Source organism: Gobius niger (genome assembly GCF_951799975.1).
Source record: "Gobius niger genome assembly, chromosome: 2".
NCBI classification, from domain to species: domain Eukaryota; kingdom Metazoa; phylum Chordata; class Actinopteri; order Gobiiformes; family Gobiidae; genus Gobius; species Gobius niger.
In genome coordinates, this window is record NC_136853.1 from 38,152,523 (window position 1) to 38,224,611 (window position 72,089).

Sequence of the window (72,089 nt, forward strand, 5' to 3'; positions counted from 1 at the left end):
CCTGGCCTATTGTACATGTTTTTAGTGGTAGGGGAAACCGGAGTACCCGGAGGAAACCTACGCAGACACGGGGAGAACATGCAAACTCCACACAGAAAGGCCCCGTCCTTGGTGGGAATCGAACCCAGACCTTCTAGCTGTGAAGCACAAGCACTAACCGCTGTGCTACCGTGCCGCCCATTATGGACCCGGGCAATACACTCCCGATGTATTTTGCCCCCCAGGGAAATTTACTTGGAGACCCCTGCTATAGGCCATGCAGGGTAATGCCTCGTATGAAGGCTAAGATCTACAAAACGGATCGAAGATTTTTTCTCACGTTGACGTCACTATTTCAGAAAATGTGCTCGGTTAAAGGAACAGGCCACCGTTTTCCACACTAAGATATGTTCTTACCCGAGCTTAGACGAGTTGATACGTACCTGGCCTTTATGCGTGCCCGTGGCAGAGCTTGGTCGCTTCTGACTTCACCCCGTTTGGAGCCATAGGAATACATTGGGAGAGGCCAAATGCTAACAACATCTTTGGTCGTTGTGCATGACTGAGGGCACGCACAAAGACCAGACAGGTACGTATCAACTCGTCTAAGCTCAGGTAAGAACATATCTCAGTATGGACAAACAGTGGCCTGTTCCTTTAAGGCGGGGGTTAGGAGGTTAATGTTTATCTGTTACAACATTAAGTGGCACATCATGCGTTCATTAGCCGCCCCTCAGCCTCAGCAGCAGTGGACCATTCACACTGTTTTGGGTGTATTTCAATATTGACCTTCCCTCCTCTCTGCCTTGGATCTCTTCAGTGCTGCAGCAGCCTGTTGCTCGCTGCCTCCTCCTGGCGAGATGCCAACGCTGGGCGGGGATGCCCCCACCTCATTAATTTACCAACAGATTGCTATGGGCTGCTCGATGTTCACCGCTGGGGTGTTTACAACAGTTAAATGACAAACTGAAAGCCATTAAAGCTTTAATGTAGCGGGGGCTCGACTGTTACGTGCGGTGCGCAGGATGACACAGCAGCCGGAGCGGAGCGTGTTGTTGGCATTTTGCCGTAATTGGCAGTTCTGGGCCTGAGCCAAATCCGGCAGCCAAGACTCGACAGGCGAGAGCTCAGCGCCGCCAACAAACAAACACGTGTGTCTGCTCGCTGAACATGAATGAACTGAATCCTTTCAGGGCGTCTCAGAGTGTGTCACTACCGATACATGTGTACTAAATGTGACATAATAAGACCAGTCAGACGCTCCATTCCAGTTCAGGCCGTTCACCACCACACAAGGTACAAAAGAGGGACTATTATTGTTGGGGCATCCTACCTGATACAACACAGGCCAATATGGAAGCCATTTGCAGAGTAAATGTTATTGCACTCACACGCATCAACGCCACATGTTTTTGTGCCTTTTGTTGGAAAATGTGGCTGGAAGGCGGCGAGAGTCTTTGTCCAAACGGATCATGTTAAATGACTCTGAACCGTTTAGTGTCCAGCTCACAGAATGGCATTTCTCTCCGCATATGGAAGCCTTTAGGTAATGTTTTCCTTGTTGATATACAGAATCTGTAACAAATGATAATGGTTTGCAGCTGTGGCATGGATAAGGCGTGGTGTCCAACAATGGCCTGATGGCTTCAGCATAAGGAGTTCCTCATGTGCCCAATCCAAACGGTGCTCTCCAGCCAATAAGAGCTGTCTGGATGTGAAATTTATGACGGCTTTATGTTGTCCAGTATTATGGCTGAAGGGTTTTGAGGGTGTGGGCTGGCGAGACTGTGCTGAAGTCAAAACACTGCTACAGGATATTTAACATTAAAAAACAATAACTAATGACTTTCATATGTTAGAATTTGCTGTGCACTGCCGCCCATAAAGTTGTCCACTTTCTTACTCTTATTTGCACAAAATAGTAATCTGGACTTGAAAACTTTATGGGATTAAAAAAATCAAAATGAACAAAGTCGTCTCAGCAATTGTTCACAGTTCACCCATTTAAAACTGACGCTGCGTAAAACAAAAAAAATGGCAATGAGACAGTGACAAATTACATTGTACAAACAGGCATATTTTGGAGAGAGCCTAATTTGTCGTCTTTGATAAAAGCCAATGGCTCTCAACAGTCCAGGCTTGGTGCCAGAGGCTGCTTAAAGACACACTGATTGGCTGTAATGTCCGACAGCTGTCGGGGGTTCACGTGAATTGAATAAACTTATAGGTGTCACGCCAACTTTCTGTATATCAATATGTATAAGGCAGTCCCGGGTTACAGTGAAGTTATGGCGCCTGTTGTGGATACAGGAGACCCCATCTGGCTGTGCTTTGGGAACCCCAGGCTGTGGAGAGAGGCCTAATGCCATGTGAGTTTGGAGGAGAGATGAATGGGAGAGGGGGCCGTGGAAGTGTGAGGGGACAGTCTAAAGGCTAACAGGGGAGAGGGGTCAACAGAGTCCAGCACCACCGGGGCATGCTCTGGGATGGATGAGGGAGCATGTGGTAGCAGCGGGACAGGGGTGGCCATGACAGTCGAGTGTAGCCATTGACTCTGGAAGTGAATGGGAACAACTGCACAGGAGCGGCGAGAAAAGCCAAGGTGCTTGCCAAGTTTTCTTTCTTTTTTTTTTGGCATGATTATCGCACCTTATCTTTATTATTTATATTGTTTGTTTTTTGTAAGAATAATTAAGCCACGATAAGATATTGGTGCTTATGTGCCCCTTAGCACCCCTGACCATAGGCAGACAGACAGGATGTCCGGAGCAAAAATCAAACTGTCTTGCAAAAACAGCTGTGAACCGTGAACCCAAATTTCGCTGTCTGGTCAATTATAATAATGATATTAATAATAATGCATCAAACTTGTATAGCGCTTCTTAGAACACTCAGCAATGGAAAACAATGGTCAACCAATATGGTCAAATACTTGCTGGTATTTTCTGTAAATATAAGCAATATTGGCTTTGTTGCATCTACAAAATGCGTCTCAGCCCGTCGGTTGTTGAACACTGGATAAACTGTCCTTTGCTCTGTGGTTGAGCCTGATCAAACTCTTTTAGTGGATTCGATGCCCCTGTCACCGATTATCCCCCATTAGCACTCGCTGTTTGTTTGATTTGTTCCATCGACCCGGAGACAATCCCCGATCAAACAAGACACAACACAAGCTGCATGCTTCCCGCATCAACACGAGGCGGCTTGTTCGAAAAGTCACATTTCATCCAATCTGAACAGAGCGCAATGTTCCCCAAAGAGATCTGTCGACGAAACAATTACGTGTAAACGCCATGTTGTTACTATTGGCATTCCATCGCTTCAATATTTATTCAATTGATTCTTTTGATTAAAAAAATAAGGCCTGTCATTGCTTTCACTTTCTTCCCCTTTGTGAGACACGGGCGTCATGTTTATGAATATTTCAAAATCTGTTTATTCATTTATGACAGACATGGGGCGGGTAACAGGGAGAAGACATGTTTGTTTGTTTTCTCAGAGAACAACAGCTGTTTGTGTTGATGTTTTCATTTACTGTTGCATGAGCTGGCGACAGAGTGGAGAGAGGAGGGAGGGGAGTGGAAAATGCTAAATAATAAAACAAATTACATCGCGACTGTGGGTGCGTCGAGAGAGAGTCGATTCGAATATCTATTATTTACACAAACATCTTGTTAGCTGACTGTAAGCAGTTTGTTTACTAAATATGTGTTTTGGGTTGACTGTGAACCGTGCGGCTGCATTATGCATGAAGCCCGAAATTGTTTGCTCAACGTAACTCAAGAATTGTAAAATGTTGTGGTGTCAGGCACATCCCCGCGCATGAAAAATGCACCAGCGCAACTGTTCTCACTTATTCACACTCTCATTAATATTGCACATTGTGTATAAGCGCCGAGGTGAGTGCTATTTTTGTTTGCAGCGGTAGAACTGTGTTTTGAAAAGTTTCACATTTTGGGAATGTCAATATGATCCGTCAAAGGCTGAAAACCTTCCACTTCATCATATTACAAAGTGTATAATGCAAAGTCTGCTCCGGTTTGAATTCTTCTACAGTAAAGCTTGAGGTCAACGATTTTTCTCAGAGGATTGGAAAAGTGGGTCTGAGACTGTGTTGTTGAGGAAACCGCTCCTGCACATTCCCCTCCCTCTCTCTCCGTGTCCTCTCTCCTGCTCAGAATTAATCCTTATTTTAAACGTCTGCTGCTGTAGCGATCAGGCCAGGTGAGAGATTGTCTTCTCTTCATGCCTTCCGGGCATCTCAAGCTCCATTTAATCCAAATGCCAATTTGTAGCACACAAATAGGAAGCGGCTGCAGCGCTGCCTGGTTGGCTGCCTTGTTTGGGCATTTTGTGCACCTCCAGTACAAAGGTGTGTACATATCTGCATGTGCACGTACAGTAGGCCTCTCAGCTTGGTGCATCTATAATTGGAGAGTGGGGAGCGTCCGGAGGTGTGGGTTGTCAGTCAGTGTTTAGGTTGCCCCGGGCCCCTGGCTCTCCTGTGGGTATCAAAGTGGCGCTAATTAAATGTGGGCCCCACTGCACGGCCCTCCACATCACGGGGCCGCACCGAGAGCCCTGTGCCGCTGTCCTCTTCCTGCCTTTGAGATTCTGCTGCTCGCACTAATTACCCATTGTCCAATTGACTTGCCCATTCCACACAAACTCCAGCACACACACATTTCATCTCCGAGCCCAACCCCCACAGCCCCTGCCTATATTTATTATTTCATATTTTCCCTGCCCACTCCGGCTTTGGGAGCCAGCCTAATTAATCTTATGGAAATCTCCTCCAGCCAAGGTTGGCCTCCGATGTTTGTAATTTGATTTGGGCATGATAAAAGTGAAAGGGCTGTGGATGCTGAAGGAACAGTGTCATTTCAGTGTCCTCTCTCCCCCTCCCTGGCCCAACACTCCGGAGACGCGTGGGGGCTATCAATCTTTCCCACGTGCCCAGCAAACTGATATCCCAGAAAATTAACTTCAATTAATAACAGAAATCCCCTGATGCAGCTGTGGAGGCAGCCAGGCTTTGAAGGAGAACCTTCAAACATGTGTCTGTGCTGGACTTTATGGGCAGCTGGGGAGGGCTTTTCTTTTCATTAACATCCGCTGCATTTGAACACTCTCTTCGTCCCTTCACACTGCACTGGACATTTAAATAAAACTGCTGTCAACACAAAAATCGATTACATTCCCTCTGGCAAACAAAACAAAATGGCAGCTCATTACCAAACTTGATTTTCTGCTTCATAGACTATACAGTGTCTGTGAGGTCAGTCAGGGTGCTGTGTCTGTTTTGAGATGTAAAGAGGTTGGAGACTTCTGGTTATAAGACTGAAGGCTTGGCAAAAGATGAACGGATCAGGGCCAGAACTGTCTTCGAAAGCAAGTTTATAAGAACTAAAACGCAACAGTTTTCATCACAGCGTCATGTTTCTGAAAACTTTGTTGATTGAGATGATGACAAGTGAATCTGCTTTAACTCGCTTTAAAGGAGCAAGCCACTGTTTTTGCATACTGAGATATGTTCTTACCTTAGCTTAGACGAGTTGATATGTAACTGTCTTGTCTTTATGCATGCATAAAAAGGGGTACTATATTGTAAGGCGTAATACCTTAGGAGCACTTCAACTTTGCTGCACGGATGTCAAAGTACAATATAGAACCCCTTTTTATCCGCTTAGAATATCGACATGTTTAATTTTGTGTGACTATATGTGGATTGTGTAAATGTATGTAACCGTATTTAAATAGGGGAAACGGGGAAGAGCTTGGTCGCTTCTAACTTCACCCCCGTTTGGGTCCATAGAGGAAAGGAGGGGAGGCTAAATGCTAACAACATATTTGGTCTTTTTGCGTGACTGAGCACACACGTAAAGACCAGACAACAACTCTTCTGTATGGCACAGTATGGAAAAACGGGGGCCTGTTCCTTTAATGCAGGCTTTGGGCAGTGCCAAAAATGATCCCCTTTTCTTTTTGCTAAATGGTCTCAACTTTCATCCATCCATCCATCCATCTACTTTCTTCCACTTTTCCATTGCCGGGTCGTGAGGCCAGCCGTTGCCCATATCACATTGCACCAGCCCCTTATGGCTCCTCCTGCAGGTGGTGGGTCCACAGAGGGACGGCCTCACGATTCAAACCGGGCCTGTTGGTCTCTCATAAAGGGCTTCTGAACCGCTCTTTGTCTGACCCGTCACTTAGGACTGTTTGCTGTTTGCCATGGGAGACCCTACCAGGTGTACGAAGCCCCCGACAACAGAGCTCCTAGGATCATTCGGGCGCTCAAACCCCTCCACCACGTTAAGGTGACAGTTCCAGGAGGGGTGGTCTCAACTTATATAGCACTTTTCCACCTGCATTCGGCACTCAAAGCGCTTTACAGCAAGGATCCACTCACCCATTCTCACTCTCATTCAAACCAAAATGTACGCAGACCCTGGAGGCAAGGTGGGTGAAGTGTCTTGCCCAAGGACACAACAACAGTGGGCACCTTCAGGAGGCAGGATTCGAAAACCCGACCTTCCGATCACGAGACGACCCGCTCAACCATCTGCGCACCAATTGTTTAGTTTACCTTCTCAACATACAAATCCACAAAGTAAGTTTGCTGGAGCTCACAACCTTGACAAACAGCATGCGTGAAAAAAAATAATAAATTGTTCTTATGTTGTTATATCAGAAACATCCCCATTCCTAACTCGTGTATCCATGCTTCCAGTGTCCTCGCATGCCCCCGCTGCCTCTATTCCCACAGAAGCCGCTTGACTTTAAGTGGCACAAATGCAACAAATACACCGTGCTTATCAAGTCGTGTCCCCTGTTACCCCTCACAATACATTTTCTTTTTTTTTTCTTCACGCCACTTCATGCTTTTTCTTTCTTCATGCTACTCAGCCATGGCGGTCACGTCTCTCTGCTTATTTATTTGCTCCTGTTTTCCCCGACTGTCAGGATAAGGAGGGCAGCGCGGGGCGAGTGTGAGAACATAATTTCGCTGCGAGTGCCTTCAGCCTCGAGCATTACACTCACACACACACATACACATACATACACGTACTGTATACAGCGGCTTACAAGAGGATGCTGTTGACCTGCTGTAAAACGCTTTCCCGACTGGAGAGAAAGAGAGAGAGAGAAATGCATCGTGGGGGGAAATGTGTATGTGTGAGTTTGTATTGTTTGTGTGTGCGCCTAAGTGCGGATGGTTAGCAGCAGCTTAGCCCTCCCGCTGACTCCTGTTAAGGGCTAAAGGGATCCGTGTCAACAGCAAGCTATAAAGAAGATGCCTCAGCCGGAGAGCCGCGCTGAAGCCTGGGGAAGAAAAGAAGAAAACACATACTCAACAACAGCGTGTTCCCACAACAGCTTCGGATGAAATATATATAGAGGTGAAGGCGTTTTTTGAAGGGTCTATTAGCGCGAGCTGGCAGGGTGCGATAGGGGTGGGATCAGTGTCACTGGTGCACTCACGCTGCGGGGAGTTCTGGAAAACTGCCAGACGGCTGTTTACACGCCGCGCGCATTACATGCACGTTTTGATGCCGAGGCCGAGCCGGCTTCCTCTTGGTAGCCAGCCAAATCCCCGCCGCGATGAAAAATAAACTAGCGGTTCCTCTGAAGTGGAATAGGCCGGAGCCTGAGCGGCGCAGGAGGCGGCGTGAGAGATGTTGTCGGAGTTTGTTTGGTTGTAAGTCGAGTTGCATCACTGCTACAGCCGGTTACATCACTGATCCGTTGGTATGACATAAAAGGCCTAATACAAAGTGACTTGACTACCTTAATAAATCCTTTCCGTAGTCCCTCTTGCGTAATGCATGTGTTAATAGAATAACTGGGGGGTCTTTTATCTCTGCCTCCGGGTCTGAGCCACCAATACACACTAATGGAATCACGAAGAAGGGGCTAACAGGCTAACGGGCAAAGCTAACTGTGGGCCAGCGCCACTTAAACACTATTTACAGCCAAGTTTGAGTGAAAAAAATGATCTCCATTGTGTAATTGGATGCACAATATCCCTCTCTAACTTTGTCTTTTCTATCAGCGTAGTATTTACTCTCACGGACAATTAATGAGTACAAAACCCCAACTTGCTACGACACCTGCAGTGGCGCTTATGGCCTCTAGGGGCATGAGTTACTTAGTACTGCTTTAACTGAGAGCTTTTTCTCCAGCTCGGCTTTACCCAAATCGCAAAGCTTCTCACAGCCTACAGGCCAGTGTAACCCCTCACTTGAAAGCTGAGATCTGTTGTGTGTTTTCATACGTTGTTGCTGGGTTGTCGTCACTTTTTTCGTCCCGTTTATGTGGTCTTTTTTGTTACCTTTTCCTCACTTTTCTGTGGCCTTTTCTGGTGCGTTTTTGTAAATTTATTATTGCTTTTTCATCATTATTTTATGCTTTATTTTTGCGCTTTCATCTTCGTTTACGTCTCGTTTTCAATGCTATTCTGATGGCTCTATTCAAGAAGCCTTTTCATTTGTATAATGCCTGGATACCTGGATAATGGCTGGAAAAGCTGCTTGGTTAAGAGGTTAACCACTAGGCCGTAAGACAAATATTTCTTAATGGCTGTTATAGTTGTTATTTTTACTGTAATTCCTTGTTGCATAATAACCATTTGTACCTAGATGACCTTGTTTTCAGTGTGTATTGTTCTGAATGACAGCGCACCTAAACACATCTTTCAACCCTCCATACTCTCCCTCTCCATGCTATGTGTTCCCTCCTAGAGTCTGAGCAGTGCCTGAGGCGGTGGCCCTCCTCTGGGGCAGTTTTCGCACAGCGCTGGGCCAGGTTCATATTGATCAGAGCTAATGTGTCAATGATCTCTTCCTGTTATTGGTGGAAGCCGCCAGCTGGATCTGCTCTCCGATTGGCCGGATCATTAGCGAGAGATTATAATGTGATTATGAAAGAGCACGGCGTGTGTGCGTACTTTACCCCCCTATACCCCATTCTTCTGATCTGTGCTTAATTAGAAGCTATGTTAATTTAAAAATTGAGTTCCTTTACATTGGTTCTCTTAATGGAGGTTTTATTCAGTTACACGCTGGGCTCTTTAGTTCAGAAACAGACGCTTGTTTCTTCTTGTTCTCCTCGCTGGTTTTTTCTTTGTTCCGTTTTTTGCTGAAACATGTTGAAGCCAATTTAATTCTTCGGTCTGAATCTTAATGGTGCTGTTGAAAATACAGTCATCACGAAATCCATCAACCTATCCATCTTCTGCCATATCCAGGCAGGATGGCGGCAGTCGAAGCAAAGTGCCGGGTTCATGAACTGTTCTTTTTTTTTTTTTTGGTCAGGATCAAGCTATGACAGAAAAGGTTTTTTTTTACTTCTCGCACTGAGTATATTTGAGTTGGACCGCTGTGTGCTGTTTGCATCTCATCATGAATCGATTGTAAGAGTTCGCAAAGCTGGAACAAAGCACTTATGTTAGAGTTGCCATTGCGGTAAGCCTAAACCCTACTCTGCCCAAAAGATACAGATGGCCCCCTTGTATGACCCATACAAGGGGGCGTGGCCTCATCGAGGGTAAAGGAAGAATGTTACGGGAACTTTTTTTGTTCACTCTTTTTATCCGTTTTCTGCCGGACTTAATTTATTTATCACAAACAAATAAAGTCAACTCAAAATCGAGCCCATATGGATGTTTTTTTACAGCTGATTTTTCAGCAGAAGCGAAAAACCGTTAGCGTTAGCATGTAGCACGATGCTAACATGGAGCATTATGTTAGCATTGTCCGTTTTTTAAGTATTTATGGGCTGTTGAACCACTTTGCTCCTCGCCGTGCCTTTCTATCTTTAATTAGTTGAAAACTTTATTCATAATTCAGCATTTGTTAAAGGAATAGGCCACCGTTTTTACATACTGAGATATGTTCTTACCTTAGCTTTGACGAGTTCTTTAGGACCTGTCTGATCTTCACCCGTGCCTTCAATCTCTCCCCCTCTCCACTATAGCTCCAAAACAGGTCAAGATAGAAGCTACCAAGCTCTTCCACGTTTTCCCTATTTAAATATGGTTACGTGAAGTAATAATACCAGGAGTAGTTCGAAATCCGCGCAGTAATCTTCACTTTACTGTGCGGATGCCAAATTACTCCTGGTATTATTGCGCCTTACAATATAGTCCTCCCTTTTATCCGCTTAGAAAATCCACATTGTTTAATTTTGTGTTATTATACTTTGTAGTGGAACACTTCACGTAACCATATTTAAATAGGGAAAACGTGGAAGAGCTTGGTAGCTTCTATCTTGACCTGTTTTGGAGCTATAGTGGAGAGGGGGAGAGGCTAAATGCTAACGCCGTCTGCGCTGTGTTTACGTGACTGAAGGCACGGGTGAAGATCAGACAGGTCCTAAAGAACTCGTCAAAGCTAAGGTAAGAACATATCTCAGTATGTAAAAACGGTGGCCTATTCCTTTAAAGTAGTTTTGGAGTAATTGGAGAAAACTTTGATTTTTCTGTTCTTTGTTTTTCCCTTCTGACTGCTTCAAACATGATATGGGCAATTCCAGAGATGCCGTCTGTATCTATAGGGAGGTGTTTTTTTGTAGAGCTAGACACCCATTTGAGTCAATGCTGATAGTTGAAATTTAAGTTCCATCTGTCACTGTTCAGAGAGGAGAAATTGTGATCAACTTGGCATCATGACTCAATTCCCTATCATTATCTCCTAGTTAGAGGCGGGTGATCAATACCAAATGGCTTCTGAGTATCAATACCGGGTAAAAATATGTATTGACCTTGGCCCGTCTGCTGAGGGACTCCCATCAGCCCAGGGTCTATGTATAGCCTGTCCGAGTGTCCGTCCATGGGAGTGGATCTCTCCCTCTGTGATTCTCCCCGAGGTTCTTTTACTCCCTCTGTGTTGTTTAGTTTTTCCTCGCCGTGTCGAGAGTCTAAAGACAGGGGCCGCCCGCACAGCTGTTTGTTTACTGTTTTGTTTTTCATTGCTTTAATGTTTGTACAGTCCTTGTGAGGCAACTTGGGCTATACACAACTATTGACTGATTGTTTTACCTCATTGTTCTGCACCAAAAACAGCAATATTTAATTAAATCATCCTTATTGTATTTGTTTGTCATAAAAGTATTCATTAATTGATGCTTTCTTTGTGTAATTGATTTAGCATTTACATTGTTAAATGAGCTTCATCTACAGTATTTTTTTTCCGCATTTTTATCATCTTTTCATCTCTTTTTTTTGTTGTTTTTCTTTTCTTTTTTTTGTCGCGTCTGTGTTGTTTTTTGTTGCTTTTCGTCACTTTTTTCCATTGCTTTTTGTTGTGTTTATATTGTGTTTTTGTCACTTTGTCGTTGCTTTTCTGGCACATTTTTGTCGCTCTTTTGTTGCATCTTTCTCATGTTTTCGTCGTGTTTGTGTCACTCTTTTGGCACTGTATTTGTTGAGTTTTCGTCACGTTTTAATGCACTTTTTGGTTGTATTATTGTTGTTTGCTTTCACGTTTTCCCCCCCCCTCTTTTGTTGCCTTTTCCCATTGCTTTATTTCCAGCCTTTTTGTTGCGTTCTTGTCACGTTTTTTTCTTGCTTTTTTATTCCCTTATTGTTGTTTTTGTCACTTTTTCCGGTTCAGGTGGGAGCTTAATGACCAGAGAGAGTAGTTCATTCTCTTTTCTTTCCCTTTTCACCTACAACCGAACCACTGTAATAACTTTCCCCCTGCCTCTCTCTCATGCTCGCAAACTCCGGTCCGACTCCCTGTAAAGCCGCCACAACCCCGCAGCTCCTGGTTCATCTCTGCTGGAAAGGAAGGCTCCGGACCTTTCTCACTCTCTGCGCAGCGTCCTCGTGCCTATGTATATTGTAGCATTAATCATTTCCCTCAAGCTGAATGTCACAGAGTCGGCCCTGCTAGCCCTGAATAAACACTGTCATCCCTTTCGCTGGAATAACCTTCACATATTGCCACTGCCACAGGTTCGGTGTGTACAGTACGATGTGTGTGTGTGTGTGTGTGTGTGTGTGTGTGTGTGTGTGTCTGACGAAAGGTCGCAGGGGCATGTAAATAAAAGAACAGTACATTGCAGTCAGTGAGGAGAGTTGCCTGGTGGATCTGTACATTCTCTCCTGTATATTCTGGTGTCTGTCCCAGTGTTGTCTTTGATTAGTCTGAGCCAAGGCAGCCGCTCTCTCTCTCTCGCTGTCTCTGTCTCTCTTCCCCCTCCCCTCTTTCTTTCTTTCTCTCTCTCTCTCTCTCTACTGTCTCCAGTTCATCTCATCCCCGTTTCCTTCCCCAACTGTATCGCTCATTTGTTTTCATTAGTGTGATTGGCTCAATGTCTCCCTGACCTTCAGCCATCCTCTCTGTTCCCGCACGCACATACACAAACATCGGGGCTGCATGATCACTTCTGATTTTAGGAGCCATGTTTTCCTCCCCATCGCTCATTCTGTTTTTTTTTTTTTCTCTGTCTCTCTTGGCAGCATGAACTGGGCGACAGGCGCTTCTGGGTCTTAATGAAAGTTTCAGACATTACTTTTGTGCATTTTTAATGGACAGTTGCGGGCACTGCTGTGTAGGGCGATAATGTGGTTGCTAAGGAAGAAATATGGCCGAGGAGACATATTTGTGAAATATTAGTGACCTTCAGCGGCAACTATAGACAAGTAAGTAGTGTTTTGTTTCAGGTAGAAGTGTTTTGCTAACTAAGATAAAACCACAGAGTGAAAAGTGGCAGCTTCGGGAATGTTTCCACTCATTTGCTTTCATGCATTTTCTCCCCCGTGCTCCTCTGGGTGGAAGTAAGGGCGATACGCATAAAAATATCCATCACAAGTTGGATTTTATCAGTGTCCATGTGCACTTTGGATCTTTGTGTTGCCTTCAAGAAGTAACTAAAGCCAGCTGTTGCTTCTGAAAAGGTCTCATTGAAATAGCCTCAGTCAGCCATCACTCACTCAGAGCAGGACGGCTGACCAATAGGAGGACGAGTGGAGTGAAAATAGTCGATATTTGAGCAAAGAGCTCAAAAAATGGTCTTCAACAATAACATATACAATCAAACAAAAGCTTATTGGGGAAAGTCAAGGGTGGCGCAATGCAACAATGAAGATTATACTGTCACTTATACAATCCCTGTCTCCCCAAACCATTTTTTTCAGTTGTTTCAGTGTTTTTTATCTATTTGTTTATTCATTTTGTTTGTTTATTCCGTCGGGACAGTGCATGTTAATCATAACTCATGCATGTAAAGGCGCCTTACGCTCTTGTCCCACACTCACGCTCTCAAACACACTGTCATTCTCAGATCCAGGACAGGGACATATCAGGGGGAGATGAAGCCCTTGTTTGTGGGGGAGGGCGCATGATTAATATTAATTTGAGAGCTGATTGAAGACAGCACTCGAGCGAAGTGGCGCGTGATCGTGTCTCCTGAGCTACTCCCACACACTGCTACCTTCAGCAACAGAGGAACGAGCGCAGTCTCCGAGAGCCATTCACAGAAAAACAAAACGATGATAAATCAATTGTTTAAATCATGGGGTCTTTCGTGCAACAAAAATGGCAGAGAGCACCTTATGCTTTAGTGACGCTTGTGTAACTCTCGCCAAATCCACACATGCACCTCTTCAGGACTGTGTCAAGATTTTCTTCCAAAAATACATTATTAGGATGTCCAGCTCAGGGCGAGTGTGAGTTTGGTTTATGTGACTTGATGATATTACAACACCATTAATGAATTGGCTTGAATTCCGTCATCAGACATACAGTATGTAGAAATGTGTACAGTCTTCGGTGAGGTACGCCGTTGCTCCAGTCTCTGCACTGGCTTCCTGTCACTCAGAGAATAGAATTTAAAACAGCTCTACTGGTCTACAAGTCTTTTCATGGTTTTGCACCAAAGTATATCGCTGACATGTTAGAGCCGTATGAACCATCTCGGGCCCTGAGAACTTCAGGGAGGGGTCTCCTTCCTGAGTCAATAATAAACACGGTGAGGCTGCGTTTCAGTTTCATGCAGCTAAAATCTGGAACAGCCTTCATGAGGATGTGAGACCGGCCTCAACTCTGACAATGTTCAAATCCAGGCTGAAAACATCCAGGCGGTTCTTTTTGCCCTTGCATATGACTGAAAGTATTTTATCTGCACTCTTTATGCTGATGTTTTTATTGATTTTATTTGTTTTCTTGTAATTTTATGCAACTGTGAAGCACTTTGAATTGCCGTGTGTATGTATTGTGCTCTACAAATAAACTTGCCTTGCCTTGGATAGGGCTTGAGAGCTACTATGGCTCCCGAGCCCTATGAGCTACGTATGTATTTAGTTGTATTTGATTTTCACTGGCATGTTGACAGAACATAGGCAAAGGCAGACATGTGGGAGCTGATGAGATTTAAAAAACAAAGTATCCCTTGCCACACAAAATGAACATGTTGGGTTAAATGTGCATAACATCATTATCCTTAACATCAAATTCAAGACATAACAATTTGAGTGGGTCTAAGTTTGACTGCACAGATCCACACTTTACTTCAAGGCCAGCCACAGGACTTTCCCCTGTTTTCTCCCTTCTGACCCCCCAGTGCATTGCCGTATCTTCTTCCAAGTGTCCAACTTCTAAGTCCTTGTGTTGAGACTTGTAAAAGTGACCAGGGGTGCTGGCTTACTGTATGCTAATGCAGTGGGGATCATCACAGAGCACTGGAGATAACATGTTTTAAGAGTCCTCATTGCTGCGAGGGAGAATGGTTTTGTAAAAGTATGACCAGTGGCGCAGGGATGAGTCCACAGGGTTGGACTGGTGCAAGCGGAGCCGCCCAGGCCACCCTTAGGTGCTTTGTGAAATTAAGAATGATTAAAAGGCAAGAAAACCAGCAGGCATGCTTTGGAGCTAGACTTTTTAATGAACACAGCTGCAGGAAACGTGAATACAGACAAGTTTATATCACAAAGTCACAAAAACAAAATGGCCCTTAACTTTTGACAGTCGTCATATGTTATTTATACAGCCAGGTATAGTTGATCCAGATATAAAAACGGCTCTAAAGTACAGACCTGGTCTTAAAGCAGTTATTGACATCACTGTATAACGTTCCATCCAATAAAGCCAACATTGCCATTTATTTGTGCAGTTTCTTTGTTTGTTTCCCAAATTAAAGAGGTGTGCAGTGTTGGGGTGATGTAAAAATATCTTACTTTTTTCAGTAACTAAGGAATACAACATATTACTTAAACAAAATATATGGATATTAATTATTACAATTCAAGTAACTCGAGTTAGCATTTAAATGTACGAACAAAAATATGCCAAACTTCCCTCAAATAAAATGCAGCACCAAATCAAGTTGGACTCTGGTGAATTAGATCTGCATTTACAAAACACAAGAGAATGGGGGAAGCGAAGGAAAAAGAAATCTCCTGCTGCACTTTTGCTTGGTTGCATTATTACTATTTTCAGTTTACATTTTTAACTCAAAAGTAACTCAAAAGTAGCTCCATGTAGTGTAACTCAGCTACATTTCAACCTGGATAGACTCAAACAGACAAAAGCAGCGATTAGGAAGATTTATTGACATGTACAATATAAGTATATTAGTTTCGGCGACCCCGGGGTAGATACCGACTTATGAAAGTCAGTATGGATGAACAGCTTGGAGTTAGGGATGTCTTCCCCGGAGCCTGGACACTGGTGGTGAGAAGCCGTGGGCAGAAGAGGTGAAGATGGGGCGGAGGTGGGTCGCAGCGCAGCTGGGAAGCGAATGAACCATGATTGCTGGGGTTTAAAAGCAGGACCGAGGGCGATGATTGGCTGCTATGGAGGTGCTGCTCTTATGCTGATGGCTGAGGTGGAGGTGTGGCCCTCTCGGAAGTTATCATTGGCTGGAGGTAGTTGATGCTGAAATTAGTCCAGGTTGAATTAACGCCTAGGCTTCATTTTTGAAACAGCAAAATGTAATACAAATTTATTACATTTTTAAAGCTGTAATCACTAATATAGAATATGTAATGTTTTTAATTAACTTGCCCAACATTGGAGGTGTGTATAGTGTGAATCCACATGGACTGTGTTGTTTACATCTCAATGTGTCGGCAGCAGTTTGCACAAGCTTTAAAGATAATACAAGCTGTACTATTTAGCTAACGGCATGCTACTGGGATTATAGAATTCACGCATGAGTGCAGAACTGCTCAGAACAAAAAAGGTTTACAGGTATGTTTTTGACAAAGGACCTTGTAAAACGCAAGTAAACGCTGGAACAATAATCTGTGATGTCTCGTCTTCAACATAAATATTTAGTTTCTCTCTACCGACACTTCGTGGTTGAAATCCGGACATAACCTCCTTGACAAGGATTGTCAATATTATTATTACTGCCATTAGTACTGTTTCTTCAGCCCTTTACCTTGGATTGTCATAATAGCATTGTCAGTCGTGATTAACTGTATGTGCTGTCCTCACTGTTCTGGATCATTCATAATAAAGTCTTTGTGCGCAGGTCACTGTCTTGATTGCATAAATGAGTCAGGTAGCGTAGCCGGCGAGAGGAGAGCGCGAGGGTTTGGCCGTCCGTCAGCGCCTCACATTTACTTTGGCGCGGACTGATGATGTAATTAACTTTTAGACCTTCCTGTTCGGGGCTGCTTCTCCAGGCAGGTGGGCCAAAGAAAACAAGCCACCTCCCTTTCACCCCTTCCAGCACATCCACCGTGATTTGCACTCTCAAACACACGTGCACACCACCGCTTATGTTACGCCTCTCTCTTCCATGAGTTTCTTCATTCTTTACCTCCCAATCTTACGCTCTCTTGGTGTTCGAGGATCCTGTAACTCAACGTTTCTCACTTTTGCCTCAATCACCGCCAATGTGTACTTTGTGTCTTACACTCTGGGGATAAGTGCACAGTATAGGCCAACTAGTTAACTCCGACTGCCGTGGTGCTTGTGAAGTTGCTTATGCAGCACTTTTTTTTTCCATCAGCATGGCAGTTTTGCATATACCCACCGTGACTGACAACATACAGCTGTCAGTGACATGTTTGTAGCTTGGAGGTGCCAGGATGACAACTTTTCCTCTGTGAATCTGGGGTGTGCCTCTTCATCAAACTTGTACCTTTTTTTTTTTTTTTTTTAAATGAATAATTGCAAAGAGGATAACAAGTTTGTGATACTTCCTGTAAAAGTGCTCCATGTCCTGTCCACATCTCATTCTAGGCCTGGTTGCGTGGTGGGGTTTCTGAATTCTTACACGTTTTATGCCAGCTGGTTTTCAGGCAGTCCAGCTAATTTTCCGCACACTTTACATACGGCCTGCCTGCTGCAGCAGTAAGGTAAAAAAAAACATGTAGTCCTCACTCCGCCAATCAAAAGAGATAGATCACAGATCCTACTGTGGCATTTGACCGATCATCAGAGGCTCTCAAAACTTCCTGTTTTCTCAGAAGTCTGAAAAAGTCTGGCTAATTTCATGGTACATTTTTTTTAACATAACTTAAGAACTAACCAGAGTAAGTTAATGAAACTCACACATTTTACTGGTGAATAATTCTGCTAAGTGATGATTTATGTGTTGGTTTTGGAGGACGTAGTGAAATAAGTGAAATTACAACATGAAAAAGGCAGGCACCATATTTGATCATACGTTCACTGAAACCTAAAGTGAATTAGTTTGTCCATGTTTGGACATGCCCGTTGTACCTATTATTCATACTTACAGTATTTTCTTGACAAAAGAACCACTAGGACTAAGTTTTGATGTTGCTGAAGGTTATTTTTAGTCAAATGTTTAGGCAAACACCACTGCACGTAAAGCACTATCACATTAAAGGGCAATTGACTAATATGATAACTTCATTTTTTACCAGTTTAGGGCAAGGAACCAAATATGGTAACTTCGCTCACATTGATTTTCTGCTTGATAATGAAGCATTTTGAAAAATGTTACAGAAATACACTTTTTTTTTACACTTTTTTTAAACTGAAATTAATCAAGCTTGTTTTTTTTTTGTAAGAGCTGCCATCAAGCTATCTACAGGCAACCATAAGCTCCTGGCTCAAGTTCTAGAAAGAAGCTGCTACAGAAGGATGTGTCAAATTTCCTTACAGGGGCAAAGAGTATTACTTTTCCTCACCTGAATTATTATCAAAATGGAAAGAATTACTATCAGCATCAGCCTTAAAGTATTTAAGAGTGATGGCAGATGAGGCCACATTCTCACATTACAAACGCGCTGATGCAGCAGGTGTGTTGTAGTAAACTAACTTCAGCCGTATCTGCTTGAACAGTGACAAATGAACCGCGAGCCTGTTGTGTTTATTTGTTGTCCTGGAGACGAGGACCGGCTTTATTTTTGATACAACGCAGCTCCGCAAGTGCTCCGTAATGGCTGGCAGATGCATCAGCCGACGTGTTTGTTTGTACAGGCATGATTTCTCAGGCTACGGCAGCTGGTTTGGATCAAAACACTGGGGTTCGAGTTGACGGGAAGTAAAGGGCCTCGCTCCACCTGGCAAAACAAGATGAGACATCGGCGCGACAGATAGAGATTTTAACATCTCCACGAACAAATGAGCAGTCTGCCCAAACAATACAGACGGAGGAAGTGTTGGTTTAGCTCCAAATCCAGCTGAAATCTGACAGGGAATAGTTTGAATAACGGTAGATATTAGTTGTCTTTGGAATGTGATGATGACAGTTCTTGTTTGCATGCCGTCCCTATGCCATCAGCCTTAACCTCTTAACCCCCGCCTTAACCAAGTGCATTTGCTCCAGTTCAGCTATACCCAAGAGGTTACAGCCTATAGGCCAGTGTAATGCCTCATTTGAAAGCTAAGACTTACAAAACTACCTACTTTTTTTTCTTTTCATTGCTTTTGTGTCACTTTGTTGTCACTTCTCTGTTCCTCTTTTGTGTCGTTTTTTACACTTTTTTGTCACATTTTTGTCACATTTTGTGTACATTTTTTGTCACTTTTTCATCCCATTTTTGTCACTTTTTCGTCACATTTTTGTCACATTTTTGTCACTTTTTTGTTAGTTTTTTGTCAAATTTTTGTCCCTTTTTCGTCATATTTCCATCCATTTTTTTTTACATTTTTGTAAAATTTTCGCCACATTTTGTCAATTTTTTGTCACTTTTTCGTCACATTTTTGTCACTTTTTCGTCACATTTTTGTCACTTTTTCGTCATTTTTTTGGTCAAATTTTTGTCACTTTTTGTCACTTTTCGTCACACATTTTCATCATTTTTTTTGTACATTTTTTTTGTACATTTTTTTTGTACATTTTTTTTGTACATTTTTTTTGTTGTACATTTTTGCCAAATTTTCATGCATTTTTTCTCCCATTTTTGTCAATTGTTTGCTAAATTTTCATCACATTTTTGTCACGTCATCGCTTTTTTGTCACTATTATGTCACTCTTATGAAGGGTAAAGCTGGAGAAAATGTGCTTGGGTCAAGGTGGGGTTAAACCCATAGACTGTAGAAAATAATGGACGTCTTATGCTCACTCCTCCCCGTTTACCAGAATGACCACGGCCGTGGGGCAATTCATGGCGGATTTACAGGCTCCCCCTCCCCAGCTCTGACGAAGCATGTTCCTAAAAAGGACATACGGGCGGGATTTTCACCGTAGACTCGGCCCTTGCGTGACGTGTAGCTCGCGCTGCTCCAATGCTAACAGTCCGAGCCTCATTAAATACGAGATTTCAAAAAATCATATTACGAAAACCAGCCTGGTTTCATATATTGTTATTAACCCAGCGTTATCTCAGGAGGAAGATCTAGCCTCGTCTAGCGTTGAAACAATTGAAACCAGGCTTTAAAGTAGTTTTTAACGTGTCTAAAGTCCAATGCTTTTCAATGGGGGCCTAGCGGCGATATGGAGGTACTGCAGCAACGGCGGAGCAATGGCGGCCCCCACGTTTGTGGTCAAAAAGCAGGGCAGCCAGCGGCCATTGGTTAAACCTGCACATTTTCATGACCAACCAGGTTAAAAAATGTGCCTGCCCCAATCTCAAAGTAACTCTGCAATTCAGTCAAAGTGTTATAGGAAAAGCAACACTCTCCCAATAATATGGAATCTAACCTATATTATATTTATAACCCATAAAAGCCAGACACCACAGAGTCTTTTACACCTCCAGTCTTCTCACTTCGTCTGCCTTTTCAGACACTCGCTCTCACTGATTGTGACGACAGCAGCTTTGAATCACAAATATGTACTGCATGAAGCGATTGTGCCTCAGTAGCGGCACCACCTGTGTAGGCATTTGGTTTACATTAGGTCCCCCTTTTGAATGGCCACAAAAAAACATATCGCCGCTTTAGCCGTCACGCTAGGGCGAGCGCAGCCAGACGCCATCAATTCACTGTCATTGTGTCTAAAAGGAAATTGTAAATCATTTTCAGGGTAAACAAGGCGACGGTGCCCTGGAGAAACACGTAGGCCTCAGTCAGCCAGTTTGCACACGACGACGGGAAAGAAAAACACAGCGAATGTGCATGTTTAATAGCGTGTCGTATGTTAATTTTAATGAGGGGTTTTACCCAGAGTAGCACAGGTGTGGCGGAGGAGGCTTGAGGTTAACGCGCCCGCTCAAACTTTTACTGCGAGCACAAGACAGGGTTCGGGAAAAGGAACTATAAGAGGGTAAAGGAGGGGGGAGTAATAGGATGTAGCAACAGGTTGATCTCATAGGAAGTCCCAGTGATAAGCGATATACTGTTGTAATGAAAATAGTTTTACTTTACATGTTTATGGCTTTATGACGTAACCAGCTTATTGATTATGTTAGGTAAGAAAATCTGTTTTCCAATTGTCAAAACCGTATTTTCTGGACTATAAGTCGCTCCGGGGGTTTAAGTCGGTCAGCCAAAAAAAAATGCACCATGAAGAAGAAAAAACATGTATAAGCCGCTCTGGAGTATAAGCCGCACCAGCCAAAAAATGCAAACTGAAGAAGAAAAAACATATATAAGTCGCTCCAGAGTATAAGTTGCACCAGCCAAAAAATGCAAACTGAAGAAGAAGAAAAAACATGTATAAGTCGCTCTGGAGTATAAGCCGCACCAGCCAAAAAATGCAAACTGAAGAAGAAGAAAAAACGTGTATAAGTCGCTCAGGAGTATAAGCCGCACCAGCCAAAAAATGCAAACTGAAGAAGAAGAAAAAACATGTATAAGCCGCTCTGGAGTATAAGCCGCACCAGCCAAAAAATGCAAACTGAAGAAGAAGAAAAAACTTGTATAAGTCGCTCTGGAGTATTAGTCGCAACAGCCAAAAAATGCAAACTGAAGAAGAAGAAAAAACATGTATGTCGCTCTGGAGTATAAGCCGCACCAGCCAAAAAATGCAAACTGAAGAAGAAGAAAAAACATGTATAAGCCGCTCTGGAGTATAAGCCGCACCAGCCAAAAAATGCAAACTGAAAAAGAAGAAAAAACATATATAAGTCGCTCCAGAGTATAAGTCACACCAGTCAGAAAATGCATAATGAAGAACAAAAAAACATAAATAAGTCACTCCGGAGTATAAGTCGCACCAGCCTTGGCAACTACTCTCTCCTGGCATCACGTTGTTCAAGCTCTCATTTGTGAACTCGTTCCCCTAGCCGTGGCGATCTAGCTTTAGCCGGCGATTAGCTTTTATTGCTTTCTTCGTTGCAATAAGCGTAACTTCCGCTTTTTGCCAGTCCCTCACAAGTTTCTCGCTCACTCCACACTTTCTTTCTGCTGCTTGATTGCACGTTCTTTATAGCTTCAGTCGTACAGGAGTAGCAGATTCTGGTACACAAGCCTAGAGCGCCCTCTAGCGGCTGTCAGTGTGAAAATAACAAACGTGTGAAATTATATATTTTGATATATAAGTCGCACCTGAGCATAAGTCGCACACTTGAAAATGTTTGATCTTTGTTTTGTTTTACTTTTCTGTGTGTGCCGTTTTTTTTTTTTTTTCATGATTTAAAATGCTTATTGTATTTTATTGTTGTTCATCCATCCAGTTCCATCCGCTTTAACCTGGGGCCGGGTCGCGGAGGCAGCAGTCTGAGCAAAGATTCCCAGACTTCCTTAGTCTGAATGGTTTCTGTGTTTTTTGTAATATGTATTTATTCATATCTTTCTTTGTATTTCATTTTTTTGTATTTATTCATATCTTTATGTATTTGTGTCAATGATTTGTTTAGTTTCTTTTCAACTTTTGTCGATTATATTTTTTTTATTCAAGTTAAAAGTAAGTTCCATGTACATTACATAGAGTGTGGGTGTGTCCGTGTTTGTTTTGTTTTTATGCCACGTCGATGTCTAGTATCTTGTCATTTCATGTGTGTTTTTAAGTTGAAATAAAAAGATTAGACAAGACATTCCCAGGCCAGCTCAGTGACGGTCCCTCCAGCGGGTCCTGGATCTTATTGTTACTTATTCATTTCCAAACTGTACTTTTGTTTGATCAAAGCAGAAGGTGACTGTTGCTATGACATTTGGCTTCACAAAATCCAATTAGCTGAAAAAAAAACACCTTTTCTGTTTTTACATTATTATAGAACTGTGTTAAAACTTGTCTTACGTCTACAAAAATAGTAAAGCAAATCGTGCAAATTATCCAAAGCTGACACACAGACCTTGAGGATCACCTAAAATCCAAAAGTGTCTTTAAAAATGTGTTTTACTGCTGCACCTCTGCGCCTCTGACACCGCAGCACACAGTGTGGAGCGGCATCAATCTTTCAAAGCCATGAAGATAGCATGGCTGCGGGCCAGGGAAGCCACGCACACTATCTCCCTTTTTATCAGCCGCCTGTTAGTGCTGCTGCCACTTCATAAATAAAGCCATTACAGTGGGTCTGGGAGGGGCTCGACACGTATAAACAAGCTGACAGTCTCACTCAGGGCAGGTGCTGCATCTCCTTCTCTTTGGGGAGCTCTAACCCGGGCCGGCTTAGTTCAGAGTGGCTTTATGGGACATGGGGGAACGACGGTGCGAGTAAATAGAATATCCAGCCATGTCTTGTGTCGCTATCCGGGCTTAAGCGGAGGGAGATCTGTGCGCTTTTTCACTTTGACAGAGGTGCGTGAACCCACATGAAAACACAAACACACATCCGCGGAGAAAGGCTGGCGCGGTGTGCGAGAGGGGAAGCCGGTCCCAGCGCGGCTCATGGTTTTATGCTGACACTTTAAGAGGCTGTTCATTGCACGGAGAGGCAGGGGGCTCTGTCTGCCGTACCTGCCGCTGACAGCAGCCTGACGGCCCGGATGAGTGAGTGAAAGCCCGGGGAAGGGAAGTGGGGTGTGACTCGAGGGAAGAAAGGGGGGGAGGGGGGGGGGGGGGGGTCTATGGAGGAAGTCTATGTGATCCACGCTGGGCTCCCAAAGGGCCCAGGGCTGAAACCGTCCCCAGACACAAAACACACAAGACACTGAGAGAAGAGGGGACGACAAAACTTGGTTCGTCAGGGTCCTGTTAGTGGGAATGTGGACCAGGAGGAACATGTTTTCTAGTTTGATCAATACGGTTTAGGATTCTGTTTAGGAACATTTTCAAGACTTTGTGAGATAGGATGGAAAGCTTTGTGTGATTCTTTGTCTTAGCGTTGTGGACCTTTTTTCCTACTGTGAAATATGGTGTAGCACTGGTCTTTCTTTCTTTCTTTCTTTCTTTCTTTCTTTCTTTCTTTCTTTCTTTCTTTCTTTCTTTCTTTCTTTCTTTCTTTCTTTCTTTTCTTTCTTTCTTTCTTGCATTCTTCCTTGTTTTCCTTCTCCCTTCCTTTTTTTCCTTTCTCCATTCCTTCCTTCCTTCCCTTCTTTCTTCCTTCTTTTCCTTCTCCCTTCCGTCTTTCCTTTCTTTCTTTCTTTCTTTCTTTCTTTCTTTCTTTCTTTCTTTCTTTCCTTTCTTCCTTTCTTTCTTCCTTCTTTTCCTTCTCCCTTCCTTTCTCCCTCCTTCTTTTGTTTCATCCTCCCTTTCTTTCTGTCTTTCTTTCTTTCCTTTCTTCCTTGCATTCTTCCTTGTTTTCCTTCTCCCTTCCTTCCTTCCTTCCTTCCTTCCCTTCTTTCTTCCTTTTCCTTCTCCCTTCTGTCCTTCCTTCCTTCCTTCCTTTCTTTCTTTCTTTCTTTCTTTCTTTTCTTACTCACATACTTACTTATTAAGCTTTCTTTTACTCAGAAATCTCAGGGTGCTGCAGCCTTGAAACCAGTCCATTCATTTCTGCTTTAACACCCACAGAAAAACAGATTAGGCCACGGAGCTACACCTGTACACAACGAATCAGATCAATCAACCATTCTAAGTGATAGAGTTGGGCAGATTGATACATGACAATCTGCCCAACTCATCCCACAGACATCATTATACCACTGCGTGTTGTCCTCAGTCATAATGTGCTCAGTCAGCGCGGCTCCAAAATAGCAGTCCACCATTTCTGCATATTGGCGTGGTAAACTTTTTTCTTTCCCCGGGCCAAGCGAAATATCTACTTCATGACTTCAGATGACTTCCCTTTTTCTTTTCCAATTTTAAACAGGAAGAAACGACACAATTACAGTTTTGAATTTGGATGCCTGGCAAAGTTGGAGAAGGAGTATTTGTGCGATATAGAAAGAAAACAGGCTTAAATGCGATTTGCTGAAAATGACTTTATCCCGACACGGTGTGCGATGTAAATGTTTATCCTCCTGTCTCTTTGTTAGCTCAGACGGCGCTGGGACTACTTCATTCAGATAATATTTATAGTTTTTACATATGGGCAGTGAGCACATTGAGTTTAGGGTTTCTCTCCGTGACACGGGTTTTACACAGCAGCACAGCCATGATTGAATTCCAGTCTGCACCTAAAGTGTTTTTTGATCTAGTCGGCTTGATCCTTTCTGCAAAGCACCTCCGCCTCTCACACGAGCCGATGCATAAAATGCGTGTGTGTGTGTGTGTGTGTGTGTGTGTGTGTGTGTGTGTGTGCCAATCACATTATACAGCATCGTTCAGCCTCAAAGTGGATCATTATTTACTAAACAGGTTGCCTAACAAGAAAAGACGGATTCCCCTCTAGGCTTGTATAAAAACCCTGGAAGCATGGCGCCGCAGCAATATCCATCATAATTGATGTGTTGCAAAGCAGATTACACACATTAGCGCACACTGTTCTAGCTATGACAGCTCCAACTGAACATGACAAATACCGTAATGTGGAAAAAGGTATTTTACTCTCTCTCTCGGTATTAAAAAAAAAGGAAGAAATTTGCATGTTAAGTAAATATCCGATGTGTTTTCGCGTGTCTCCTCTTTTGCCGTACCCTCCATTTAATTACATTTTATTTGTTCCGTGTGAGGCCGCCGTGGCGATAAACTATTTCCAGATTGAGCGACGACGATTGAATGCCGCTAATCCTGTTGCGCCATTACAGCCACACAGATGATGCGTTCGAGGCCCGGTGGAGACGGCAGCTTTGGAATTATTTACTGAACACAATATACAACAGACGAGGCCCATTGAAGTAGCAGCATCTCCTTCATTGTGGCGGGTATTAGCAGTGTCTGGGGCTCTTTAATCAAAGCTGATACAGGAATAAGGTTTAGAGAGAGAGAGAGAGAGAGGGAGAGCGACGCTGCCTCTCCCTCCTCTCCCTCCTCTTCCTCCTCTCCCTCCTCTCCCTCCGTTATTCTTATCGCACACTTTAACGCAGCTCAGCCGCACGTTTCACAAGAGTCCTGCTGCTGCTGCGTAGGATTTTTGTCGTTCTTATTATGTTTATTTACATGTTTGTTTATCAGCCACAGGTTGTAAATTTAGAAATTCCTTTGTTTTGTTATTTCATTATTTTCTTTGCTTATTCAATTTCATTTTATTTGTAAATTCACCTATTTTACAGTTTATTTTCTTTTTTCATTTTTTCCATATGTGTCTTTTTAAAGATTTTTAAAAGCATTAATGTTGGCCTTGGTCTTACAGAAATTGTATTTTAAGTAATTTGTATCCTCACATTTGCAATCAGAACACAAATATTCTTTATATTTTAGTATTTTCCACATTTTACTTTTGAAGTAAAACAAATTTACTTCAAAAGTAAAATGTGGAAAATGTATGATGAATGATGTATGCTTTATATTCTTACTGTAAAAGACAACAATGACTTCACATGATCTACACAATCATTTAAATACATCAAATCAAGTGGGAAATATCTGTGTATCTTTTTTATTTAGATTTATAATTTATATAGAATATGTCACTTGCACAAACAGTAGCCTATACAAGATTTCTACAATTTTAACATGAACACATTAGTGAATATATATATATATATAACTTTCACTAATGTGTGTGGAGTGAGTGAATTAATAACAAATCCCCTAGAACTGTGTTAAATGTTTGGGTGACTTGTGTCATGTGAGAAGCGCTGTCGGCTACACATAAGTACAAAAAACAAATACAAGCTTATATATATATATATATTTGCATATATGTCAGTGCCGCCATCTACATTCTGACTAAGTTTAATATTTAAATTGTTGTAAGGCACCTTTGCTGCTGAGCGTGTTTCTGTGTGACTGAACTGCATTGTTAGCTTCGCACACCCCGCGACCTGCTCATTAACACCCCATGTTAATCACTGCAGACCTCAGCCAATAACCAGTGACATGCACCGAGCACAGCCTACATCAAACCACATCACAGCTCCTCACAGCTGTGTGGCCAAGCCCTCTCTCCGGCCTGGGAGAACAGTTTAACGTGTTTTTGCCTTGTGTTCAAAATGTTTACTCTTATAACACGAAATCAGTGTCATTCATAAATGTGTGACTTCAAAGTCATTTTACAGAACACGTCTATTTGGTCTCAGGAGCTCCAGCATTAGGTCATTCGATTGAAATCCACCAGTCTATTCTTAATAATTTGCATACACAGCTTTTAAAGATGTTGGCAAAATATCTCCCTCTCAAATCTGCCGTTCTGGGTGAAATAATGATTTTGATATAAGTTAAGCTGATTTGCCTAAGCTACCGAGTAATTAACTCAACTTAATCATTTCATTTCAATTCATTTCCATTACCTGAATATTTTGAAATGTCTGTGTCTGGTCGCATCTACTGGTGCCACAGAAGCAAGAGGCTGTGGCTGAACTTGTGTTGTAATACTGACCTCTAGTGGCTGTTTTAAACGCTTTGAGTGAAGTATGAGTTTTAACTGTGACATTTTAGACTCATTGCTAGTCCTATCTAAGGTAATGAATCCGCTTTGGACAAACTGGCTGGTTTGAAGCTTTAGCCTTCCAGTGCCTGGAGCAGGGATTGCCCGGGACAGGGCAGAGGTAGATTAGGAGTCAGTGTAATGAGAAGCAAAGCGTCTCTTTAGCTCAGCCTTTGTCTTTGCACCATCCTCGCGCCTTCAGGAGAGCACTGAGATCCTTCTCTGGCCGATGGCTGCCACACGGGCATTGGCGTGATTTTTCATCATCCTTCTCCCTGCCAGCTCTGCTCTTTTTTACACTCTCTATGTATTTCCAGATCCTTTTCTTCTCCCTTCACTGTGGATGCTGACACTTACTCGGTACTTACGCCAATCGGCCTCACGTCCACGGCAGGGGACCCTCAGATCTTTTTACTATATGGAAAAAATTCAGCCGCACTAGTGCAGCACAGGGGTAATAGGCATAATAGGGTCAGGGCTGCATTTAATAAACAATTACCTATCTATAATAGATGAGAGCAGCTCTGAGGCCCATGGCTGCGTGGCCCGGGCCGGCACAGGGAACAGGAGAAAGGATGAATAATGCAGAGAGATGCCCATCACAGCCTAAACACAGGGCCAAGCTGCACCAATTATCTGCTGCTAATGAACAGGGTGCGCTCTCTCATGGTCCCAACTCCAAACTTATGTCTGTGTTCGACTATTCCCACAATGCAAAGAGCTCACTTTTATACCAACTTACATTTTCAAGTCAAGAATCATTTAAAAAGTGTACAAAAGACCCAGATATTGTTTGTTTTCTTGTTCATGCTTCTTTACAATATTGAGTATTGAAATGGTATCTGGAAACAATGTTGCAACCTGCAGAAAACATATTAATGGGGCAGAATAGAAAGACTTTTTCCACCACTGGGTCTCTGTAAGGAGAAAAAAAAAAATGCAAAAAGTCATTATAAGTTCTCAGTTCAACAGTGTACCACACATAATTATTCCTTTTTTTTTTTTTTTTAATTTACCTTTTTTTTTCTAATAAAACCACTTCAAAAATGACAATCAGCATTTATAATACAGGGGTCACAGAAAACATGTGCAAGTGCTCACTTATTTAGTCGCCCGTATTTAGTTTAAAGGAGAGCGTCACAGCGCCGCGCCATCAGGGGCCACTACGGTCACCACTCCTCTTTTGAATTACAAATCAATCAGTGACTTCTCTCCCATTCACTCACAGCAAGGTCAGAGAGATTACACAAGGTTAAAAATGCGAGCCGCACAGCAAAGAGCGCGCGGGGTTTGAGCGTCTGTACAGCGGGAGGGGGGTGGGGGGGGGGGGGGGGTGTCACTGGCTGGATTAGCATAAAGGTCTAATGGTGAATTAAAGGCAGAGGTGCACAGACACTGGTCCCCGGTCTGTCTGGACCATTGAAACAGGGCGGTAATGAGAGGAGGGGCGTACATGGCTACTTCACCGTCCTGTGCCGCAATTAAACGTGTCATTTTCTGGTTTCGCTTTAGATTTTTCAATGTCCATGTTTTCCTGTACCGTACATGTGCAGTTTATTATTGAATCCCATCTATTTGTCCATTCTTTACATACTTTTTGTACTACCTCTCAGATAGGCATACGTTTTATTAGCTACAATGGTTCATTTTGTATTTAAAGTAGGGCTGCCAAATTTAACTGCGATTAATCAAAAACATAATTAATCGTGGTTAATTTAATAATTGCATCATATATTTTGATCAAACACACTTCTGTGTCTGAGCCACACATGACCCGAAAGACTTGTATTAACTGCATATTGTAAGCCAGGAGGGTAACACTTTATTTTACACTACCCTTGATACATAGTACCAAACTAAATGTATTACAATGTAATGGGCTTTGTAACAATATGTAATAAGTTGTACCTATGGGTTAGATACACAATGGAATAATATGTATTTATAGTTTGTAGGTACATAATGTAATAAGACATAAGTCTAACTCTAACCATAACGCCTTCACCCTAAGGGTCTTATGTCCTATTACGTTATGTACCTACAAAGTACTAATACAAGTTATTCCATTGTGTACGTACTACATAGGTACAAGTTATTACAGAATGTTACAGAGCACCTTACATTGTAATGCATTTTGTTTGGTACAATGTATCAAGGTAGTGTAAAATAAAGTGATACCGCCTGGAGTCTTTTCACACAATGCAGGTACTTTTATGAAACAAAAGCGACAAAGAGCTGCTTATGTATCAGAAAGGCTTGTCTAATTATCCTATTTCAACAAAAATGACTTCGTTTTTTTCCTTATACTCGACTTTATGAACCTAAAAGTTTGCAGATTCTGTCCAAAATGTTCAGCACCAAAGAAAATGTCCTTGGGAAGAAGAGAGAAGAGATCCTGGTGAGAAGCTGTTGGGCTTTTCCCATAATTATGAAACTGTGGGTATATTTGGTTAATGAAATGTGCAATCAATAATAATAAGTTTTAAATGTAAGTGTTTTACATTGGACAAGTAGAAAAAATAAATAGAATTGTTAGAGAAAAATTTACCGCGATTCATCGAACTCCACAAGTGCAATTAATCGCGATTTTAAAAAAAAAAAAATTGATTGACAGCCCCACTATATTTACATTTTAATTAAATTCAAAAATAAAGACTTGTTTGAAGGCGGATACGGACGCTACAATATATATGTCCGAGAGTCCCCCGATGAGAGTTCGATTAGCCAACAGAAAGCAAATGGGATCTAAGTGGAATCATCAAATGTTTTAAATTTTACCGCTTTATGTTGGACAAGTGTAAAAATTAATATAATTGAGAAAAATCAGCCGCGATTAATCGAATTCCACAAGTGCGATTAATCGTGATTGAAAAACTCACCTAATCAAAAATCCTTGCTTGATTTCTTTCATTTTTTCAACATTGTATTAATTTGAATGTGTTAGCACAAATAAACACAACATAGTCATTGTGATAACATTCTTTTGTTTTGTCTATTAATCTTCTATCTCCGGTGTCCAGCGTTAATAAGACCTTCTTGACGACGCCATAAATCCTACTCTATTCCACCGGTGGGCAACTAAAAATCAAGCCACTTCCTTCCACTTAGATCCCAATTTATTTGCTTTCTGTTGGCTAATCCAACTCTCACTGAGGACTCTGTTAACAACATATATAGTGCAGCATCCGTATCCGCCTTAAAACAAGTCTTTATTATTGAATTGCTTTAATCATGTCTAATGTACTCCTCTTTTCTTTTTTTTTCCTGCGTGTGCATAGGTGCCCACTATACCCTATTAACATACAATATGCGCGAAAGCCTGCCCCCCTAATTGTTCCTTTTTACTCTCTAATCCCCAGCACTGCAGATACGTTGTAAATCAGATTAGCGTTTACATTTCGCCGGCACCATCTTGATTCAACTCTATTCTCTTGCACATAAACCTCAGTACATATGGATCTCCAGTGTCTCTACTAATGATGCTCTTTCATTCATTCAGCCCCTTCTACCCGTGTCCTTCCCTTCACCCCCGAGCCCGCAAGCCCGCCTGATCTAAAACACACACAACTGTACGCACTTTTTTTTTTTTTTTTTACTGCCTCCGAACACAGAGAGAGCCCAGCCGGGACACCTTTGGTCGCCCCCTGCCCCATCTGTTGCACATCTGGAAGTGCTGCGTGCCGCGCCAGTAATTGGAAGTCAATTTGTTTGAAGTTATGTATTTGGCATCTGGCAGGATTCATAAAAACCCTGGAAATCGCATTAATTTTATAGCATTTTGAGAAGCACTTTTTTTTTTTTTGTCCTGTTTTTAATGCACGTACAGGGTTCCCTCGCACAGGGCCCGGTGACGTGGGAGTTTGTAAAGAGCCGGGCAGGGTGTGGTCCGTCCATAAAAGCAGCGGGATACGCTGCCCAGTGCAACACTCCACTGGCGGGATGGGTATCGCAGGTGGGGGCGTGGAGGTGTCTTCTGGCAACAATTAGTAGTTTTTGCATTTCCAGTTTTATGATTTAGAACCAGAAGGATTGACAATGTTTTTCTCAACGGCATGGAAGACTGTACTCGTCCTAATTGAACTTTTAAACTTGATTCCTTTACTTAATTTCCCATTTAAAGTTTCACATCCTCACATCTGTATTAAAGCGCAAGTGCCAAACAGTTACCTCGAAAAATACTTGTTTATTCTCTGATGACAGTGCATTCATTTGCCACTTTACTCCAATCCTTTCTCTATGCTCACATCTGGTCAAAGTCTTTGGTTAGTCCAGTGATTCCCGACCTGTAATTATGCATTTTATTGGTTATTGCTCTATAATATAATATACTTAAATAACTGCTCCATACATACAAGTGTGGCAAGTCGGAGAAGGACTCTTGGGTCAAAGATGTTTCCACTTGTAAAACCGGGTCAAACAGAGAAAAGTTTAGGATCCACTGGTTCTGTCGACCTTGTGCAGAAATGATCCTTTCTGTTTTAAACTGGCAAAATCCAAATGGACATTACAAAGCAAATGACACGATCACAGTAATATCAATCTGGAACATCATTTGTGAAGAGGATGGACCTTTACTGCCCGTTTTTGCCCATTTCAAAAATGTGGCAAAACAACAAATCTCCACAGAAATCAAATGTTTTGTTTTTGTCAAATGTTATGTGTCTCTAAGTGAGTAACAGCAGACTGTGTGTTTCCCGATGCTGCCTTGTCGTAACACCTCTTGATAAAAGTAATCGTTGTTCCATCTACAACCAGATGAGTCCAGCATGGTGCCGAGTGGAGCCTGAATGTGGATCTACTTGAGCCTTTTAGCATGGATTTTTGTGGCGCCACTGTAATAATCCAGATCGTGATAATCCAGCATGGTTGCTTCTCCAGTTAAGTGGTGTTCAAAACTAAAAGTTCACACTTACACACTGTGAAAGTTTCCGCATCCCTGCCTTACTATAATGATGTAAACCCTCGTGCAGACAATAGCGAATGCACAAGTTTCCACCCTCTAACTTTCCCGCTAATTTAACCTCCCTTATGACCTTCAGCTCAGATCACCTCTCATTCCTCCTGAAGGTAAAAAACTCACGCGAGTTCCTGCTTGCCACACTCCCGCCGTACGGGGCTGACTGATTGAGAAGCACTGCTGTTGTTTGTCACACTGCTCTGACTATCTGCTGAAAATAGATTTGACACTTGATGTTTGGTGCCTCTCTGCCGGCTGTCATATTGTTATTCCCACTCAAATTTCCCCTAATTTGTGCACAAGTCTTGTCACCGTCCAGATTGTGATGAGGGCTTTTAGGCATTTTTTTTCTCCCTCCTCTCCGAGCTGATGTGTTGAAGGTGCAATGCCACAGACACACATATAGTGAGTGTGTGTGTGTGTGTGTGTGTGTGTGTGTGTGTGTGTTTGTGTGAGCGCACTTGATTAGGCTTGTTGTTTTGCGAGCTCCATTGCTGACTGTATATTGTATTTGCTCAAAAGTGAGTCACCCCATAGCTAGCGCGAGGTGATTAAGAGTTGCCAGTGGCAGGCTCGACAGGTGAGTGCATTGTAGCGGGCTGGCAGCTTTTTTTCGGTGGCATGGGTGCGCACCAGGTGACAGCTCTCCCGGGCTCACTGCCACTGTGGCGGGTGTCACTGTTGGTGGGTGGCAGCAGGTCTGACAACGTTGTTTTGGTGACAGAACGACTTCGCGGTGTGTGAGGTTCGCGACATCACTTGGCTCTTTCACATTTGTCAGTTTATAGCTATACCTGGGGAACTTATAGGGAGGACTGGCACCGACCATGAGCCAATTCGTAAGAGCTGTATATTCCATAAAAAGAAATTAGAGCAGCGTTTCGTAGGTCGTGGTAAATGGATTAAATATTTTAGGAGTAGCCGCTTTACTTTATTGGCCTACTACTCAAATGATCCAGGTAACAGTTCTTTGTTGCACTACACAAGGGCTTACTTTTTATATCTCAGCGTGGCATTCAAAACACAGCCCGCTGCTGCCACCTGCTGGGCGGATCATTATACAACAGCAGAAGTCATCCTTCCGGAGGGGTTCTCACACAAGTTGCAAGTTTTCCACACAATTTTACCTGACAGGAAGCATGATCCTGTCAGGTAAAATAAGACACAAGCCAACCTTTTACTTTAGAACCGGATTGATCTCGCCTCGTCCAAACACAAGCCTGCTTTAAATCAAGGACAAAGCCTGGTCTGAACCGGGACAAAACCTGACAAAACTGGACAAAGATGGATTTTAATTCATGCTTTTATCCCAACGTTTTTTGTCTTTCGTACCCCTTTGACCTTTCAGTGGTCAACTGTGTACCCTCTTACCTCAAGGGTGTTACAGTTTATTTAGAAAGTAATAACTTAAAAGTGGTATTTGTAAGAAAAAGGACAATGTTGCAGTCAAAATAAACTTAAAATTCTCCCAAAGCAACACATTTTACTGAAAAATATAGCTTTTCCTCTAAAGATTATGTTACATTTTCCCCTTTTTTTCAATCTGAAATAGTTCCAAGTACCCCCTGCTAGGTCCTCGAGTACCCACAGGGGTCCCCGTACCCCTGGTTGGGAAACACTGGTCTAGACTGTCGTAATGCATTGTACATTGGGCTCAACCAAACTTCCCACTTCAACTTGTCCAAAATGCTGCTGCACGCCTTCTCTCTGGCACTAAAAAGCGTGAGCACAAAACGCCTGTTTTAAAGTCCTTAAACTGGCCCCCTGTCCATCACCGGATTGACTTTAAAATTGTTTTATTTGTTTTTAAATGCCTTCACGGCCTTGCAACTTCATATCTGTCCGACCTTCTTCATACTCATACTCCTGCTCGCAGCCTCAGGTCAGGACAACACTCTTTGTTAGTCGTCCCAGGACTCAAAGGAAACTGAGAGGCGATCAAGCTTTTGCTTTTACTATTCTGAAGTTGGTCAATGTAAATGCCATTATCCATGTATGCAGGATGTTTTTATGTATTTTACTAGAACATCAGCCTGCACAAGGTGGAAATTAGCACTTGAGCTATAACCTGGTACAATGCATCTCTCCCCTTGAGGTTAATGTTTATTGTACACTGTCCCTGTTTTTCTAAATAAATAAACTAAACTAAAAAACTTTTGCAGGCCCAACATCGTGGAAAGCACTGCCTTTGCACCTTAGACAGGCTGGCTGAGTCACTTTGTGTTTTTAAGTCGGCTCTTAAAACTTCTTACTGGAGCCTTTCATTGAGTTAAGAAACTTTTGTGCTTTCATCTTACGTACCTGTTTGTGTTCCTGGTGTTCTTTGTACCTGTGTGCTCCGAATTTTTACTGTGACTTTTTGCTGTTGTGTTCTGCACTTTTGTCCACTATGTTGTTTTTAAAGTGCATTAAATAAAGTTGGATTGGAAAAGTGATGGAATGAAAAAGATTGTGCCTCTAAATCAGGGGAAATCAGAGACTAACTAAAAAGCTGCACTGAAATGACTAAATCGATAACTATTTCTTGTCCAAGACGGAGTAAATTTTGCTATTGTGCTAATTCTGCCACTTTATATTGGAGGTTTTGGTTGACTAAAAGGCACTGTCCTGAATCAAATAAATGAATAGATAAATAAAAGATATGATTAGAGGGAACTACTAGAACCAGTAGCTCTCCATGCCCCATGCAGCTCGCCAAAGGCTTTCCACATTTCTGCAGATTCTTGATGTCTCACATTTTAGATACATTTTCTGTTTGTCCTTGCTGAACATAATCTGTAAACATTTGGTATGTCCTGAAGAAGGTCGAACGTGTCGGCATGTCCACTCAATAAAGGTATCGGACTGCCTCGGATTTTTCTCTCTTTTTTGCCTATAATCTGTAAATAGTTCATTATTTACATTTATTCATGAGGCTAAAACTGAAGTCATTTTATTTAATATATCATCTTGGCCGACTAACTCTCGTTGGTGAACTCCAAGTGTCTCCAAGCAGCTCTCCGATGTTTTTGTTCAGTAAAAGCAGCTCGCCGGGTACAAAAAGAAAAAGGTTGGACCAGATGGACTGGGATGAGTTCATCAGCACATCGTCCCAACTTTTAAGGGCTTCACCGTCGCAGTTCAACAAGTCCCCTAACATGGTCAATTTGTACTATACCGCCTCACTATGAAGCAGCGTGCAGCGGCCTCTCATTCCAGAGATGTTTGCCAATTACCTCAAGATGTTTTATTTATTTATTACTCGCCATCTCAAATAGAATCCCTAAACTGGAATAGTGAAACGAGCTTAATTTACAAGACTTCTGCTTTGCCGGCGAATCAGCCCCATGGAGATCCGCCTCCCTAAACCTCAATGGGGTAATTATTTGAGAAGCACTGGTTTGAAACCCGTTGAAACAAATGAAATGATTTTTTTTTTTTTTTTTTGAGATGGCGAAAAAAGGTGAACGTTTTGGACGGTTAACGAAAACACAAACCCGGTGTATCGGATCAGAAAGTGAGCGTACAGGGTTATGATTTCCACATGTCAAAGAAAGCTGCAGCTTATGTTTTTTGAAAGCGACGTGATCCAGTCGCACAGAGCTGTTTTCCTCCCCCCCCCATATTTGTTCACACTTTCAGACGACTTCCCGTGTGCTCCCGCAGCGTATTTTGATGAAGTGCGATATCCCAAATATATAAAAAAAAAAAAGAGGCTTGTTCTGATGTCACCGTTGCCTCATCCGACCACATTTCCGTTTGAAGCTCGCAACAAAATGGAACTTGAACTTTGTCCGCGATCCGGGCTTTTGATATATATAGGGAGAGAAAAAGTTGGACGGAAAGTTTGCAGGGTAATCAGAAAAAAAAAAAAACAGTTCATTCATGTCTTCGGGATGCACGGGCGATAATTGGGTCTATATATATTTCCCCTCACACAAGATACAAGAGAGAAATCAAACAGCCTCTTTGCAATTTCATTTCATTCACTCTTCATGTGTTGCCGCCATAATGGAAATCTATATTTACCTTGCGTAACAGCTTTAGCCAATTACTCCTAAACATCACTGACCACTTTGTAGTTGGAGAGGCAATTTTCCATAAGCATTGATTTGTTCGTCTTATTTGCAGCTAAAGAGGAGAGAGGGGCTTCGATTGCATTACAGTGAAACACACTAATAAGTCAGGCTCAAACATTAGCCGCCTCACTTTGATGAGGACGGCCATTTGGGAGGTGCTGATTTGTGTTTCTCTGTTTCTTCTATTATTAATGTATGATTTTTTTGTGATTAAACTAGTGCGTGTTGATTATCATGTTTTAAATAATTCAGTATTTCGCAAATAGGGAGCCGTGTGGGTGTCAGTAAGCAAACTTTGTAGCTGTGTCTCTGTGGAGGCCTTTACGCAAGGGATGATTTAGGGAAAAGAAAATATACGATGTAAAATACATTATGTTACATAACTGTTTAAAGGGCAGTTGTTATGGTTAAAAGGACCCGTCTTGCAGATTGGAACTATAGGTTGGCGGTCAGGAGTCGCCCACGTTCTTTGGGTTGATGAGGCAAGAAAGGAGCAGCCGGAGAAAACCTGGAGAAAACCCGGCCAGGAGAACAGGCCCTACAGAGAAAGGCCCACAGAGGATTCAAACCTGAGACTTTCTTGCTATGAGGCAAGCGTCACTCAGCCTCAACATGCTTGCCCATATTATGCGTTAGTCGAGCTTGTACCAAATACTCTTTGGTTTTATGACTTTAAATGATGCAGTAAAAGTATAAGAACCTGATTGTCCTCTGGGGGACAAAGAGGGCTCCACTTTCCTCCCTACCTCTATCTGCCTGCTGCACATGTTGCTTGTATTGTATGTTTTTTATTGGTTTTTACCCACCCTCACCTATGGTCATGAGATTTGGGTAATGACCGAAAGGACAAGATCGCGAATACAAGCGGCCGAAATGAGTTTCCTTCGCAGGGTGGCTGGGCGCGCCCTTCGAGATCGGGTGAGGAGCTCAGTTACCTGGGAGGAGCTCGGAGTAGAGTCGCTGCTCCTTCACGTCGAAAGGAGCCAGCTGAGGTGGCTAGGGCATCTGTTCCGGATGCCTCCTGGTCGCCTCCCGCGAGAGGTGTTCCAGGCATGTCCTAGTGGGACAAGGCCTCGTGGAAGGCCCAGGACACGGTGGTGGGACTTTGTCTCCGAGCTGGCCTGGTGTCGCCTCGGGGTCCCCCCAGAACAGCTGGAGGAGGTGTGCGTGGATCGGGAAGTTTGGGCATCTCTGCTGAGACTGCTGCCCCCGCGACCCGGCCCCGGATAAAGCGGAAGAAAATGGATGGATGGATGGTTTTTATTGGGCCCGTACTGGCACTTCCTCTGCAAGTGAAGTTCCTAACAGATAAATAAAGTGAATTTGATTTGATCGTCTGAACGTACCATGTGACTGGACATTTGCTGATTGATACATGAGAAGCTTCAAAACAAGCTTCCAGCTACAGCAAAGACATACAGTACTTTACAGTGGAGGTGAGGAAGGCCGAACCTGCAGAGAGCACTATGGTAGATTATATGGTAAATGGACTCAATTTATATCGCGCTTTTTTACCTTTATCAAGCCCAATGCGCGTTACAGTAAGTAAGTAAGTACACGCTCTATCAGCTGTGCCACTGTTGCCCCTACTATTATATGGACGTCCTCAACTTTTCCAAACCCAGTCCAGTCAATGATTTAAACCTATTTCTCCAATGGATAGTCCTTGGATGAGAACCTTCACAAACACATTTTGATAAAGTTTTTGTTTTTTAAGTAAATTGTCTTTGCAGTACTTTAACAAGTGTTCACTGGATTTGTCCCTTGGGCCTGCTGCCACCCCGCCCTGGCCTACATGATCAGTGAGAAGGCTCATACGGAGGAGCACCACATGACACAACTCCATTTTCATGAACTCAGTTTTCATGAAAAAAAAAAAAAAAAAAAGATTAATAAAGACGTTCGGTTTCAAGACTAGCAGGTTGGCAGCAGCAGTGGGTTTAAGTTGAGACTTTGCTGTCCAATAAAGGCAACAAAAGCTTTTTTATTATATCTTCCACCATTTCTTCCATGAGTTTAACAACATGACGTCACCCATGATTTTTTCTATCTCTAAAGTAAAGTTTCGCGGTTGAGTCTCGTTCGCAGCTCACTCTTGAGGGCTCATCACTTAAGTCTGAACGCGGTTCAAGTATTGCCTCTCCTCTTTGGTCTGCACTTGGCCCCACAATCCCATTTCTCTTCTCCACACAACCTTTCACCTGCCACTCCACTGTCACCCTGAAGCTCCTTTCATCAATCTTTCCGTCTTTAAAATGAGGCTGAACCAGTGAAATAAAAACTAATATAAACAGATACAGTATAATGCCTGTACAGGAAATTAATTAATTCATTACTGGAATACTGTTATTAAAAAAAATCGGCACTCAAGCACTGAACAAAGTGCTACTGCTATTTTAAAATATATGGTACAGTGGTTAGTGCTCGTGCTTCACAGCTAGAAGGTTTGATCCTCAGGTGGGTCCTTTCTGTGCGGAGTTTGCATGTTCTCCCCGTGTCTGCGTGTTTTTCCTGCTGATACTCCAGTTTCCCCAACCACTAAAACATGTACAATAGGCCAGGATGAGTGACAGTGTAGCTCAGAGTGCGTGTGGGGGGAATTTAGCCCATGACTTCAATCCAGCGTGGCGTGTTTACATGTATGAGTCTCATGTGTGTTCAATAACATACACTGTCCAAAATAAATAAACAGATATACACTTAAGAATAACCCCTGATATTGTTGTTTCAAATAAAATAAATAATAAGTTGATCACTGTAGAGTTAGAAGTTACATAATGCAAAAAAAAATCAATTCACAATGCTGTTATGTTGTGCAGTGTACCTCATGTTCAAATGAGTATTAGGTATTTGTATAATGCAACTGCTGTTTCAATTGTGAGCCCCCTAGTGGTGGTTCATGAAATTAAAAGACCAAAAATATTATCAAAATAGGGGTTTATTACATCTTCCCACCCCTAATAACATGAAAATTGTTACATAGTAATAATTATAAAATATTTGGTTCCGATAGTGGGGATTAAAAACATATATCATAAATATATAATAACATAAAATACATATGAAAGAAAGGAAAAGAAAAAACAAAAGGTCCAGCACACTATGCGTTTACATTTTTTAAATAAACTAGCCCTGTTAGAATAAAAGACATCAAAGAGCACTTTCACCATAGAACACTTGCATAAACTTCCTGAGCACTTTGATTTGACCTCTTGAACATTAAATACATGTCTAGACATAATGTCATGATATAAGTCGGTGTTTTTTTTTGTTTTTCCTGTTTATGCAAGTTCAGTTTTATGTAAGGCACAGCTGTTTGTTTGGTTGAAGAGAATAAAAGGAAGTGAAGACTTTCAGTGACTATTTACATAAGTTCCAGTGTGTGACTACCCAGTGTTTTAAGTCAATATAAAAAAACAAAACTATTTACAATAATTTAAAGCCCATGATTGTCTCCCTTTACCAAGTCTTTGGATTGTGATCTACCAGGGCCAACAGTAGAGACAGTCTTTGCTTCAGTGGTTAGTGAATGTTTGCCTTTTAAAGCTCATCTCCCTCGGCCGAGCTAAAGCTGCTCCTCCGGCTGCTGTCCTTGGAGGCTCTGCCAGGCGACCCGGCCGACAGGAGCGGGTCGGTCCCAAACGGCGACAGGGCGTCGTCGATGAGGATCGCGTCCAGCCTGTGCTCCTCTTTCAGCGTGGCACTGAAGAAGTCTGTGAAGTGGGACAGCGGGTCGGAGAAGGTGGTGCAGCCGTCCGCGTTGACCATGTGCTCTTGGGGGACGCCGCTGGTAGAGATGGTTGGGACGGTGGCCACGATAGCTAACCTCTGGATGTAGTCATTGTTGGGGTCCTCCTGGTAGACGGGGGGCTGTGCCTGGGGGGAAAGTTGCTGCTGCTGCTGCTGTTGTTGTTGTTGTTGTTGTTTGAGAAGGTGGGACGAGAGCTCCACCGACCCCAGGGGAGCGGTCATGCTGGGCAAGCCGTGAGCGCGGGCCTGGATTTCAAGCTCCTGGAAAGTGAAATAAGACCAAAATGTAAGAAACATAATACAACCACATTAAGTATTAAACAGTCTTAAAGGAAGTATAAGTAAGGATTAAACAAAGAGCAGCTGTGCATTATACAGCTTTAATGCACGATGTGGAGGCAAGTTCCTTCGCGAAGTGCATTAAAACTGTCTAATCATACCATGGTCACACAAACTGCTCTATTTATTTAAGTCCAGGGCAGGAGTCTTTTTACGTTTTAAGCTGTTTAACCTGAAACTAGTTCCAACTCAAATGTTTGTCGTTACTATGGAAACAGCTGCAGTGGAGTGATATAGATACAGACGCATCTCTGGAATCACCATATCATATGTGGTCATGTTTGAAAACAGTTAGGGGGGGAAACAATTTGGAGAAAAATCGAAACTTTTTCTAATTATTCAAAAAACACTTTAACAAATGCTGAATTATGAATATAGCTTTCTACTAAATAAAGATTCAAAGACATGGAGTGGAGCAAAGTGGTTCAACAGCCCATAAATACATAAATAACGGAGAATGCTAACACGATGCTTCATGTTTACATCGTGCTAATGCTAACGGGTAGCTAGCGCTTGCTACGACTGCCGTTTCTTCACTTCTACTGAACAATCCATATGGGCCCGATTTACACTTGACATTATGCATGTGTGATAAATAAGTTCATATTCCACCAGAAAATGGCTAAAAAGAGTGGGAAATTGTGTTTCCTTGGCGAAGCTAGGCCCCCTTCTATGACGCAGTGCCGTCTGTATCTATAGAACATAATTTAACTGTTATGTAAGGGATAATGTATAGAACGCTGGTCATTATCGGGAAAATAAGCACCGACAGGGCGAACCGGACGCCCTGAAGGTGCTTATTTTCCCGATAATGACCAGCGTTCTATACATTATCCCGCTTATTATACGGCCATTTGCCAACTGAACACACACAACATAAACTTCGTACACTTTTATGAAGGTCGAAAGGTTTATTTAATGACTTCCGCGACAAATAGTTCCCAAAGTGTGCGCGTTGCTCGGCAACGTTTTTCTAGGCTAGAAGCAGCAAGGCTAGTAGCTAGCCTAGCTACTTAGTTGAAGGCGCAGTTGGAGAGGAGGAATGGTGGTGAATCTATGGGTAAGTTGAAAGTCAGACTCACGCTAACTTCACGAGCAATTCCCCCAACTTCTCTCTCAGTGACGGGGACAGATAGTGTCCGCTACTACGTACGCGCAGAGTGATATGAAAGCACGAACTCCGTTGCCATTGGCAGCGGTCATTATTTTTTTCAGAGGTCCTTTATCAGAAAATAATGACCGGTAGAACGGGAAATCCCATTCAAATCAACGGAGCGTTCTACTTACGTTGTGAAGAGCCGTATAATAAACAGTTTTAACGCACAGCAGTTAGCCAATCAGAATTGAGTATTCACCCAGACAATGGTATAATATGTCTTTATAGCCTCTTACCCCCCACCCCCTGCAACTTTACACCCCATGTTCGGCTAAAGTCATGTTTACAGGGTTTTTTTTGTTACATAACCTTGAACCTCTTACCACCATCTTAACCAAGAGCATTTTCCCCAGTTCGGCTATACCCAAATCTAAAAGCTTCTGGACTGGAGCTGACAGCCTATAGTCCAGTGTAACGCCTCATTTAAAAGTTAAGACCAACAAAACTTATCGTAACTTTTTTTCCGCGGTGTCACCGTGTTCATGCCACATATTTGAAGCATTTTTGTCTTGTTTTCGTCACATTTTAGTTGTGTTTTTGTCACTTTTTTATTGCGTTTTTGGCGCTCTTTTGTTGCTTTTTTGGGGGGGTCTTTTTCGTTGTATTTTCATCCTCGTTTTTGTAGCTATTTTGACACTTTCTTTTTCAGGGAGCGTTTAGATTTTGGTTATGTCAAACTGAAGAAAATATGCTTGGTTAAAGCGGAGGTTACGAGGGTTATATGCATGTATTCTTAAACCTGCCTGATGTCTCTCATAGTGTGTGCGTCACTGTCCACTTGTTTTGTGGTGTCTGCAGTGTCAGGATTACGTTGCAAAATAAACAAAAGTGAAAATCCGTTTGGTTTAGCCTATAGATCATCTGTGGTTTTGCTCGAAAAAAAAAACAAATCAGCATATTAGCTTTTTGCAGAAATGAAAAGGAAAGGAAAAACATGGGAATTTGTAAGCCGCATTAATTCAAGCGATCGATTGCGCAGTTTGGGAACGCACAACTCCCCCATATTATGTTTAATATGCAAACAACTAATAGTCATATTCAAAAACCACAAAACCCCGCCTGAACCTCGCGTTACTTTGTGTGTCATATATTAAGTGTGGACTAAACTTACCTGCAAGTGTCATAATTACATATATTGCCTGTGAAAACCTCGCACTCTTGAGTGTAGGCATGCGTCATTAAGCAGTGTAACTTCTCCCATTACAGACTCATCATCTGTGCCCCTGACCCGAGTGGGAGGAGGAAAAGGAGGGGGGGGGGCAGGCACACTTTTAGCATTCAACAGGTAATTAGCCCCGCACTGAGAGAGAGAGAGGGGAGCGGGTGGGGGTGGGGGGGACGTCATGTAAACAGCAGTAGGAGGGATGTGTCTTGATTAGGTTTCGGGGCTTGTAAAAGGCTTTGGAGGTGGAAATGAGTTTACGTTGCCGGGTCGTAAAGCTTTAGAGGTGGAAATCAGGCACGGGGGGGACGAGTATGGAGTCAGGCCCGGAGTGTGCTGTGTTTGAAGAAGGACTAATGACGGTATTTATCTCTGCCCTGCAACTTTACACTCACATGTTCGGGCAAAGTCATGTTTACAGATTTTTTTTTTACATAACCGTGACAATATTTAACCTCTTACCCCCATTTTCCCCAGTTTCAGCGTTATCCAAATCTAAAAGCTTCTCGACTGGAGCTTACAGCCTACAGATCGGTGTAACGCCTCATTTGAAAGCTAAGACCTACAAAACTAATCGATGATTTTCCTCATGTTGTCGTCACTTTTTCATCATATAGGCAATTTTGTTGCTTTTTCATCACATTTTTGTTGCTTTTTGTTGCCTTTTTGATGCCGGTTTTGGGACATATTTTTTGTTGTGTTTTTCTCTCTTTTTTGCCTGTTTGGTTTGCGTTTTTGCCGCTTTTTTGTTGCTTTTTTGATGGATTATTTGCTGCATTTTCATCCTCATTCACGTACCGAGTGCCGCAAGAAACTTAGAGGTGTGTTAAGTCGAACTGGAGAAAATGTGCTCGGTTTAGACAGGGTTTTTTTCATACATAGAGCGTAGGCATTTGTCCAGTTTTTTTTATATATAAATATGCACACAGTGAGTTTTATCAACGGCAAAGGACTAGATTTTCATGTATATCATAGGGAACATTTTTTCTCTCTATTCACCTTATTCCGCCCACTTTTGCCTCTTTTTGCTTTGTCTCGGCTCTTCCGTTGTACAGACACTTCTAGTCGAGCGCGAAACTGTTCATTTAAACGGAGAAAGAGGGAAAATGTTCGCCACTCAAATCTGATGTTTAGTCGATGGATTTGTGTAAAATGTCCAATGTTCATTTGCACCAACATGTCAACACTGCATTGTTTCTCTGTGCAGCCTAAAAACAGCTTTGTTTACATGTAGCAACTGAGTTTATCTTGACTTCTCCAGTCCTATGTTATCTGATGGGAGAAAAGGGGCGGGCACAATTCATGGCGGAATAAGGTGAATATGAATTTCAGTGGCGTTTGAAATGCCCAGATGACTAAGTTTTTTGTGCTCCTGAGCGCTTCCACACAGACATGCCCTGATCTCATTACAGTCGTTCTCAGAGGATACAGATGTCTTGGCCTGGTCCATACCTGAATCCTGAGAAGTAGCCTCCTGTTGGCCTGCTCCAGCTTCTTCTGCCTGCCCTCCAGCTCTCGCGCGTGCTGCTGCTCCTTCTGCAGCCACCGGATGTACTCCACCGAGGCTTTGAGGATGGTGCCTTTGTTCCATCGCATGTCCCTGCGAAAAAAAGAGGACAAGTGTGAGACATAACCTTTACTACTGCACTTCCAACATCAGACAAATGTCCTCCTTTTTTTCTAACACGATCAGAAAAAGTTTTAACTCTTAGCTTTTTCTTTTACCAGCCTTTTGTGTGTGTGTGTAATATGAATAGAAAATGGTGAGCTACACAGGGACAATTACTCATTCTTTGGACATTGCATGGGGGGGGGGGACACAGAATGGGAAGTTTTAATAGAATAGTTAATGCTCAAGGTCCATTTTCGTACCTCCTTGTTCAGTAAAATTAATCCGTGAGTAAAAATAGGTGAAGGGAAAATGAGCTGAAGTGGGGAGACAGGAGAAGAGAATGGAGAGCCAGACTTAAGGTGCAAGAGTGCAAGTCATTATTTTGTAGATATTATTGCTCTTGCTTTAAAATGGAAAAGGGTAGCCGCGGTAAAAATGTCCCTTTCCGCACGAGTGAGACATTGGCGTGATCGCCGCTAATAATCTCTTTTATCCAATGTTAATGACACGATGACAACGCTAAAACCCCCATTTAAAATCCGAAGCGAAGCTCAATGGTAGAAAAGATGGCTGCCCCGATTTCTATTCCGTGCCACATTTGGCCTTTTCTATGTTCCGATTGTGCTTCAAACTTTGATTCAAATGGCGTGGCCGGCTCCTTTGCATTTGACCCCTTTGGCTCATTATTCACGCTTTATGATGAACCGCTGGGACCCAGAGGGAGAACGTATGGCTCCACAATGGAGGTTCGAGTGCACCCTTGAAAATATGACTGAGATGCGCTGGAGTGCTCATTTAAATTCAATGAACAACGTTTTGAGAGTCTTTTGAATTGAATACACCTCTCCCTTCTGCATGAAGTCGAATGTGAGAATGCGAGAAAGCGCGTTTGGAAACTCACGGGTCATTGGACTTTGGTATAAGTGTCCCCAGCTCTTTAATTCTGTAGTTAATGTTGTATCGCCTTCTTCTTTCAACTGCAAAAAAAAAGAAGAAAAAAGGGTTACAATAATTAACCCACGCGATTAGCTGTTTTAAAACTGGGGAAATTCAAAAGATTCTTACTCAAATTATGGTTGTCTTTCTTCTGTCTCTCTTTGGCCATTACCCGTGTGTCAAGTTCTGTGAAAATATAAATCAAACAGAGACGGGAATTGATTAGTCACGCACGATCATTTGGAAACAGAAAGACAAGGAACAACAAAACTGCGCAACAGAAAGTGCACTCAGCAGCGGCGCAGTTATTTTCGGAGGGGGGGTGGGGGGAGCGTGGCCAAAAGGTCAGACGGCTTGACCTCCATTTTCACACAAACGCACGGCGAAAGAATCTAGTCATTGTGAATAAGATATGGACGTTTTTTTTCTTTTTTTTCTCCTCGCTTAGCATGAAGACAGTTTAGCCACATGTGCGTGAGCGAGACAGAAAAAAATGTGTCCATATTTGTATTCGCATTCTTCTAAATTACATAATTGGGGCCCGTGATTGGATTTGCCAATTTGTCCGTGTTGATTCAATCTTGGCAATTTCGAGTCTGTGTAACGGCCCCATTGTCCTCTGCAGCCCACCCTCCAACGAAACCGGTACCAATTTACTTATTTGCCCCTTGAGAGTGAAGGGTTATTTTGGCTTCCTTTCAGTTTCCTAAATCAATTAGGTCTTCTTGCCTGATGCGTGATGTTAATCATGAAGAAGAAAAAAAAAAAAAAGTCTGAGTCTGCACCGTGTTGAAGCTAAGAATAGATGAGTGGACGTACAACGTGTTAGAAACTACCACTCACTCAAAAGGGGTAATACAAAGTCATTCCCATTTACGACTACAACGTAAAGTAAAAAATGATGACTGTGTGATTATTAACAGACACTTGTGATAATCATGTGTGCAAATTTTTCATCAGTGCTGTGGTCGTACCTGTGTATTCCCTTTTAACAGTGAGCTTTGAGGGGTTAGAAGTAGGACTCATTCCACCACTAGCGGCGTTCATACCTTGTTCACCCCCATAGACATCCATCATGCTGCTACTGAGAGAAACCTGGCGTGGGAAAGAAGACAGACAGAAACACAAGCAGAAGGTCAGGACTCCACAAGCATAAATGCTCGATATGGGCTGCTGTGAGCTTATTTGGGTCAAAAAGGGTGAAGACGAGGAAAAGATGCTGAACCGATACCAGTTTTGGGTCTCAACACCTTAAAAACACAACTTTCACCCACTGAATCTAAGTGAATATAGGCATGTATGTCATTTTGAAGGGCAGAACCAGGAGAATTCAACCGCTTAGTTACTTTTAACCTCCGCAAAGGTGTTTTTCTAGCAACAGTATGCTAAAGCTAGCGGCAACATGCCAATGCTAACGTCAACATGTCAAGGTTGTGACAGAAACTATAATTTGATCACCTAAAGTAGCCTAACAAAATAAAATGTATGTTTTATTTTAGTTTCTGAAATGCTGTTCAGGAATAACTGATAAACAGAGTTCAGGAAAATCCATAGTTACCATGGAGATCCGCCATCTTTGCAGTTGTTAGCATACATTATCCATAGACTAACATGAGCTGAAAACAGTATAAAAAATGAAAGAAAAAGGCCGTGGAACAACTCCATTAGCAGCTGACTTACTGCTGGTGAATACATCTAACTCACTGTGGTGTCAACAATAACTCAACTTTTAAAATCTCCATTAGTTTATAGAGTTCGGGAATGTGACGTCATATAATAATAAATAATAATGCCTTACACTTGTAATGCGCTTTACAAGCCTGTATTAACAAGTTTCTCAAAGCGCTACATTGTCGTCATTATTCATTCACTCCATACTCGGTGGTGATAAGCTACTGTTGTAGCCACAGCTGCCCTGGGGTAAACTGACGGAAGCATTATGGGATTAGCAGCAATTGTAAACTAATGGAGATTTTAGAAGTTAAAATACTGGAGTTATTGTTCACATTAAAACCCTTGGACACCACAGTGAGTTAGATGTATTTACCAGCAGTAACTCAGCAGCTAACGGAGTTGTTCCACGGCTATTTTCTCCACTTTATAAACTGTTTTTAGCTAATGTTAGTCAATGGAAATGTATGCTAACAGCTGCAAAGATGGCCGATCTCCATGGTAACTGTAGACTTTCCCGAACTCTATAATAGCTGCTAATCCCATGATGCTTAGCGATATGACATCACACTCCTATGTTTGTTATACACAAGTTGTAATGATCAGATCAATTCATGTGAGTTGTTGATGAGTTGAAAATGAGACTGATCTCATACTGGAGAAAACTTCTTTTTTTTATTCACAGTAGCTATTTTTAAAAAAAAAAGTCTCTTGGTATCGGTTAATATCGGATATCGGCAGATACTCAAACCTCAAGTATCGGTATCGGACTCAAAAAAAGTTGGATCAGTGCATCTCTAGTCATCAAAGACCTATAGGAAGAGAGTTTGCGCCTTGGGATACTTGCTTTGGTCATCTTCACACAGTACTTTACATCTTCCCATGGGTGTAGAAGACTTTCAAAGCCCTTTTAGTTCTATCTGATTTATGAAGTACGTAAAACCAAAACATTCCTTAGAAGCATACACATTCAGACCGTATTAAACAACTGCAGACCCATTCCATTGCTCTCGATCATATAGGCCTTTGATTTATCCCCTTGATACAGAGAAGGTACAATCTTTATAAAGTATAGACTAACATTCTTGCTATCAAACTTCAACTTTATGACCGCACTGTACCCAATCCTCAGCCAACTAGACTAGGGGTTCATATAAGCCTGACCTTCGAACTCCGACCTCGCTGTTATCCTCAGTCGAGGGCTAGACATCTTTTAAAGCCTTTCTTCTTCTTCTTTTAACACTTGCCCTCAGATTTCTAAACCAAAACAGAGCTGGCCTTTGTGTTGAAAATAGTCCGCCATTAGATAAAAAGGCGAGCTGGGTCAACTGCTGGAAACAGACGCAAAACTGTTTTCCTACGGCCCCTCGTCTTGGCTGGGAAAGCGTGCATCGGTTTGCTCGGGGGTGATAATGATGCCTTTTCACAGACTGAGAGGGGCGACTGTCATGGCATGGCGTGCTGACATGCGTGTGTGACTAATTCGCATTTGTGTATTTATGGGAACATGCTTCAAGACGGAGCCTGAGCCACAGATTCCAGAAGATGCGCACAGCCAATTTCAGCCACGACATGTGTGTGTCAAATCGAACTACCAGTGAGCAGAAAAAGCGTTGAAGCAAGAAACAAAACAGGGGGAAAAAACGCAGACATATCAAATATTTGCATTTGCTGTGGTTTGCAAGTGTATTTTTCCTCATTATCTCGCCAAGATGGAGGAGGATGGGGATACAAGTTCTTATCAAAATGAAAGATTGCAACAGTCGCCTTCAACTGTAATCACTCCTAGAACTCCCTCCATCTGCATTCCTGGATGTGTTGACGCCGCAAAATGACAAAATGCGTCGTAGAGCTGTGTGACTAATTGGAATGAATCGATCTGCTTGGTATCGTTTCAGGGAGTATAGAGTAAAGAGTTCGTCCAATCTCGTAACTCGTCTTGTCTGCGTCCTCATTTGTAGTATTGTGCCTCTAGCTTTCCTCCCCATCCGCCCACTCATTCCTGTTTCCGTATTGTTGAGCATTGTCATCACCGCGAGCATGTTCGACTTCTGCCCCAATCACAATCGCGTTTGTGTTTTTTTTTGGGAGGGGGGGGGGTGTCGAGATCCCGCAGCATTCCTTCAATCGTCTTCCACCGAGGTCCCACTGAATACTTGGCCGATAAGCCTGCGCACTAATGTCGTAATGTCACCTGTCTGCGCTTCTTGTTTTAACTTAATCTTCATTGTTGATCTTCCTGAGTAATGTGAGAAATGTCGCTAAGCCCCGGTGAACTTTGACTCATCTCCAGACTTAAGCCGCCACCGCTTTCTGAGAAGGGTCCCCCCGTTCCCAAGCCAGTCAAGCTGCACATATGTGTTTACGTACAGAGCTTGAGTTGAGCACATGTAGTTGTTGGCAGGACGAAACCATGACACTGTGTGTAGCTCAGCAATGGTTGATACTCACGTTGTTTTGCATCATGATGTTAGAGTCCATGCCATCCACGCCGCCATCGTTGAACCCGGACTCAAGACTAATAAGGTCATCGATGACGTCGTCCATTGGGAACTAAGAGAAAACAGAGATTTCAGCACATTTATGGACAGACACTTAGACCAATCCATGTCTCATGCATTGAAAATATACACCAGAGTAAAGGGACTGCTCCACTGACTAGCTTTCCGTTGCTGTGGATTAGGTGCTAAATCACGCTTTTTGTTATCTGTGAAATTTCTCATCTCATCTTCAGGCTGTATGAAGTTATTGATGAGCAGAACAGAGCGATTGAAGTCAATCACAGCTTTGTTTCGTTGATTAGTCAAGATCGTTTCCATTGTGGGCCATAATAAATCTAATTTATTTGGGAGCTGTGATGAAAAGCAGTAAACAAAGCAAACAGTGATGATTTTACTTTGAAGTGAGTGATTTACAGGAATGAATACAAAGCTCCAAGCGAAAACGGAGAGTTTCACTAGAAAGTTATCCAACAATTGATGAGTTGTGCGAAGTGTCATTTGCTTTCCCTCCACAAAATAACAAACAAACAGAGGACTTTTTGTTTTTGTTTAACCCGATGGACATTTACTGTGGGTTCAGGAAGTAATAGTATCCCTGCTTCTATTCCAGTATAATTATGTTAAGGTCTTGTGTACAGTAAATTATTGCTTTAGTCTTAAAAATACAAATACATAGCACAACTGCGATTGAGAGCAATGTGTCTGAAGTTGTTGTATAGTGGCTGAATCATAATGAAATGTTTCTCTCTCGGATGTAATGTATTGAAATAGTATTGTATTGATTGTATTGACCAACATAACACGCATTAAAAACATTTCCATTTTCAGACAAAAAAAGTAAGCAGCTGCTGAAGCCGCCCGTAGGGAAGTCATCGCACTCACCTCGCTGTCTGCGTTGGCCATTGAGAGCAGCGTTACGGGGCTGTTGGGGTTGCTGCCGTCACTGAAAGACGCCATGTGGGCGTTGTTCCTCATGATGGGCACGGTGGCGATGGGCTGCCCCGGCGTGTGCGGGTGAGGCATGGTCGAGTGTCCCGGGGCGGCAGACGAGGCCAATTTGGAGCCGAGCGTCAGGTACTGCTTCACCTGCTCCGTCTGACTCTGGTGCAGGTGGAACTTGGAGCTCTCCAGGTGGCTCTGAACCTGCAAAAACATTGAAGCATCGGTCAGTAAAAGTAAGTCAAATGAATTGCAGTGATTCAGCGTGAGCACATCGGGAGCCATATCCGCCGCAGTTCATTTTGATTGCTTTGGAAACAAATGAGTCACGTCATGAGGGCTAAAGTTTGGTCAGTTTGACACTTTTAATGTGGTTTGGTTAGTCCCCTTTAATGCCTATGAGCATTTTTTTGCCACCTCTAAAGCAACTAAGTGTCAAATGATTGGCTTTTTCAAGAATTTAAAAATGGATAAGACATCTCTGAAATATTTGCATCACGTCGTCACTCTATACGACAAACAATACAATGAGTATAACAAGAGTACCTAATGACATACACCGTATACCAACCAAACCAAAGACAAAGTATACACAAAACACATTATTCCACATCAAAAAGAGCATGTCTTACATTTGAAGCTCTGGTTGCATCCCTCATGGTGTAGTAACTGCAGTCAGTTAAGTGTGGCATTCTCAAAAAAAAAAGCAGTAATCTTCAGAGTTGTTTTTGTTTGTTATCGCTGTACCAGCAAAAGCGCAACTTTGAGGATCCTATACTTTACTCTGCTGCTGCTCCTGTGTCCTCAGAGTGACTGAACTGTCGCTGGCTTTGCCCAAAATCTGACGTCTTATAAGGGCTAAGGCTAAGTGAGCTAATTAGGCCCAAAGTTGGGGGTAAGCCTTCATGTGTCGTCGCATGATAATTACTTCAAACGCTAGACTGTCAGATCGCCCCTGGTTTGATCACTGCAGGATATCTTGCCTTTAGCCACTATCACTAATTCATCCGACCCGCCCTCTTCTCAGGAGCGCACCAATCGCGGCCCAGCTTTTCCAAGTGTCCTCCGCGGCCTGCTCCAGGGCTTATGACAGCACAATTGACCCTTGTTCTCCATTTGGGGCGTTTTAAATAACTTTTTAGAATGCCATTTTTAACCAAACCCTTTTATTCATTCACTGCAGATGGTGGAAAACCTCTTGCCCAGAAACAACTGTGATGAGTGAATTTCTGTAATATTTTTTTGGACTATTTTGGGCATGAGGACGCCTAAAAATAACTAATTCAGTTTGGTGCACACTGTAAGATCTTTATTAGTTTATGGCCGCTAAAGTATTTCTGGGGAGCTTACAATACCTGAATTGTTACGGGGCAACAGTCTAGTCTGGTCAACATTTAGCATATTTTATAACTCACAGCTGTTTTAAGGGAAGACACAGCAGGAAAAACTTTTTTTTTTTTTCATTTCCAGGTTTTGGGCCAAGTTGTTCTCTTAACATACACACTTTCACCTGGAAACCAACAAAAAAACTAATCTTCTCAATAACATGTGTAATTATTGCACTGACTCAATGTTTCTCCATAGGTTTATATGGGAAATTGTAATTTCAATTTTCTCAAAATGCATTTTTCCCACATTGCGGCAACAGTATCTCCACATCTGTAGCCCCTACAGGCTCCAAACTTTCCAGTCTTGGACTTCAGAATATGTTGAAGCTTTTTTTTTCATATCTTATTCCTACCCTGATTTATTGAGTTTTGAATTTCATAAATCAAAGCAAAATTTAAATTTAATAAAAAAAAAAAAATAAGATATCCAAAATCCTCTCTGAAAAAGTCTTTGTAACTAATATTTCACCAAAACCATACATTTAAACCAGGCTCCATCCATTATTCAGCTTTCATTACAGCAAATGTGTGGAATTTGGGGCATTTTTAGGTATAAAATGTCTTATTTTTATATGAGAACATAAAATGGCCCAAAACTTGCAATACATTTTTTGCTCATATTTATGTCAGTAATCTACAGTAAAAGTTTAAAATCAATATCTCTAAATTTAAAAGAATTGCCTATTCACTTGCAGTGTCTCGCCTTAGTAAGAAAAATTATTGAAACAAATCACAGCAGAGACCTTTGCTAATGCACAAGCCCTGTCTCGCACCTCGCAATGGATTAACACACAATTCTTGTTCAGAAGTAAATTACACAATGACATTTTAGAATCCAAAACCCCACGCATATTATAACTGTATGAAAAAGATCTTCATTCAAAACACTGAAGAGTTCATTTACATACACTGTGTAAATAATGTCACTGAAAGTATACATTTGTCGTTTAAGGCACTCGAACGAGGCTACCCTGATTCTGTTCACTATTCATCTCCATAAACTATTGAGAAACTTCGGCTGTGTCCTGCTTCCCTCCCTAAAAAACTCTGCATTATCAAATTCTTCTCGGTCAGATTGCTGTCTGATTCACCATTCATCCACCTATACACACGCTACAATACCGCAGTTGTCAGGCGTGACTGGGAGCTCTTATTTGGGTTATCCAGCCCAAACAAGATGCCAGTTGTTGTTGGGCCAATCAACATATTTTTGTCACTACGACGACGGGCGGAGGGGATGCCATGCCATGGGCTGCTATACGCTATTAGCACATCAGTGTTTTGTGTGTGTGTGTATGTGTGTGTGTGACGGAGGATTGTCCCGGTTTCACTTCGCCTTTCTCACTACTGTAAATGCCGGAGACACGCTTGTTATCCACTTAAGGGGATCTGATTAGATTTCAGAGGCAATGGTGCTTCAGCCATTGAGAACAACCTTCACAATGGCGAGTCTATGCATGTGTGAAGAGGGCATGCTCGAAAATTATCGATACCCGTATGCGCACACAGGCTAGCGTGCACATCCAAACAAAAACAAACAAGAAACTCTGTCACTAGTACTAAAACACATTGTATTGAGTAAAAAAAGGAAAGAAATGCAGAGCAATACACAATCAGCATAGTTGTCAAGCCTAGACCTAAACATCTTATAGTGGCCACATGAAGTCAATCGTGCGTGGCTTTGGAATTTGAAGTTTTGGAAGTATTTAGAGCGTTGTAAATCACCTCTGAAATGGCCATTTGAGTTGGGCGACTGTCAGCTTTGATTTAGTCCTTCCTGTGGTTAGTTAAAGTGAAATTAGCGACTTCCTATAACCCCATTAGCTCAGTCAGAAATAAATAACTAAATTCAGTTAAGTGTCTGAGCCAGACAACTCCCTCAAATCCGCACGCACACGTCCGACGTTGTCCGTAGTGACTTTGCCTCAGTCCTGCCATGTCGAATAAACTAATATAGTTTAACAGAGAGTGAGCTTCAAACTATTCAGACTCTCAGTGAAGTGTTGACAAGAAAGGAAGAAAGAAAAAGACAAAGAAATGCCAGTAACGAGGTGAGAAAGAAGAAGAAGGTAATTTCAAATAATGGATGGATGCTTCCAGATGGGCATCCAACACAAATCCTATCTCAAATCACTGTTTCATGAATCCCAGCGCACTGCACCACCCTGGTAGTCAAACGGAGGTGACAATCTACCAAAACACACTTGAAATTGCAATAAAAATCAAGATTTAAAGACCTGCATTGACTATGATGGCCAGCAACAGTAACAAGCTTTACCTCAGTGTTCAGTGCCCCATGTGTAGTTCCTTTACTGGTGAATGTGTTACGGTTACAAACACGCAGGTGTCTCTCCCAATGAGAGGGAGGGGGGGGTGGAGGAAAAAAAAAAGAAATTCTTGCCTAACTAAGTTTCAGTCTTGCCCAAGTTCTCCTTTCACTTCAGAAAAGCTTAACTTATGAAACAACGGGTGCGGGGGGACACGAACGCGGGACAAAACGTAGGAGGCGTCATTTCTGCTAAACATATTGACACAGATATAAGAGGACCGTGCTGCACAACTTCAAATATCTCTTTCCCAATCTTGAAAAAATCTCTGTCGATAGGATGAAAGTGGAACAAAAAGGCTTCTTAGACATGCTGTATTTCTTCTTTTCCCCTTTTTTTTTTTTGCTGAGGCAGCTAACCATTACAAAGCTGTAACCACATACCCCTAAAGATGTTGAAATGGGAAGGCGAGATAAGACCGGGGGTTGCTAACCAAACGCAGAATTACCATTTGCACGCTGGCTACACTGTTATTCTGCCTATAAGGGCGTGCATTTCATAACATTGAGCCCATTATTTGCAAACAAACCTGCTCATTCACAATTTCATTCATCTTTTTTTTTTTTCTCCTGCTCAGAAAGTTGCCCTATACTTAACCCTCCTACCTGCACCGGTTGGATCTCTGTCAAGGTGAGGACACTGACCATACAACATCCACTCATAGCTCCGAACAAGGCACAACAATGTCTCTCAAAAATGTCCCAGCAGCTCGGGACAAGAAGTGAAAAGACACAGTGCTCCCTGAGATTTGCAGAAACACACGCAAAAAAAGCCACAAAAAAAAAAGAAGGAAGGCATGACACATCAGCTTATTTAGGAGGTGCACAGACCATTTCCTGAGTTTTGGTCTCTCGAAAAAAGGCCTGACAGAAGCACAAATGCGGATGGCAGTTGTTGTAGTGGGGGGCTACGGGACGTGTGTGTGTCGGTGGGGGGGGGGTGGTTTGGGGTAAGCTGACAGACTTTGAGTTCCTGATTGTAGAATACCGCATTTTCCCTTCCCGTCGAAAAAACCAACTCGAATCAGCAAATTATACACCCCAGGTTATCTGCACTGACACGCACTTCCAGAGACCAGAGACAGCCAGGCCTCAGCGGCAGGATGGGGAGGGGGCGGGTGGGGTGGGGGGGAAGTACGCAAGTATATTTAAAGTTGCTATCAGCCACGACTAGCGTGGCTGATGTGAACCCATAATATAAGATCTTCCCAGAAAGGAGACAGTAAAAATTCACAGCAAAAATGAAAGAACAAACACAGATTAGGACTTTTTTGGGGGGAAATACATGTCAAAAAATGCTACGGGTCTTATAACAGCATTGCACACAAGAAGTAATTTAACTTTATTCATTTTATTTGTCCTTCATTTATCCAGGAGAGTCTTAGAGAGATTCCCCTGGCTTTACATGGAGCCACGGGAGTCCTGGCTCCACATCAAAAGGCCCCAATCGGCCTATGACTGAGCGTGCCTTAGTTGTGCCACTCATAACAGCTCTGAAGATAATCAAATTTCTCCAAAGAGTGACTAATAAAGAAAAATGACTAATTGAGTACCCAATGCACCAAGTTTTTATGCCAAACCCATTTCCTCTGGATCCATTTTTGCAGAAATATCCCTGAGCAATGTGATGATTTTCCAAATCCATTCTTCGTGACATGGGATGTGATAAAGCAAACTGAATCAAATAATACCATCATTTATAATCATTATTAACCTCTTCATCCCCGCTTTAACCAAGCGTATTTTCTCCAGTTTGGCTTTACCCAAATCTAAAGCCTATAGGCCAGAGTAACGCCTCATTTGAAAGCTACGACCTACAAAACTGATCTTGACTTTTTTGTTGCCGCGTTTATGTCACATTTTTGAAGTGTTGTTTGTCCTTTTTGTCTCTTTTTTGTCACTTTTTGTTGCTTTTTGTCTCTTTTTATCTCTTCTCTCATCTCTTTTCTTGTCTCTTTTTGTTGCTTCTTTTCTCTTTTTGTCTCTTTTTAGTTTTTTGTTTCTTTTATGTCTCTTTTATGCCTCTTTTTTGTCTCTTTTTTGTCTCTTTTTTTGCTTCTGTCTTGTCTCTTTTTGTCTCTTTCTTGTCTCTTTCTGTTGCTTTTTTTGCTTCTTTCTTGTCTATTTTTGTTTATTTTGTGGTTTCTTTTTTGCCTGTTTTTTGTCTCTTTTTGTTGCTTTTTGTCTCTTTTTATCTCTTTTCTTTTCTCTTTTTTGTTCTCTTTTTGTCTCTTTCTTGTCTCTTTTTGTCTCTTTTTTGTCCCTTTTGTTTCTTTTTTTTTGCCTCTTTTTGCCTCTTTTTGTCTCTTTTTGGTTTCTTTTTTGCCTCTTTTTTGTCTCTTTCTTGCTGAGATTCAGAATGTCTTTTTAGGGGAGTCCTGGCTCCATGTAAACTCCACATCAAAAGGCCCCAATCGGCCCATGACTGAGCGTGCCTTAGCTGTGCCACTCATAACAGCTCTGAAGATAATCAAATTTCTCTAGGAGTGACTAATAAAGAAAAATGACTAAGTGTGTACCTAATGCACCACGTTTTTATGTCAAACCCATTTCCTCTGGATCCATTTTTACAGAAATATCCCTTTTACCAACCCCATTCTCTTTCCTTCATGACATGGGATGCAATAAAGCAAACTGAATCAAATAATACCATAATTTATAATCTTTGTAGCCTCTTAATCCCCACCTTACCCGAGCGTATTTTCTCCAGTTCGGCTTTACCCAAATCTAACAGCTCACAGCCTATAGGTCAAAGTAACGCCTCATTTGAAAGCTAAGACCTACAAAACTGATCGTAACTTTTATGCTGCTTTTCATAGTCCCTCAGGGGGCCATACAAGTGTTAATGGGATGATTGGGGGGTCTTTCATTTCCCCCTGGTGTCTCTGGCCAGAAAACCACACTTGGAACTTTCCCTGCTCCAACCCGGAGCCACACATACACGGTAATGGAATCCCGAAGAAGAAGCTAACAGGCTAACAGGCAAAGCTAACTGTAGGCTAGCGCCACTTAAACAGTATTTACAACCAAGTTTAAGTGAAAAAAAAAATATCTCCATTGTGTAATTGGATGTACAATGTCCCTCTTTCCCTTTGTCTTTTTTGTCAGCGTAGTATTTACTCTCACGGACAATTAATGAGTAAAAAAAAAAAAAAAGCAAAATGCTACGACACCTGCAGAGGCGCTTATGGCCTCTGGGGCATGAGTTACTTAGTACTGCTTTAAGTGTTTTTGTTATATTTTGTCTCTTTTTTCTCTTATTTTGTTACATAGGGGATGCCAGTCTTTATGTAAGAGACATATAAAAGAGATGAAAGAGGTACTACATGTAATAAAGTCAAATGAAGACAAAAAACGCGCTCAAAATGTGGTCTTCCTGTTCCAGTTTCCAAATATACTGACGATACTGGGGTATGACGATTGAAATTGTAGCAAACATGTTTATTTATCGCTAACAATGGAATGTGCGCCCTTCCCTACTGCCCTGGTCATGTGGGACTTCGCCCTTTGGTCGATCCACAGCAACTCTACGCTGTATTTGTCTGTTTATTTGATGTCCACTCTGCGTATATATCTCTACAAATTCCTGGAAGGCCATTTTGGTGCACTGGGGGCAGGCCACAAGTGCCCACCTCGGTGCGTGCCCCTGCGCATGGCATGGTTAAAACATCAGGGACTTCCTGTAAGATTCGTCTGGTTCTGAGACACACGACTTCAAAAGGCAGCACCCACATCTGAGGCTGTTTTATCCACCCTGAAAAGGAATGCATAATGGACACACTGCACTTTTAATGACGCCCCCGTATGAATTAAATATTGCAGCCATTTTAAGTGGATTACACGGGAAACGACGTGTGAGGCTGCCTGCTTGTTACCTTGATGAAATATTGAATTTATGAAAATGCTCCACCTCGACAGTGTTGCAGGAAAATAATTAAAATTCATACAAGATGCAGCCGAGATCCTGAGAAGCACATCATTGAACTCAGAGTTAGGTTTTTCTGTGAAGTTTGTTTTTAACCTGCTTTGTAGCTGTAGCGGATTAACCTGACAACAGATATAGTTTTTTGACCATTCATTTTTCATGATCTGAGAGTGGAAAATTCAAAACTAAATTCCAATCAAAGAAATTGCATGTTAATGGCATTGTGAATCAAAATTGCTTCTACGAGTTAAATCTTTCTTTATTTTATGTTGGTTTTAAAATGAATTCTGAACAAGAGCCACTACTAATAAAATCAGCAACAAATCAGAGGGGGCAGAACCCATTCATTTAAAAAAAAAATGAAATATCTAAATGCCAGAGCTAATGAGCTAACCAAATCTATGCACTTTGTAAGTCAGCTCCAATTTAGCATTACGTAAACTCTCTGAAAGCCCAAAGAAAATTACCATAAAGTGTGCACTCTGCTCAAGGTTTACACTTTAGCACGTTTACAGGACACAGCTAAGCTTTAAACCCATGAGAATAAATAGAAAGTGTGTTTGTGTGTTTCTTTATATTGCTCTTGGTAGTAATATTATTATCATGACTATTCCAGTCTCCCTCCTTTTTGTGTTAGTGTTGTTTGTTAGGCTTAATGCTGTTTTCCCTCCATATAAATCTGGCTGTGTGAGCTCTGGCCTGGGATTGGAGGACTGGTTTCCAGCTCTGTTCTGGTTGGCTGCTCGTCACCCGGTCTTGATTGGTGAGGCATCCAAACACCTGACCACCGAAATAACCCCCTGCTGCAGCCACACCTATAAAAGTCCACACCTTGGCACATCCTGAGCTGCTCGCCTTTGTGGTCAGTATGCCGTTCAGTATGGCTCTGCTCCTGCGTGTTTGTGAAGACTTTGGCTGTTTCCCAAAGCCTAGGTACCTTGCTTTGGTCAAAAGTGGGCGTGGTCAGGCTTCTGCATCATTACTCGCCGCCCCAAGTGCTGTTCCGATAGGTTTGTTCGAGATGTTGAGAACGGGGGCGGAGAAAAAAGTCTGAAGCCCATCCGACCGCTCCACATGCAGAGAACAACGAGACTGGCCTCAGATCACGCAGCGTCTCGTTCAGATATCGCGTTAATTTAAAGTTTATCCTAAATTAAAGTCAGTTGCCTCCTGCTCTGTTTCCTTTACTCCAGAGACATCATTCTTCATTAGAGGAAACTTTCCCATTTGTTTGTTGCATGTTTGTGAGATAAAATACGTCCTTTTAAATCACGAGTCAAACATGAGCTCTATTTTAGGGGGCGATACATAACTTTAATAGTTTCAGTCTAGTTTATTTGTTCAGAGGGGGAGAGAGGAGGGGGCGAGGAGCACGTTTGTGATCACAGCAGAGTCGTATCCAATCACCTGAGCTTGAGTCGCGGACAGGTGGGCGTTTTCCCATCATGCACGGGGCCGTGGAGCCGCTGCAGTTGCCTCTGGAGAGATGCAGCGGCTGATCAAGTCGGCTGGTCTCGTTGGGGTCTCACGATCTTTCCGTGCCCCACGTGCCCGTGACATCAGAGCTTGTCTGGAGCAAGTCGGACAGAAATCTAACCGGCATGCACCGTGCGTCTGCAGTCGGCTGTCAAAACTGCGTCCGTCTGGCTCATCTCGAACACACCTATTGTTAAAGTCATCCGGAGGCGTGTGTCCTCCCTTTGCTTAGCATGTGGCAAATATATCAAGGAAATATCAGCGTAGCCTTCACTGCCTTTCTCCAGCTTTGAAATTTGTATTTCTAAAGTTTTAGACTTTCGAGTTTTATTTTGTATTTTCAGATAGGTTTCATCATCTATGACTGCTTTTTGTTTATTTATTTGTAGTTGGTAAACATATAATTACTTCCAATTCACCAGCCTTCAGAATCCGCCCTCCTCAGCAGACCCTCCCCTGGATGAAACACAACTTCCTTTTTTATTTAGTGATGGCACTTCCTTTAGCTCCAAAGTGTGTTCCATCAGCTGCTCCTATTGGACCAAGACAGGACACTTGCCTTGGACTGGAAGGCAAGTGTCCTGCCTTCAATACCAAGGCAAGGCACCTCGGCTTTGAGAAACAGCCTTTGTGTGTTTTAGGAACACTAGTTTTTGTGACTTTTGTGTTCTATGTCTCTTTTTGGGATGTTCACTGCGTAGTGACGTGGAATCAAGTGACACTCGTTTGTCTAGTCATGACTTTGTTTTGTATTTGTTAGTTAAGTAATTTTGTTACTACACTTTTATTGTCTTAGTTCAGTTACACGTTGTAAATAGCCTTAGTTTGGTAATTTTGATTTTTGTTAAATTTACCTTTTATCAAATTACAACTTTATTCAACCTTTTAACACCTTGGTTTTTGTTACACCTTTTAATCCTAGCAGAGCCAGGTTGTAACAACTGGGGGCTCGTCCGGGAGCGTAACACCTAATGAAAACGAATGTTCCTAAAACACACAAACTCTTCACAGATACGAAGGAACACAACCATACTGGACGGCATACCGGCCACAAAGGCCAAACGGAGAGAGTTTGTAAAGTTGTCAAAAGATGATCTACAGTCATAATAATAAATGAGGCGTTGCTTTAATCTGCATTTGGGAAATACATTGAATGAAAGGTTAGATTTTAAGTGACTGTCATGCATGTTTCTGCATGTGCAAAGCAATAACAAAACAGCTTCTTGAATGCAGTGTCCATCTGCATGTGCTAGTTCCACAACAATGTACTGTCGACTAATTCAATGTCAAGCTTTGACAGACGAGGCCATGAACAAATGTGATCTGTGTCGCTCTGATGTTCCGTGTGTCACATCATGTACAGCATTTACATTACATGCATGTGCACATGTGAAGGGGACAAAATAAGCTGTTTGTGAAAGACATTTGATGAAGAAAAAAAAATGCACATAACGAATCAACTGAATTCAGTAGAAAAACTTCTAAATAAATGGGCCAATGATTCGAAGAATGCCCCTGAAAATGGTATAATAGTCTCAACTTATATTACAGCAAGGATCCTCTCACCTATTCACTCTCTCATTCATACACCAGTGTACACAGACACTGGAGGCAAGGAGGGTGAACAATTGTCATTGTGTCCTTGCCCAAGGACACAATGACAATGTGCACCTTCTGGAGGCAGGATTCAAACCCTCAACCTTCCGATCACCAACTGTGCCACTGTCGCCTCACATGTAAATCCCCCCTAAGTGAGCAATACATGTAACAAAATATGACATTTATTTATGAAGTGTGTCTAAAACACACACAGGAAAAATGAAACATTATTTCCAAAGCAGATGTTAGGTTTTTATTTGTTCTCTTTGGACTTAGGATCCAACTTTGTAAGCTTTGAAGCTGAATGTTGCATCAAACATGTTGAACAGAGCAGCCCACTTTCCTTAAGCGTAGAGTGCATCTGTCGGCTAAACTTGTAAACTTTGCATCAAAAGCTTCTTCTGGGGGGGAAAGATTTATTGATTACCCTCAGCACCTCCGCCTCTTCGCCCCCGCTCTTGTCCTAACTTGATTGTGGGAAATTAAATAATGCAATAGCAGTTTAATGAGAACTAAGCAGAAAATTCAATCAACCTCGACCTTAGCCGAACTAATAATATCTGTCTTGTACTGAGGACAAAGAGGGGCTTGTTGCCGTGCTATCTTTGAGGTTGCGCTGTTTGAACGAAGGTCCTGATGTTATAAAGTGCGACTGCTCCTCTTTCCATCATGGAAAAAAAAAAAAAGTTGAATTTATGTAGCTCAAAAATGCAACAAATGGACAAAACTAATTTTTGCATCTTTTTTTTTCACTAAGCAATTGAATAATTCATCATCTTCAAATGTCTAAAAGACACTGAAGTATCAAATATTTCAGCCACACAAAAAAGATTGAATGAAAAAGAAAAGTCAAGTCATGTTCTATATTGGGTATTCATATATTGGGTATCGGCTAAATAGAAATGTGCTTGTACTCATACTCGTATTCATTACTGTGGTCCCAATACCAGAAGCCAACACCACTTGACACAGCTGAGGAGAACATGGTAGAGAACAAGCTGGAGAATAAACTACTCCACATGACTTTATTACAGACTACATTCCTTAAATCACAGTCTGTGCGTAATTTAAGCAGTGCTGAATGTTGTCTTAATTGGCGTTTACAAGACGAGCAGACTAATGTTTCTCACTAGCTAAAGAGATAATGTCCATATTGAGCAACAATAACCTGAAAGATGCACTGCCTGTCTGGAGGAAGGTTAACAAAGGCTCTCTTAGCAAGTTAGGGTAGGCCGGCAAACTACAAATGCACTCGAATAGAGAAGGCCGACCTAGTAGAAAAATAATTGTAATCATCTAAATACTATTATATTAAAAAAATGTAAAACAGGTAGAAGCTGTTTTGATGTGTATCGACATGTGTGGACATTTCCTATAATTCGGTCCAAACAAGAGAGGCCCAAGAAACAAATCACAACAAACATCTGTTCAAAGTATATTCGAATGTTTACTCAAGTAAATACAGTAACTGAATTACTAACCCATCAGCTGTGGACAAGTTGGTCTATAACCAAAGCATGTTTGAAGAAAATGCCTTGTTCTCGCATCGGTATAGTCGGTAATGGCGACTACTCAAATGAAAGTACTTGTACTGGGATTGGTTTGTTAAAGGAACAGGCCACCGTTTTTACTGTGATATGTTCTTACCTGAGCTTAGACGAGTTGATACGTACCTGTTTGGTCTTTGTGCGTGCCTGTGGAAGAGCGTAGTAGCTTCCAACTTCACCGCTGTTTGGAGCTATAGGAATACATTGGGAGAGGCCAAATGCAAACAACATCTTTGGTCGTTTTGTGTGAAAGACCAGACAGGTACTCATCAACTCGTCTAAGCTCAGGTAAGAACATATCTCATATGGAAGAACTGTGTGCCCTCAGTCACGCAAAACATCCAAAGATGTTGTTTGCATTTGACCTCTCCGAGTATATTCCTATAGCTCCAACGGGGTGAAGTTAGAAGCGACCAAGCTCTTCAGGTATGTATAAACTCGTCTAAGCTCAGGAAAAAACATATCTCAGTATGGAAAAACGGTGGCCTGTTCCTTTAACATTGTCCAGATGCAGATTATTTGTTATAAAGCCACGTTGCAGTTATTGTTTCTATGTCGCATGGGTAAGTATATTGTTGTAAATTTTTTAAATCTTTTTTTGCAGTGTGTTATCAAAATACGCCAAATGTAGTGAATTCTTATGTTTGCTCCTTGTAGTCAAAGCAAAGTGGAAGTCCTGCTACCAGCAGAGTCAGGTCTGAGAGGGGGTGAACCAGCTTGTACTAAAAAATACTTTATGAATCAGAGTATTGAAGATGCTTGCTTTTACGTAAAACTTTTTAGAGATATTTTTCCCCAATAAAAGCCTTTGTAGAAAAAAGGTTTGTATTTTCTTCTGTGTGTAGAGTAAAATATCACGCTGAGAGGTTTTAATGTGCAGTGACATAATAACTTGCCTTGGTCTGTGAGAAAGATATGTCAATGATTGCACAGGGACACAACAGCAACATGCACTCCCCTCACCCCAAACCTATATTCACACACAGACAGATTCACAGTGTGGTGTTTTGACAAATCCATCAAAGCCTTCGAGTTTCCTGCTCTTTCAGTGTCAGGGTTCAAGCATGCGTATTTATTGGACTTATGTGTTGAAAATGCAAGCGTGAACTTTGAAGAAGAATGCTTTGCTTTGCTGTGTGCTTTTTTTTTCCCTCTGTGGTGGCATGCAATGTTTTTACAATGGAGGATCAGATCAAAAGCTGTCACTATCAATGCGTGCAAGATTCAATCCCGTTTTAAGTATTCCGATGCACATATGCACACTTACAGCTGTTCTGTACAATACATAAGCTCATCATTGATTTTCCCCTTTGTGGCCGGCCATTGGTCTCACTTGATTTGAGTGGTTGACCGCACTCATGTTCTTGTGTAAACCTATGTGTTAGTCCATCACACAGGGATATCTCTGTAGTGAGACCTTTCAGTGACACTGCTTTCACTTACAATTCTACACATGTAGTGCTAAAGTTGGCCAAGGCATCCCATAATGTAATAAGTATGGGGACTAGGTAATGGACAGCGCAAAATTGAACACAGTGTGAAGTTGTACTTTGTTTCAGTGCTCTAACTCAATCATTCAAGGTTAAGGTGCTTTATTGGTCTTTATACAACTTTGCATTTGACCCATCCTTCGATGCCGCTGGGGCAATTTGTAAGGAGCAAAGTCAGTTTTAGTTCTGCTGGACCTGAGCGCTGCCTTTGACACAGTGCTATAAACTGGTTCAAGTCCTATCTCGAGGACAGGGCATACCTGTGGAGTCCCCCAGGGGTAAATATTGGGACCCCTCTTATTTGCATAGGCTTCCATTGGGTCAGCTAATAAACAGCAATAAAAATGTGTATTACTACAACTATGCAGATGACATTCAGATCTATGTGTCCTGTAGATACACTCTGTCACTGCATCAAATAGATCAGTTTGTGGATGCAAAACAACTTTGTCCAACTAAACTCAGACAGAACTGAGATCAATGTTTTTGACCCTCTTTAAGATGAGCCTTCAGTCTCCTCTAGGCCTAGGCCTCAGGGGAGCTAAGAAACATTGCGTTGAAAATCAGTCATAGGTTTGTACACCTCGGATCTAGCCTGGCCTTAACCATCCGTAAACTCCAGTCAATTATCATTTCCCTACATGTACGTCTGGGCTTGATCTCAGTGGCTGCGTTACATCGGTTGACTTTCTACGTCCCATTCAGCGAGCGGGGGAGTTGTAGGTGACGTCAAGCATTTGCCTGATTTGCTGGTTGTAGTTTGGCAATGGCGGCGGATACAAAAGTAATGGGAGCTCTTCCATCCGTTCTAGCTCGGCTCCCAAATATCCAGACATTAAAATTGAAGCCTTGGAATGTGCAAGGAATGCCCCAAGAGTTATGATGGCTGCTTCACTCACTCAGGCGCATTACATACCAAAGGCTATCGAAAATCAGATCCAATAGTTTCAAAGGAGTTCACCCCTCCCACCTGATAACGGGGCACAATTGTGAAGTTCCAGACCCTTGTACGAAACGCAGTAAGTACAAGAGTATGGTAAAACCAGGCTACCTCGGATCGTATTTGAAATATTTTTATGCCGCAGCCTTTTGCTTATAATTTTGGAAGCAATATGAGATAGAGACTTCTGCTGATCTTTGTCTTTCAAACAAGCTTCCCTTAAAGAGTCTACAAAACATAAATACTGTATATCATCCCTATGCCCCAATAAAGCACCACTGCTGTCACAGCTCAACACTGACACATTTTACTGTTTAGGAGCATCATACACAGGATTAAAGACAAGACATTTGGAAAAATCAGCCCAAAATATTGGCCAAAAACATTGGCCGACCTCTAGTTTCATGGATTGATTTTATCAGCTTTCTTGTAATTTTATGCAACTATGAAGCACTTTGAATTGCCTTGTGTATGAATTGTGGTCTACAGATAAACTTGACTGCCTTACCTCATAATGCTAAGGCTGAGATTTTATGCAGGATTTTAAAAATTACTACACATGGGTGGTACAACAACAAATGAATCAACAATTTAGTCAAAAATGCCTACTTCCAAAGAAAGTACGAAAGAGGGGGAAACTGATATAAAATATGATGATCATTTACAGCATGAAGGAGATAATAAGCCAAAGAAACAAACATTACACAGTCGTATAAACATTTAAGTTTTGTATTGACCAATCTAAAAGCTTAGCTACATGCAATTGAATGAGCAAAACAGTAATCTATGAAGCGGTTAATCCTTGTGTCATGTTGTGTCCTCTGTAGCCCATGTTGTGACTGATGTGTAATGTAATAAGGATATCTTTATAGCATTAACTGCAGGTGCAAACGGAAAATGGAGTTAGCATGCCATACATTCTTCCTGTTTGTGCTGCTCTTTCAACACTCACATTTCCAAGTCAGTAATTCACTCTGAACTTGTAAAGATTTAAATCAACCTGATCCAAATCCAGCCCTAATATTTTCTTCAGTTTTTCTGACTCCCTGCTAATTGTCCATGTACCCCTGTCTGTCGAGCTCGTCCGCCTGCCCATATGCTAATGGTCCGGTGCAAGGGCAGGAAAGGCACCTGTGCAAGGCTAACGTGAGACGACACCACTCTTCAGATCACACTGGGGAGCCCCAAACACATACACACACAAAAGAAACTTAAAAGGGCTATTCTAGGGCATTAATTGGTTGACTTGGCTTCTGACCCAGGAATTTGCTCGTTGCCTTAAACAGGTAATGGGCAAATTAAAGACAAGGCTCAAACTGCACAAAGTCATTTACTGTGATCTACGATAAAGTGGGATAATTATTAGTATTAGATGTTTTTCTAAATATAAAGTACATGATGGAACAACTCAGAAAACATTACCTTGCTTAAGTACAATTCATGGCTATTTGCATGTCCTCGTTACCTGTACTGGTTTGAAAGGGTTTATCTTGTGGAAAGTAAAGTACAATTTAAACCTGTTCTATCACGTGTGGGCCTAGACTTGGTTACTGTAATTGAGTTTAGTGCTGCTCTGGCCCTGGCTCTTTCACAGTGCATCGTCGGTACATGAGTGGAGTAGGTTCACATGATCATGGTTAACATCTCCAAACTCAGGGGCAGGTACCAGTGCAAGTGATAAGAAGACAAAGGCATTAAAACAAAGGCACAGACTAGACCCCAAACCATAATAGGTTTAACAAATACCAAGTACCATGTTCCCTGAACATTATTCAGCCAACTCAATGAACTGCAGTACTTTCCGCATCAGACTCAAATACACTCCTTATAATTCTAAAGCATGTACAGTGTTTTCAGATTTTATTTTCTCAAAGAATATGAATGAAAACACAAACACTGAACTAATTTCAAATCACCATAACAAAATAAATTACCAAAACGACCCTGTTGAAAAGTTTACACACCCCAGTTCCTAATACTGTGTATTTCTCGTTTAGCATCAATGACAGCTTGGAGTCTTTTGTGGATGAGGTTCTGTATATAATCTAATGGTAAAGCAGCCCATTCTTCTTGGCAAAAAACCTCCAGTTCCTGTAAATTCCTGGGTTCTCCCCACAGCGGTTCAATGATATTGAGGTCAGGAGACTGAGATTGACACTAACGGGACCTTCACTTTATTCTGCTGGAGCCAGTGGCATCAGGCCTAAGATGGCCTATGATGCTAAAAAGGGCAATACACGGTATTAGGAACTTAAGTTAATGGAAAAATGAAATATAAGCTAGTGAGCATACAGTTGTGCGGATTATTATTATTATTATTATTATTATTTTTTCACATCACTGACCATGATTGGAAAAAAAAAAATGTGTGTTGTCATTCCTATTCTTTTAGAAATGGCCCAAAAATAAAAAATCAATCCACCAGGATATTTTAAGTTATTAGCATAACTGTAATAGAATTAATTATTAATAACAAAATCACAATAAATAAAGTCTAAAATTTCAGACCCTTGAAACCTCAAGAAGAAATCCAGGTTCCAGCATTGACATCACAGTTTGAGAATTAGTCTAACAGTTTTGGTGGGTAGAGTAGTAAGACGTTCTTCACACATGCATACCTTTATGTCATTTTATGTTGAATTAATAATTCTCTGTACTCCAGTGTGAACTTGGGGCACTTCTTGAACACTTGCAAATTTGGTCTTGGTCTGAGAAATGACCACATCAGACCAACAATAAACTACACACCACTGTGCCTTCACTAGTTTGGCATGAAACCTGATTTCTCCAGAAGGCACTCAGCATTTGGCACTGAACATATTGTCTTGTGTCTTTTGGCCCGTGTTTTAGACAAAAGCACTCTTTGACTAAACTGCACGTGATTCATTTATTGTTGGATGATGCAGTTCAAATGACTGGTAATACAGTGGGTTTCTGTGATATTTTACAAAGCCAAAAAATTGAATTACGTTAGATCTAAATGTGACCTCATTTATTCTCAACTTCTTTATCATAGGCCATTTTTAATATGATGTCCCCTTATTCAATTATCTAAAGGGCACTAACAGAAAAGTACATTCACTACAACAACTTTTGGCCTCAGGCAAACTTAGGACAAGCATTTGGTTAACTTACCTGTCCGTACCAAGTATATTCCAGCATCTTGCAAACACCATTCAGAATCCTCAAAAATGGCGGCCAGTTGCTCCTTCCTTTACCCTATTTGCTTCCCCTGTGCATCAAAAAGTCTTTGGTTATAGCACTGCACTAAGCCATTTTGCGCACACTTTTCATCGGCGGCTTGCTCCAGCGAACAGTCCTGCCTCTCCAGTTGAATTTTGGCACTCCCCGGGCTTACGACCTGTTGATAATGAACCTGAACCCATTATTTTGAGTCAATGAATTGAAAGAAATAGGGCAAGGAATGAAAGCCACAGGGCCAATTAACGGCATTCTTTGATGTATTACCACTCGCTCAGCACTCAAGCACGCCGCACAGTGCCTTTTGTCTTTATCCCCTCTGTTATCCATTAATTATTCGGAGCAGGGTCAGAGTTGGTGTGGCTAATTGTGCAAACCGTCTCTCTTTGAGGATGCTGTAAGATTCACGCTGCACTGACACTGCCCCTGACTGCGCCCAGCCACCTTGAATTACGCCAATTATTCAGACTCTTTTGATTTTTTTACCCCCCCTCCTTCTGTTATATCATTGTAGGGAGTTAGGTCTCGTTTAACCCCATCAGACCATCGCCGGGGTCTCCACCTCTAAAACGTGCAAAGTCACTGAATTTTCTGATGGTGATTTCTCCTGCTTTGTTGTGGTCTGGGATTAGACAAGTGTTAGATATTTCGTTTTCATTGCCGAACCATGCATAGCATTGGTGGGAAAGGCGGTCTATGGTGCGAACTTACAAATGCGGAGGAGCAAAAAAGTTTCACTAGTGCAAGTAATAGTTTTAACTTCAAGGAGCCACTCACATCCACATCAGAGTTCGGAGACAGTGCAGACAAAAAGGGTAGTGTCTTATCCAAGGACACAACTGTTACACATGGCTATTTTCATATAACTGCACAGTGCAGTATGTCAGGCAGCAGTTACTTCACTGGTTGTGTCCGAATGTCCACCCCACCTGTCGATGTTGGCCTTTCTCTTCTGATTCTTTCAATGCATTGTGGTCTATATTGACCCGTCTATTGATAATCGCTGCACACTACTTTTCAGAATCCATTGTGGGAAGAACTACTTTTGTCTCTCTGGACATTCGGACAAAATGGCCACAATGCAGTGCACTTTTATTTCCTTATCATGGCAACGTGTAAACAAGCAGCAACCTCCCCCTCTTGGTACAGCTGCGTTATTTGCTTTTTTTTCTGTGAGCTTCATTTTGGGGCGGGTTAACTTCGGGCGAGTACTTTTTATCATATTTCTATGTATAGTCTTTTTATCCGCTGGTTGCTACTGATGGACAACTGAATTCTATTTGTGGTTTCTGTGTTCCACATTAACTAGATGCTTTTGTACGTCTTTGTTGTGTTTTTATGGGGTTTGGTGATTTATTTATTTTTACAGCAGAGTCTCTAATGGTCCTGAAGAAAGCACCTTTTTAAAAGTAAACAAACAGCTAGCTTATGATCTACTGGCATTTGAGACCTACACATTTCTTCTTCTGAAAAACTGAAGAGGCACCAAGAGCTCCCCACACCTGCGCACAGTGGAGACGTCACAAGTGGTGTTAAAGGAAACAAAAAAGGGAAAAACAACGAGGCATCCGGGCAAGACTCACAGCTAAGCCACACATGCCTTCTATCACTGCTAGTGTTCTGGTTAATGATGTTTACTTGAGAATAAAACAGATTAACTGCTAAGCTTTTCCTGATGGTGAAGGACTGTTGTGGAGCGGAGGGAGCTGCACTGGAGGAGGAGGTGGAGCTGACCAGTGCAGGACACCACGCTCTGAAACAGGGACAAACCCAGGAGGTGCTGTTTCAGAAGATCAGGGCAGCACTATAGGCAGCCAGCCAGGTTTCCTCCGGGTGCTCCGGTTTCCCCTACCTCCAACATGCTGGTCAGGTTGACCCACAATACAGACGGCATTTCTGGAATCACCCGTATATGGTCATGTTTGTCAGTTAAGAGGGAAAACAATTTGAAGAAAAATCTAAACTTTCTTTAATTATTCAAAAACTACTTTAACAAATGCTGAATTATGAATATAGTTTTCTACTAAATAAAGATACAAAGACATGGAGAGGAGCAAAGTGGTTCAACAGCCCATAAATACATAAATAACCGGGCTAATGCTAATGGTTAGCTAGCGCTAGCTACAACTGCCAATTTTTTTTTTCACTTCTACTGAACAATCTGCAGTGAGAAAATATCCATATGGGCCCGATTGATACTTTATTATGTGATAAATACGTTCATATTCCACCAGAAAATGGCTATAAAGAGTGGAAAATTGTGTTTCTCTAAAGATTCTATTTTCCCCCTCAGCGAAGCCACGCCCCCTTCTACGATGAGATGCTGTCTGTATCTATGGCGGCGCGGCTCAGTCACAGCGACTCAGGACTAACACCTGAACACAATTTCAAATAAAGCACTTACTTAACTTACTTACTATACAGTATCAGTGTCTTCATCACTCCATTGCTGTTTCAATCAACAGTAATGGCAGACAAAATAACTAGTGCCCTGGAACTAAATGATCCCCAAAAGATGCAAATTTCAGTTTGTTTCAGTTTGTGGGACCATAGTATAAGCTGAATAAACAACTCTGTGCATTACAGTTTTTATTGCAACCTTCCGTGTATCATGGTGTCCAAGACTCTGTGTTGTGGTTGAAAACTGAGTAACGCACTGCTCCTTGTTGTTAAATCCTTACTATGTGCACAAACATATCACTGTGCACAGCAAGAACCCTCCCATTTGACTGCGATAGTCTATATAGGAAAAAGTGCTGAGTATATATTCTGAATATTGGAGATAATATCACAAATATTTACCTTTTCATGTTTTCCCAAGAGAAAAGGAAACGTTGCCATTAAATGTGCTCATGCCAGTTAAATCAATAAAAAATAATAAAATACACGGGAGTACCACATTGATAAAATAATGAATACTACACCTATTGCTTCCTATTAACTTCCACACTGGCCATTTCTTCAACCACCTGAAAGTAGACAACTGTCCAAAGTTCCCATAACTTTTGAGGAGAGTTTGTGCCTCCAGATTTGCCACAGTCTGGGCCACTTTTAACGCACCATTGGCAACGCATAGCTCGGTTTAGGATCAAGTCAAGCTTTTGTTAGACCCTGTGCAAACCGTTTCCCAACTCTTACACAGAGTTGGGAAGAAATGGAAACGCAATCTATAAGACTCATTAGCCAGTTTGTTAACGCACTATGTAAAACGTGCAGACGACCGGGCTACTTTAAAGGAATTACATTTCTGACATGGCACTTGCATGAGAGATATTAAGCATAAAAGTGGAGATTTAATCAGATTAGGAGATGTTTCTGAAAGGCAGAGCAGCTCTAATCTGATTAAGAGAAAAGACAGCCTGTAATAGTTTAATTACCTGCTGTGTAGTTTACAAAAGTCTCTGTGTAGGCTATGGGTGCTGACAGCCGGCAAGACAATAAACCTCTATATTCTCCAGATCAAAGTTTTCTTCAAAGCTCCAGGAGTGGAATGGTAAAGTAAACATCCTGTTAAATGTGTAAAATTGGTCATTAATTTTGATCATTTTTTGGCACAGTCCTAAGCGGTAATGAATGTTGGACACACTTACTGTCGAACAAAAAACATTGACAACTGTTTTGCCACAGAAGATAGCGATTCTATCTTTTACGGAAATGTTTCTACATTCAAGAATGTTCCAAAACCTGAACTTTCCATGACTGTGTGTGAACCCAGCTTTTGCCTTTGCAACCTTTCATATGAACTGAATACAATACATAAAGCGGTTGTTGTCCTTGTATAAACATATCCACCACCTTCTTCATTGGACCCATGGGGAGATCAGAGTGTGAGGATCAAGTGCCGTTATCGGTTGTGTTTTTCTTTAAAAGGGTCCCGTGCGTCACCCCGGGCTGTGTCTTTGTCACTGCTCTGTCCCATCCTGACCTTGTCGTGCCCCCTGTCTGAAGACGGGCCGCAGCTAATCTTGTCCTAAAGT

The 72,089-nt window shown here is 42.0% G+C and overlaps 1 protein-coding gene across 3 annotated transcripts; it reads right to left on the bottom strand.

Annotated features, from left to right (window-relative positions):
* Nucleotides 1-39,175: 39,175 nt before the first annotated feature.
* tfec (transcription factor EC) lies at nucleotides 39,176-54,640 on the bottom strand. 3 transcript variants are annotated; one of them, XM_079552503.1, is made up of 8 exons: nucleotides 54,541-54,640; nucleotides 50,164-50,424; nucleotides 49,232-49,333; nucleotides 46,084-46,204; nucleotides 45,239-45,295; nucleotides 45,075-45,150; nucleotides 44,014-44,161; nucleotides 39,176-40,165 (listed from the first exon to the last, which is right to left on the bottom strand). In XM_079552503.1, exons 1-8 carry the CDS (start codon nucleotides 54,595-54,597, stop codon nucleotides 39,695-39,697), a joined length of 1,293 nt encoding a protein of 430 aa, XP_079408629.1. In that variant the 5' UTR covers nucleotides 54,598-54,640; the 3' UTR covers nucleotides 39,176-39,694. The 3 variants fall into 3 exon arrangements, with proteins under 3 accessions (XP_079408629.1, XP_079408628.1, XP_079408630.1); XM_079552502.1 differs by lacking the exon at nucleotides 54,541-54,640 and adding an exon at nucleotides 50,853-50,919; XM_079552504.1 differs by lacking the exon at nucleotides 54,541-54,640 and adding an exon at nucleotides 50,853-50,919 and having other exon boundaries at nucleotides 39,178-40,165; nucleotides 46,159-46,204.
* Between the last annotated feature and the right edge of the window lie 17,449 nt (nucleotides 54,641-72,089).

What these genes read in the sequence shown, in the direction of transcription:
- tfec (XM_079552502.1), bottom strand. Translation starts at nt 50,912, where the DNA reads ATGCCACACTTAACTGACTGCAGTTACTACACCATGAGGGATGCAACC. An exon ending in TGGCCAACGCAGACAGCGAG is followed by an intron (nt 49,334 to 50,163) that starts GTGAGTGCGATG and finishes GTTTTCTCTTAG; the next exon opens with TTCCCAATGGACGACGTCAT. An exon ending in TGTTAAAAGGGAATACACAG is followed by an intron (nt 45,296 to 46,083) that starts GTACGACCACAG and finishes ATATTTTCACAG; the next exon opens with AACTTGACACACGGGTAATG.